General features: G+C 35.3%; 7 protein-coding genes across 7 annotated transcripts in view; 5 read left to right on the top strand and 2 right to left on the bottom strand.

Moving 5' to 3' along the window:
• LOC132189816 (L-arabinokinase-like) overlaps positions 1-5563 on the top strand; it is an 18928-nt gene extending 13365 nt beyond the window's left edge. Inside the window, exons 22-29 of the mRNA XM_059604615.1 lie at positions 59-102; positions 221-316; positions 403-479; positions 1349-1549; positions 1829-1994; positions 3070-3141; positions 4347-4550; positions 5321-5563. Of these exons, the coding sequence (XP_059460598.1) occupies positions 59-102; positions 221-316; positions 403-479; positions 1349-1549; positions 1829-1994; positions 3070-3141; positions 4347-4550; positions 5321-5443 (983 nt within the window). The 3' untranslated portion in view covers positions 5444-5563. The remainder of the gene's footprint in view (positions 1-58; positions 103-220; positions 317-402; positions 480-1348; positions 1550-1828; positions 1995-3069; positions 3142-4346; positions 4551-5320) is intronic.
• Positions 5564-17985: 12422 nt separating this feature from the next.
• On the top strand, positions 17986-19194 carry LOC132190853 (protein FAR1-RELATED SEQUENCE 5-like). The gene has a single exon (XM_059605886.1). The coding sequence runs from the start codon at positions 17986-17988 to the stop codon at positions 19192-19194; it is 1209 nt and encodes a 402-aa protein (XP_059461869.1).
• A 210-nt stretch (positions 19195-19404) lies between these two features.
• Positions 19405-20545, top strand: LOC132190852 (protein FAR-RED IMPAIRED RESPONSE 1-like). Its single transcript, XM_059605885.1, has 3 exons — positions 19405-20133; positions 20235-20321; positions 20474-20545. Exons 1-3 carry the CDS (start codon positions 19405-19407, stop codon positions 20543-20545), a joined length of 888 nt encoding a protein of 295 aa, XP_059461868.1.
• Positions 20546-32200: 11655 nt separating this feature from the next.
• LOC132189828 (proteasome subunit beta type-6) lies at positions 32201-40424 on the bottom strand. Its single transcript, XM_059604631.1, has 8 exons — positions 40208-40424; positions 39637-39713; positions 38875-38930; positions 38295-38367; positions 37361-37472; positions 33270-33343; positions 32598-32672; positions 32201-32495 (listed from the first exon to the last, which is right to left on the bottom strand). The coding sequence occupies exons 1-8, from the start codon at positions 40308-40310 to the stop codon at positions 32364-32366; spliced, it is 702 nt and encodes a 233-aa protein (XP_059460614.1). The 5' UTR covers positions 40311-40424; the 3' UTR covers positions 32201-32363.
• Positions 40425-46541: 6117 nt separating this feature from the next.
• LOC132190851 (uncharacterized) lies at positions 46542-50131 on the top strand. Its single transcript, XM_059605884.1, has 2 exons — positions 46542-46631; positions 49634-50131. Exons 1-2 carry the CDS (start codon positions 46542-46544, stop codon positions 50129-50131), a joined length of 588 nt encoding a protein of 195 aa, XP_059461867.1.
• Positions 50132-50901: 770 nt separating this feature from the next.
• LOC132190850 (protein ALP1-like) lies at positions 50902-51699 on the top strand. The gene is made up of 2 exons (XM_059605883.1): positions 50902-51226; positions 51323-51699. Exons 1-2 carry the CDS (start codon positions 50902-50904, stop codon positions 51697-51699), a joined length of 702 nt encoding a protein of 233 aa, XP_059461866.1.
• A 2078-nt stretch (positions 51700-53777) lies between these two features.
• LOC132189659 (gamma-glutamylcyclotransferase 2-1-like) lies at positions 53778-57144 on the bottom strand. The gene is made up of 9 exons (XM_059604420.1): positions 56852-57144; positions 55874-55995; positions 55679-55755; positions 55483-55539; positions 54964-55020; positions 54800-54843; positions 54532-54603; positions 54373-54452; positions 53778-54295 (listed from the first exon to the last, which is right to left on the bottom strand). The coding sequence occupies exons 2-9, from the start codon at positions 55980-55982 to the stop codon at positions 54117-54119; spliced, it is 675 nt and encodes a 224-aa protein (XP_059460403.1). The 5' UTR covers positions 55983-55995; positions 56852-57144; the 3' UTR covers positions 53778-54116.
• Positions 57145-72089: the final 14945 nt, after the last annotated feature.

Below are 72089 nucleotides of genomic sequence, written 5' to 3'. Positions count from 1 at the left end.
ATCTTCGAGAAGCAGCTGGAGAAGCAATCAACTTAAAATCTTCATCTATACTTTGCAGGATTAAACATTAGTCCAAGAGATCTTGCTTTGCTCTGCCAAAAGGTTTGGCTTTTCAGCATAACCTTCTGATTTATTCTTTGCTTCATCCTAGTATGTTTCATTTTTTTTATACCTTGTGCATATTATGCTACTTCATTTATTGTTTCATTTTGTTTATTAGGTGGAGAATCACATTGTTGGAGCTCCATGTGGTGTGATGGACCAGATGACTGCAGCATGTGGTGAAGCCAACAAACTTCTGGCAATGGTGTGCCAGGTAAGCGCCATTAGTTCTGGAGAAAACAACTCTGCAGTGTTTGTTTTACAGATCAAAAAAATAATGTCCAACTTGAATTTGTGCAGCCTGCTGAGATAGTTGGGCTTGTAGAAATTCCTAGCCATATCCGGTTTTGGGGAATTGATTCAGGAATAAGGCACAGGTAACAGGTCTATTAATATGCTTTATTGCCATTATTCTGATATTTGTTTGCCTGTTGCCATAATTGACATTGTTTTATCTTGTCGTTTTGCCTAATTTTCATGGATGAGTTAGCTGAGTTGAGCTTGCATGTTTCGGGTCCGTTTGGGATTGTGGTTTCAATAAATGTGATTTTTAAAATTTCGTTTTTAAAAATTACATTTTTAAAATCGCTACTTTTTAAAATTACAAAGGTATTTGGTAAAACATGTTACAAAGTACTTTTTTTATCAAATATTTGTTATGCGAAATTATGATTTTAGTTTAAATTTGCGCTTTTTTAAATAAGCACCCCCTAACCTGCTTAAAGAAATTGTAGATTTTTTTCCTATTTTAGATTAGGTGCTTTTTAAATCGCAATGCCAAACACCTTACGTTTTGTGATATCTTTTAAAAACGTAGATTATTCTTGCGAAATCGCAATCCTAAACGCACCCTTTCTCTCAACCATGGTGCGAGTGTTGAGGCATTATGAAGATTAGGTTATTGGATCCTATGTATATCTTAAAATAGTAGCACAGTATCTGCATATTCATTATAAGATCCAAGCTTTATAATCTTCTTTCATTCTCAGATTATGGATCATTCTTATAAACCTTTCATCTGGTATCCACATATTTATTCTATCTTGATGTTTATGTAATATATCAAATGTATTTAACTTCTTAATTCCCCTTTATCTTGGCGCAATAGCTGCTCAACCAGTTTTTTAAATTCTGCTCTTCTATTAAGCCTCGAGAGTTATTACTATCACCATCATTGATTACTCGCCTTTATCTCGTTTTGTTTGAAAGTTTTTGAATTCCAAGTCTTCTGGTATTTTTATGGCAGTATTGGTGGTGCAGACTATGGATCCGTTAGAATTGGTGCCTTTATGGGTCGCAAGATGATAAAGTCTATTGCATCTTCTATGTTGTCTCCATCATTACCAAGTGCCAATGGGGCAAACCTTGATGAGTTGGAAGATGATGGTGTTGAACTACTTCAAGGTGAAGCTTCACTAGATTACTTATGTAACCTGTCACCTCATAGGTATGGTCCTTTACAAAACTTTCCTTCTAGAGATATTCTAAATGACTTCTTTTGTTTTGTTTTTTTTTTTTTTTTTCAATCTTAGAGAGAGATCAAATAAATTATCAAATTCTGATGTTGTGGATTAGTAATCTATTCTTGTACCCTCTCCCTCTAGATTATATTACTGTGTCAAAATTATGGCTGGTTGCAAGATGATTCAATTTTAAGTGAGATCAGTTTGGTTCTCCAATTGTAAAGTTAATATGAGTTCTCATCCTTTTGTAACTTACATTACAGATATGAGGCTCTTTATGCTAAGATGCTTCCTGAGTCCATGCTTGGTGAGATGTTTCTGGAGAAATATGCCGATCACAATGATTCCGTCACAGTAATTGATCATAAGCGTATTTATGGAGTGGGAGCACCTGCTAAACATCCTATATATGAAAATTTCCGTGTCAAGGTTAGGAAATGTTTTTAACTGTTTGATTGATAGTTAGAAAACTGAATTTGCATCACAAATATCAATAATGGATTAATTAGATGTTGCTTCATGGAAAGGACACTTTAAATTAGAGACTTTGGCGATGTGAATCCAAAGAAGAGTTTTGTGATTAATCCGATCATACTTATTTTCATACACATTATTGTAATTGGTTTCCAATTTAGAGGGTAATTACTCTATACCTTTCTCAGCCTTTTGGCTAAGATCAAGTGTAGAGGTTAAAGTAGTAGGGCAGACCTAAGGTTCAAATCTTGCACACATATGCGTGCTTGCGCACACATACACATTGAGAGATCAGTTTCCACTCCCACTTTGGTGCGAGTGTTGGGGCATTATGAAGATTAGGTTATTGGATCCTATGTATATTATATGCATAGGGGATCCAATTGTTAATGCTCCTTTGTATATGTGAGAATGTGTTGGTCAATGTACTTTATTGATCAATATTAAGCTTATGTTGCTTTGAAGTTGGATTTATTATAATAATCAATTGTTAGATTTTTATATGTTAAATCAAATTTTGTTTCTTTCCATTCTTCTCTAAATGCTTCTTTTGGTCTCCTTTTCTTTATTTATCTTTATAAGGTGAAAAATTCATCACTGAAATTAACTTTACTAGAACATGAGAATACTTTATTTGAAACTAGATAGGGGATAGTCTAACTGAAGAGCCATCTCCACTTGAATGGTGGTTAATATATCAAGTCACTATCTTGCCTAAGCAGAATCGCCACAGCCCTAGAGGTGCTTTCTTGGTGCTGGTTAGTCTCATATGTGCTATTATAAGTATTGATAACCCGGACTCATATAACTATCTTTATATAACTGTAGTTCATACATGATATTATTGCTTTACATTTCCACCGATGGTTTCTTTTTTTCTATTTTTTTGGGAATATTTTATGGACTTTATTACTTCAAGGCATACAAAAGACTAAAGAGATAATATGCAGCAGATACCTTGTATTATTTAGATTTGATCACCATTATTACACATCAGCTGAGTTGCTTCCCTTAATTACTCAACTTACAGGCCTTCAAAGCACTTCTAACATCTGCACCTTCAGATGAGCAACTTATGTCTCTTGGAGAACTATTGTATCAGGTATATCCAATTTTCTGGTTTTGATACATTGTTAGGTGATCTTGGTTGGCGAACTCCACTCTAAATACATTGTTAAATGAGCATGATACCCATAAAACTTAGTCCCTTCTATTTGTTGTACGAATGAGTGTTTTATTGATGGATATGAGGACTTTTATGTGAAATGAACAAGGAACTAACAAATAGACATCCAATTAAACTTAATCTTAAATTGATTGGTTGGGTGAGTATGCTTATGATAAGTGACGAACAATACTTACCATATTAGGTCGACTGTTCTTTCAAGGTCTGACTTTGTAATCCTTAAAATTTGAACTTTATATAAATTACAATAGGATACTCAATTATTATCCTACATATTAGGTTGACCACTGGAAGTGCTGGCAATTTGAGTGCCGAAAATAGGTCCAAGCTCATGGATTCAGCTTTTTAATTTTACAACAAGAAATGATGATATAAGTTGTAGCCTTCATATATCGAATTGTGATACCCCATTTGCCCGAGGAAAATTCCCATCATTGATAAAATTCCTGATTACTTCTGAGAAAGAATGATAAAATTACTGATTACTTATGAAAAAGAAAAATGTATCAATACAAGGTGGGGTTGGGCGGGACATGTTCACTGGTTCCATGCCCCCAACAAATTTGAAGCTCCTATATGCCTAGTCCAGCCATTTGTTCATCATTAGTAAAAACCAAAATATCATTAGTAAATATTTAAAAAGGACACACACACACACACATTTATAATACATTTGTGAAAATCTAAAATTGCTTTATAATCTATTGGCCTAAGTTGCAATTGGTGGGTTGATTAGCTAACGTGGCCAACCCATCCATTATGGAAATAGGTTCAACCTACTAAAAGGCAATCTGGTTCATGAAAGTTGAACCGAACTATGTAAGGTGAGTTGTGGGGTCCATGTTTGGAGGGTGCCACCCTGTCTTCATTCTATCCAAAGACCAGATACATATATAATGACATTTGTCATTATGGTTTTTAAATGAAGCATGTTTTCCCATCATGTCTCAAATGGACGATATTCTGCATTTGATGAACATGCCATGATCTTATTTTGTATGCATTTATTGAGTATCTTAGAAAACCAAGCAAAATTCTGGAGTTATGATTGTCATGTTGATGATTTTTTTATTCCTATGTGTGGAATAAAATAAATTTTCACGTTTGACCGTCTTTTGCAGTGCCACTACAGCTACAATGCTTGTGGACTTGGCACCGATGGGACAGATAGGCTTGTACAGTTAGTACAGGAAATTCAGCATAGTAAATTATCTAAATCCGAAGATGGGACTCTATATGGAGCCAAAATCACAGGTGGAGGTTCCGGTGGAACTGTTGGTGTGATTGGAAGGAACTGCCTACGAAGCAGCCAACAAATTATTGAGGTAATTTTGTTTCTTTTTCCAGGAAAAAAAAGAAGCTTATCTTTTACTTTGACACATTAGAGCATTAGAAGACCTGTCCTTTTTTTTTCCCCCTTAAAAATCAGCCAGTGTACGTCTTCAACTCAGACCATCTCTCCCCATTAAATCATAGCTATCCAAAAGACTTGAATTAATAAGAAATGATAAATTTAATCATTTAATTAATATTTCTACACTATTCCATACGTATGAAAAGCTTTAATATTGTAACACTTACCCTTATGTGTGAGCTCAAACGTTTATTAATATTTTAGTATTTCCGGTACATATACTTTCTCAACAAGTGAGACCCAACAAATGAAATATTTAAAGTGTGGAGTCACTGTTCGAACTCAGGACATCTGCTCTGATACTATACTAAATCACTAGTTACCATAAAAGTTTAAGCCAATAGCAAATTGTGAATTTAATAATTTAATTAATATTATAACACTCCCTCCTATCAACTTCCTAGTCTCACCCTTGAGGTCAGTTAAGATGCCCTCCGTGTATATCAATCTACAGCTTGTGGGCTGAAAAGTTCTCACGCATAGCATGTGTCTTTACTTGCCGCTGGCCTTTTAATTGAGAGTGAATTATTCTTCTCCAACTGTTTGCATGGCTTTCTCAAATGTTGTTCATAACTGGATACATTACTGCCAATTATTTGGTGATTTAGTGGTAAGCTGTTATTTATTAATCTCAATAGATCGAACTGAAATTATGAGCTTTTATGTTGTTTGATTATCCAGATTCAGCAGAGATACAAAAGCGCTACAGGCTATTTGCCATTTGTTTTTGAAGGCTCATCACCAGGTGCTGGAAAGTTTGGCTACCTGAAAATACGCCGTCGCATCTCTCCCAAGCTAACATAAATGTCAGCTTTGTGAGATAAAGGAATTAAAGGGAAAACATTTATTGATTAAGCCTAATGTGGGCTGCATTATGTCAATTTTTATTAACAATTAATAAATTTACAGTTTTTAATTTTTACATCTCATAATCCGGCTGGTTTTTAGTAGTAGTGTGGGCATGCTTGCTCTGTTACTCATGAGTCATGCCAACAAATTGACTTTTTTGAGGGAAAGCGAGCGATTGAAAAAGATGCACGTATGGCTAAGTCATGCCAACGCTCTAAGGCCCAACTGCTAAGAAATCTCAAGGAGGATTAAAAAGATGCACGTATGGCTATGTCGACACCAGGCCTAAGACTAACTGCAGGGTGCACTCCCTTTTCTATGTGATACGCCACATGCGATCTCCTTTGTGGCCTAGGGTTTTAGGGACTCTTCTATATATCTCTCAATCTCTACCACATCTAGTTGGATTCTCTTACTCCTTTTTGCTAGCTTTACCATCTTAGCTAGGGTTTTAGACTGATTTGGATGTTGGAGACCGACGGCCTTCTGATGACCTTTCCCTTCTTTTGCACAAGGCCAATATAAATGATCCTTACATCAACAAGACGCATTCCCCTTTTTAGTAATTGTTAGATTTGGGCCTAGATAGATGTAAATTCAAACCATTGTTTAATGTAAGCTCGTCGGATTTCATCTTGGTTGATTAACATCATAATCTCATATATGAGGATGCAATACAAGATTATGCTCCAATAAATTATTATATCCTCATACAAGATTATGCTCCAATAAATTATTATCAAATTCATTGACGTCAACTCTTTGAGATTTTTTAAGAGAATTTTCATAAATCGGAATATCTGAGGTTGGCGATGATACTTGACTTTTTTAAAAGCTCACTATTAAACTCAAGGCTTATCATCAACCTTAAGGTTGAAGCCAATGCAATATTTAGGGCCATTTCTGATAAGTGGGTATTTTTCTAGCTGCAATGTTTGAAGAATATCTATTATGATCAATGTAATTTAAGAAATTTCATATATACTTCACATACAATAGGTTCTTAAACTTTCATGTTCAGGTTTCAAAGCTTAAGCAAGTTACGAGCAATCCATCCACTATGGATGCGTATTCAAAATCAAAAATTAATGGACAATCATCTACCCAAATGAAAGATACAATAATGAAGTCTATCATTACTCATATATACATATATTTTAGAAATTTTCAGAAAAGGGAAGAGGCGATGGACACATCGGGCCCCACTGTTGGTCATGTTAGTTTACAAAAATTGTAAAACTGACGTGATAAGTACAGTAATTTATCCCATTGTTTTTAAGGGATTTAGTATCCCTCACAACACTCAAAAGTGTCTAATCCACGCACAAGAGATGAAAAGAGAGAAAACACAATGTTGAACTTGAACCCCACGCCCGGTAGAATGAGGAAATCTATTTCCTTCTCGGCAACTTCTTTTTTTTTTTTTTTTTTTTCTTTTTTCTAAATGAATAAGGGAAAAAGGCTACAGGGGAGGGTTCTCGGCAACTTCTTATTTGTTCAAATACACCGACTATAACTACTTTTCACAAAGACAATCGTCTTGCTGCCATATGGGAGAAGATAATCCATGTTGAACCATGTTAAGACATACTCTGGGCATACTTTTTTTTTTGATATATATATTGAAGAACTATTAAGACTCCAAATCACACCTAAACGGAAATTAACAGAGTGTTCAACAATCATATGCGTAAAGTCAAATCAAATAATCACAAACGAAAATATTTGGTTACGAAGATAAAACCATTTAGAGAACTCTTTAAAATGTAAAACCTCTTCAGGGCAATCAAGCCCAGAAAATCATTTCACAGTAGAATAACAAGAAATTACGCAATGTCGAAGACTTACAAAGCCTATGCACTTGACATTCCTGTGTACTAGACAAGCAACCTACTTATCCGTTACTGCAGTAGTTCTCTCAGAACCTCTGCACTGTTCCTTCTACGTAATCTCCCTTAACCGAAACTCCAATTGGTTTATATTGTTTTTGCGATGTGGATGATCAATCATCCCTTATTTTAAGAGAGAGAATTAATGCAATATAACAAAGACTCCCTTAGCACAAATCTCACGAAATCCATAGCAGAATTTGTGCATCTATAGATCTATAGATCCCTAGTCTAATGCGACACAAACTCTATTTAAAATAGACTAAAGTTACACAGGGCGTTCGGACGAGGTACAGGCTCGCTCAGCCGGAACTAGGTTAAAAATATTAAACCCTAGTTCTCTAGCTCAACGCGTCTAGACAGCTTTAGACGAAGCTCACTGAAATTCAGCTTCAGCCTTCTCGTCCAGATGGCTTGCACAGGAGGCTTCAGACGAAGCTTTCTGGAATTCAACTTCAGCCTTCTCGTTCGGACGTAGTGCAGCCGAGGCTTCAGACGAAGCTCTCTGTGATTCTTCAGATTCACTTATTTTTCTAGATTGCACACTGCACGCTTAAAACAAACAATGAACATGTTAACCACAAGTATTTTGTTCATACGAATCCAGCCAAGAAAAATAAAACTAACATATATGAATATTATTGGATCGGGTCTTTAGCCATCTCATTTAAAAGATTTTTAGATGAGATGGTCAAAGACACGATCCAACAAATGGTATCAGAGCCCGGTCATGAGTAGGGGTGGAGGGAAGAGGGTCGAGAGGGTGTATTTGCCCCCTTTAAACTCTCAAAAAATTCCCTCACCCCATTAGAAATTTTATGAATATTTTGGTTGCCCACTCTCGACCAATGCATCAAGGGCATTGAAATACACCGGAAAAGCTTTTTCAAGACAAAGAGAAGTGAAGGATTAGGGCTCAGTTCAGTCTTTCATGCTTTTACCATTTCTGATTCTAAGTTTTTGAAAATTAGGTTTACGTGATAATTTCTTAACAAAGAAGGAGAACAAAAAGCTGCGTTAACACTATAGTATGTTGACAAAACTCACCGTTTTGCTAACTAATGCTTAAGTTGATGAAAAAGCAAGCCTAAAAGTTGACCTTGATGAAAACAATCATTCTAAGCTCTATTTCCTGTTGTGTGTCCAAGTAGTAAAAATCTGAGTTGTTGCGTCACCAAAAGTGCTTAACCTAAGGTTTTAAGGCTGACCAACATAAAAACGTAAGTTTAAAATTTTCAATATAAAATATTGTGTTGTAATTCGATTCTTGGCTTTTTGGGAACTTGTCAACTTCAACTTGCGATACTTTGTTCCTAAGATTTCAGTTTTTAGTGTTTGCTTGTTTGTTTGTTTGTTTGTTTTTTTTTTTTTTTTTTTTTTTTTTTTGAGGTGTACAGTGAAATTTTTTAACTTATTTACTTTTACATAATTTTTACACTGATTTATATGTAGTCAACTTTTTATACTGATTTATTTTTTAATTTATTGTTAAATAATAAAAATGTGTAGGTAAACTCTTATATTTAGATTTCCCTTTTAAATTAATTGTTTATAAATATTTATAGTTTTTGTTACATACGTTAATTCTATGAAATATATAATTGTAGTTAGCTAAGATTATATACAACAATAATGATTCCATTAAGCTCCAATTAAATTTTAAACGAACTCATCTTGAGGTAGATTTAGCAAATCTACAATTGATTATTGCTTAAGAAAACAAATTCCAATACCATACTAATTGATGATAGAGTTCAAATATGAATAACATATCTACAAAAAGGACATTGTCCATCATTTAGCCATAATTTTTCAAAAGAGTAATGTTAGACTTACTCACACTTCTTTATATAATTATTTTATACTCATAAGTAGTTTTTAAAATTACTATTGAATATGAGATGGATCTTTAATAAATTTTTATTTAATTTTATTTATTAATCTTGACCTCGTGAACCAAAATTCTGGCTCCGCTATTGGGATTCATGGGTTCGAGTCACGGGAGCGTCATATTGAGAGAGGGATTGTTGAGGTTCAACAATGCCACTTTGCTCACTTGGATAGCTCTTAGAACATGTCTTGTGGTATGCGATTTTGAATATCATAAAAAGCTTTGGCTTCCCTCATTCCGACACTAATTAGTTTTTTAAATAAGATGATCAAAGGCCAATCCAACAAATATGTACCTATATGTAGGGTTCGTTTAGGTCGTGATTTCAAAATGTGTGATTTAAAAAATAATGATTTCAAAATGTGTAATTCTATAATGCAATTTTTTAAACACAGTTAAGTGTTTGCTAAAATCACGATTTGGCCTTTAAAATCGTGTGTTTTTAAAATTGCAGTTAAGAAATTGATACATTATAAAAAACAGACTTGAAAAACCAAACCAAATCAAATTAATATTTAAAAGGAAGAAACAATTTTATACAAAATACGGATTAACGAATTTTTATAACACAATAGATAAGTCAAATAACGGGATAGAATTCATATTGATCCAAAATCACTGGAGATTATTGTCCCTTTACCTGTTTACCTATTCCACATAATTGGGAATCATACAGAGAAACAACAGTAATTTAGCACGTGCATTATTAGAAATTAAACAGCCAATCAAGCAAAAGAGAAAAAAAAGTTTGAGAGAGATCGACAAGTCGTTGAGGATGGCGGAGGATGATGGAGGAATACGCTTTAGGAGCACTTGACGACGTCATCTACAAGGAGACTGCCGTACACGAAGACGTTGTGAACGCTCTGAGACTGAGTTTGCGTGTGTTTTTGGCCAACAAGGTTTTTCTAGTTTTCATATTTAATCCTAGGTTTTTGTCTTATTTGAATTTAGCCCTTAGTTTTTAGGGGCCCACAATGATGACTGGGAAAGATACGACTGTTTATAAATTAAAGGGGAAACTTCAGTTAACCCCCCCGAACTTCCAGTCGATTTGACAAACACCCCCTGAATTACCAAAACTTTCACTTAGGCCCCTTGAACTTTGGTTTTCTCTCATCTTAGACCCTTCCGTCCATTTGATTCGCCAAACCCTAACGGAAGGGCCCTCACGTGATTTTCACGTGGTCTTTTTAAGTTGGTTTACCTATTTTGCCCTCATTATTACTAACCGAAATTCGCAAAATACCCTCATTCGAAAAGTGGGAAAAATTAAAACCTAAGTCTTGCAAATTATTGAGCCGAAATTGCCAAACGCTTCTAGAAGGGACTACACGTGCGAACCATCGTCTTCGTCGTCGATGAACCATTATGGCTGGAGTTTGGGTATCGATTTGCAACGGTTTAGTTAGAAATCCCATCTAATTTAATTGGGATCCATGATAATCAACGAAGTTTCATTATCCCTAAAATATACATTTATGGTTTGTATTAGAAATTTTCTGAGATTTGTGTTTGACCAACAATTTGTGTCGGATGTTTGGGGGGTTTTGCACGTAACGTCTTTGGAAGGGATTTTGTGTAGTTTTTAGTTTAGGGTATTATTTATTTGAAGTGGGTCTTCTTGTCGTCGTTTTTGAAATTTGTTTAGGGTTTGTCAGTCAATGCGTTAAAAGTTGTCATATGTTTATGGTTTAGGATCGTTGGTTTTTTTTTAAAGTTGTTGTTCTTTCGTCTGATCTAGATGTGGCCCCCTAACTTCGACTTCTGTTGGACACATGAGTAGCTCTATGAGTTTTATACTATGAATAAAGTGGTCAAGTGGTCCCCTCCATTACCTGTTCTTTATCATAGGATTTTTGGTTGCTGGCCTTAAAAGGGACAACTGTGCTTAGTGTATTGGTAGAGAGGTTCAGTTGTTGTGAAGCTATTGTTTTTGGTTTAGGGGTAATGTAGTCCGTTGGATATAGGAAAAAACGAGACCACACTGCATAATTTGCAGCAGAATGTAGTGTTTAGATTTGGTTTTGAAATTACTACTTAAACCTTGTGGTTTGTTCATGGTTGCTATGAGTACAGGAGTAAGATGGATAATTTTCTAAAAGATATAATTTTATTAAAAGTTGTGTTTGTGATATGAATTAAGATAAAATATATGCTTTGGGGTTGTTTTTACTTTGCTGAAATTGTGGGTTGGGTTGTTTTTACTTTGCTGAAATTGTGGGTTGGGTTATTTTTACTTTGGTTAAATTTTTACTTTGCTTCTTTTTACAACAATGATTGATTACTTTAAAAAATTTCTTTTTAGTTTATTGCAAATGTCTAATTTTTTGTGTATAAATAAACCATAAATATATGTTGTGATTAGTTAGGGTTGGATAGTTTTTTTACTTTGCTGAAACTGTGGGTTGGGTTGTTTTTACTTTGCTGAAATTGTATTAATTTTTTTTCGTGGTTGGAAATGTTTGGGGTATATATTAAACTGCCTTTCAATGTAATGACTGTGGCAAGATACGAAATGGGTACACATTCTATCATGTTTGAAGTGCACTATTGGGGTGTTTTTAACCAGCAATGTAGGATTAATTACATAGGGTGCAATGTTAGTAATTACCCATACCTATATGATGGGAACAAGTTAAAATTTTCTGATATAGAGGACGTGTGTAGTACATATAGGTATAGGTCTAGGGACCTTGTTTATTACAGTTTACCAGGATTGCTTTTAAACTAAGGCTTAAGACTTATGTCATCTGACTACAATGAAAATGAAATGGTGGTAAAACATTTAGATCATGATCTCGTAGTGTTGTATATAGTAACTTATGGTATAGCAGATGATGTAGTTGATGAAGAGGAAGAGGAGGATTCAGAGTATGTGATGGCAGTTGTGTTTAGGAAGGATGCCTTCTGGGATTCAGTGCTTAGTGATGATACATATTGTCTTGATTCTGATGATGATGCTACTCATCCTAGTGGAGACATTGATGAGGGGGTTGAAAAATCTGAAGGGGTTGTTGAAGAGGCAAATGTGAAAAAAGATGTTGGGGATGCTGGTGAGGGTGATGCTAGTGAGGGTGATGTTGTGAAGGGTGGTGCTGTGGAGGGTGATGTTGGGGAGGGTGGGGAAGATAGTAATGGTAGTGTAGAGAAGTATGATAGCGACCAGCTAGAATCACCACATTGTAGTGGTGATGATAGTACAGTTCACTTAACCCATAAGGATGTAACCAAAAGAGTCCCTTTCGATCCTACTAATAAGGATAATCTGACATTGATTATAGGGAATACATTTCATGAAGCAGCTGAATTTAGAAAAGCCGTGAGACAGTATAATATTATGAGAGGGAATGATTTGAAATTCAAGAAAAATTAAAAGAAGAGGATTGTGATTGTTTGCAAAGATACAAAGTGCAAGTATAGGATATATGAGAGGCAGTTGAAGAATGAGATGACATTCCTTTTAGTATCCCTTAAGCCCAAACATAGCTGTACTAGGAAGTACCAAAATTATATGGTCACTTCAAGTTGGATTGCTGAGTGGTGCATGGATTCTTTTAGGGAGCAGCCAAACATGCCCATAGATGTGTTGCAAAAAAAGGTGAAAACCAAATATAATATGGATGTCCATGTGAGTTCTCTGTATAGGGCAAGGAAAAAAACAAGAGAATCAATCTATAGAAACTGGATGAGCAGTACCATCTGTTCTGGGATTATTGCTCCATGATTAGGGGCACTAATGTAGGTAGTTGTTTGATTTTGATGGTCGAGAGACCAATGCCTCAGGTGCCATGCAGATTTCAGAGGCTTTACATTTTGTTGGCAGCCATGAAGAATGGTTTTCTGGAAGGATGTAGGACTATTGTGGGTCTTGATGCATATTTCTGAAGGGAATGTATAAGGGGCAGCTGATATCTGCTGTGGGCAGGGATGCCAACAACAACATGTACCCTATTGCAATGGCTGTCGTAGAGGCTGAGACGAAAGATAGCTGGACATGGTTTCTTAAGGCACTTGTTGCAGGTCTTGGCCCTACTTAACATGGGTTGACTTTTATTTCGAATCGACAAAAGGTAAAGTACTTGTATTTATTTGTTATTCATATACATTGAGTATTTATTGTAATGCAACTAATTATTTTTTTTAACTATTGTGCAGGGCCTCATTCCTAGCCTAGAACAAGTATGTCCGCAGTCTAAGCATCGTATATGTGTTAGGCACTTGTACGCTAATTTCAGAAACGCAGGTCATCGGGGGGTGCTATTGAAGGATCTTATTTGGCAAGCTGCCGCATCCTACACAAAGATTGAGTTCTACGGAGTAATGGATGAGCTGAAGATGGTTAGTAAGGATGCGCATGCCTACCTGGAGAAGGTAGATCCTAACACTTGGTGTAGGGGATGGTTCAATACACATTGTAAGTCCAGCCTCTTACACAACAATACTTGTGAGAGTTTCAATTCATGGATCAAAAAATTCCGTGACCAGACAATCTTGAGCATGTTGGAAGGGATTAGATGTAAGTTGATGAGAAGGTATGTGAGGAAGAAGGAGTTGATAAGTTCAATGGATGAGGCCTTAATGCTAAAGATTAGGAAGAAGCTAGAAAAAGAAGAGGATGAAGCTAGTAACTGTTGGTGTACATATGCCGGTCAGGGTATGTTTGAAGTTGAGTACCTTGGGAGAAAATTTGTTGTAGATATGGAAGCTAGTACTTGTGGCTGCAGGAAATGGGATGTGATTGGTATCCCATGTGCGCATGCAATTTCTGCCATTTTACACCGAGGTGGGGAACCAACTGAATATTTGAGTGAGTAATATGGCAAGGAAAAGTACCTCAAGGCTTATAACTACGTTGTCTATCCTGTGCCAAGTGAAGAGCAATGGCCTAGAAGCAACCAACCAAAGATTGAGCCATCCAAGGCGAGGACAGCTCCTAGCAGACCTAAAAAAGTAAAAGAAACAGCTATTGATGAACCAAGAAATCCTAATACAATTAGGAAGGGGGGTAACAAGAATCAATGTGGGTACTACATGAAGTTTGGCCACAACAAGAGATCATGCATTGCTAGACAGAGACAAGATGAAAGAAGGTCACATGTTAGAAAATACTACAGAGATAATGCATCAACTGACTGAAATTTGGACATGGCATTCACTCAAGTTATTTGACAATTGCTGATTACTGTTTAATTGACTAAATTGGTTTACATATTTCATTATTTATTTATTTATTCATTTTTTCTGTGTTTGTAGTTGGATGAATCTTTAATAGCCACTACAACTACCGGTAGGAAAAGGGGAAGAGTAAACACACCATCAGGTTCAAAAAGGGCAGGGGGATCACAATCTGGTGGTTGTTCAACAACCACAACTCAAACACCTTCACAGCTGGCATCATAGCATGTCTCACAACCTGTATTTAGGCCAACCTTAGAGATTGCATCACCTCATGTCTCATAGCCTGCATCCCATCTTGCAGCACAGGCTGCATTTAGGCCATGTTCAGAGATTGCATCATAGCCTATGGGAGTAGCAACTTCTGCAGGAAATGCACTTGCTGCCACCCAACTAGCCAAAACAGCAACACCTTATGCATACAAACAAAATGTGAGCAATTCTTCATATCCATGTAATTAAGAGGGAGAAAAAAATAGAGGGGCCTAATTGTATACCTAACTTGCAGGCATCTACCATTTTTGGGAACAAAAATAAAAGAACCCTAGGATTGGCAACAAGGACGAGAGCATGTGGTAGGCTAAGGGAACATATTAGAAGTGGAAGAGAACCTACCAATAGGCAAAAGCTTGTTGTTGATCTGACTGGCAGCCCTACTGGGCCACCACCAATTCTAGATGGTGGACCATTATGATCTTAGGGTCCCTCCAGAGTTGGCGGTATGCCATTTAAAACAACCCCGCATGATTTCGACGTACAAAAGGGCCAAGGGACAGCTGCTAACCATCCACCAGGTTTTGATGAACATGTTCAAAGAATGGACAAAGGGAAGAAGAAAATGCATGGACCATGAATGTTTTGTGTGAACGTGTGTTTGTCTAACTTTTTTGTGTTTGGGGTGGTCTGTAAACATTGTAAACTAACTTTATTAGATCTTGTAGTTGTTTGAGGTATTTTGTAAACATTGTAATGATTGACCTCTAACGACTTGTAGCTGTTTGGTGTCAACTTTATTTTGTGTTTGACCACTTACGGCTTGTAACTGTTTGGGCTATTTTTGTAACAATGTAATGGATGAATTCTAGATGGTTGTCATGTAGCTGTTGTAACTGTTTAGGCTATTTTTGTAAACAATGTAATTGATGAATTCTAAATGATTGTCATGTAGTTGTTTGGTGTCAACTTTATTTTGTGTTTGACCACTTAGAGCTTGTAAGTATTTGGGGTATTGTGTAAACATTGTAATTGATGAATTGTAGATGATGGTCATGTATTTTTGGCAACATTTAGATAAATTGAATACTTTTGGATTTGGATTGGGGTATAATTTCTTAAGTAGTTGTGACTATCTATATAGTGTTTGCTATGATTTTGATAGTTAGATTAGTTTAGAAGTGCTTATACATTTAGTGTTCTTGTGGTATTAATTAGGTTAAATTGAGTAAATGTGGATGATGTAACTTTTGGATTTAAATTGAGTTCAATTGAGTTAAATTGACAACATTTGGCCAATGTTTTATTTCTCAAGCTGAAGGTAACACAGCATCAAGTAATAAGAGAAATTGCAGTCACAAGGGGGTTGGAAAATTTAGTGAACAAATCCATTTGGATACTTGTAAAATTGTACCAAGAAAATTCATACAAACCATACCAAATATTACACAATAGTTGGGTACAAAAAACCTACTCATATAGTCAATTGATACAAGTCTGATACAAATAAATACAACAAAATGTATTTTTCAGCTGCTTTAACATCAGCTTTGATGCAAGTCCATTAGAAAAAGGGAAACACAACAATACAACAACAAGACACCAACAACATGCAAGTGCAACTCGAAACTTTAGCTACATCAAATAATACTTATTCTCAACCCTTTCAAGTTTAAGTGCAAAATTAGCAACATCAACTTCAATTTTTGACTTGTACTTGGCAAGTTCAATCTTGCATTTGAAGACTTTCATTTCCCTTTGGGACTTCAAATTGTGCTGCCTCACCAACAACATCGACATCACTCGATCACCGCACACACAAATTTTTGGTTCAACCCATTTAAAAAAATTGCAACCACAATTTGTTTCATTCTACATAATCACACAAATTAGGGTCACACAAATTAGGGCTTAACCCATTATTAAAGGATTTAGGCATAACGGGATGAGCAGCAAATTTCTGTGAAAAAATAAATAAATTCTCAAACACATCTTACCACATAATTTATATACATGTGTGAGGTGCTAAACATTTATTCAATAAGTCTTACACATAAAAATAAATAAAAAATAAAAATAAATAAAAAATAAAAAAATAAAAAAATTTATTATTATTATTATTATTATTATCATTATTATGGATGTATAATAGTTAATCACAAAAACATTATACTGGCTTATGTGAGAAAAAAAAATGTCTAAATAATATATATATATATATATATATATATATATATAATCTCTATAAAACCTACAAACTAACATTCCAATAATAAGAGTCAAACTCCTTAGATAACCACATATACAAGAATCCTAAAATACCCATAAGAAGCAAATACTAACCTACCCTAAATCTCTTTCAAGAAAATAAAATGATAATAGAGAAAGGGTCCTTACCGCTACTGTGCTAGAATGGGGTTGCAAGAAAAGAAACTGGAAATAAGCTCCTATTTTGCTACTGTGTGGTTGTGAGGGGAAAAGGATCCTCTCCAGTCCAAAGCAACTGGAGAGGATCCAGTTCACGGTTGAGATTTTCTTAAAGCAATCTAAGGTCTCAAAATAGACACCTCATTTACAAAAGAAGAGAGGCGTTAAGTCTACGTTAACTGTGCAACGTTAACTTTGCATAAACACGATAACCAAGACACTGAAAAAGGTGAAGAATAAGAAAAGACAGACAAAGAAATATGAAGAAAAAAAACACCTTGTTCGTGCAACTTAAAAGGAATAGGAAGAGACACAAAGAAAAAGACAAAAGCAAGAACTTTTTGCTGTGAGAACGTCATTCGAAAAACAACAGAAAAAGATAGACAAAGCAAGAACTTTTTGTCATTCACTCAAGGTAATTTTTTTTCTTTATTTATTTATTTATTTATTTTTGTTATTGTAGTTGTTGAAACTTTCTTTTAAGTAGTTTTATTTGTCTTTATTGATTTTATTGATTTATTTATTTATTGTCATTTTGTGTTTATTGGTTCTATTTCTACTAGTATAAAGATAACTATTAAAATTGATAGTTACCTCTTTTCAATATTTGTTTCCACCCTAACATTATTCTTAGTTGTTGATGTAAATATTAGAAAATTCATACTAATAATATATACAAAAAAATTGAATAGCAAATAAATGGACCGTTTTCTTTTTTTTAGTCATAAAGTTTGAGATGTTTGTCTTATTTGTGTAAGATTTGAAAAAACAAATGCTTGGCTTGAAATTTGAAACCTTTAGATCGCTTTTGATTAGGATATTATTTGAATAATTATCGGTGAACACTTTGAATTAATGTGTTTGTTTGGTAATATAATTTCTTTTAGGGATAACAATATATGGATGTCTCACTCGAACATTTTGTATCTCCAAATGTGCCTACGAAACTTACACCATCAAAAGGCATGCAATTTGAATCAGATGAGAGTGCATATAGTTTTTATAATGAGTATGGAAGAATTGCAAGTTTTAGTATCAGAAAAGAGTATGTGAACAAATGTAAAAAGACCGGAATTGTTACGTCAAGGAGATTAGTGTGCGCGAAGGAGGGAATTCGAGGTATAGACAAGCGAAATAGTAACATAAAAAAATCTCGAGCAGAAACAAGATGTGGATGCGATGCACATTTAGTTATTATGTATAATCGAGATAGTAGCAAATACATGGTGAGTGACTTCGTTGCTGAGCATAATCACAATCTCCATCTCTCAACAACTGTACACATGATGCCATCACAACGGAAAATATTTACAACTCAAGCTACTGACATTGATTTGGCATATGAATCAGGTTTAAGACTAAAGGATTCTTATCAGCTTATAAGTAAGCAAGTTGGTGGAGGTGATAACCTTGGTTTAACCAAGCAAGATCATAAGAACTATCTACGCAATAAGCGACAAAGAGCCTTGAAGTTTGGGGAAGCTACTAGTTTGGAAATGTATTTCCGTCATCAACTTAAAGAAAATCCTTCATATTATTATGCATTTCAATTGGATGTTGAAGAGTTGATTACTAATATTTTTTGGGCTGATGCAAGAATGGTCATTGACTATAGCCATTTTGGTGACGTAATAGCGTTTGATACAACATATAGCACAAATAGAGATACAAGACCGCTTGGTGTATTTTTGGGACTTAATCATCATAGAGAGACTGTCGTATTTGGAGCTGCACTGTTGTATGATGAAACAATTGAGTCTTTTGTATGGTTGTTTGAGACTTTCCTAGAAGCAATGTCTAAAAAGAAGCCAATTACAATTTTCACCGATCAAGATGCAGCAATATCAGCTGCTCTTCAGATAGTGATGCCTGAAACGTATCATTCGTTGTGTAGTTGGCACATGTGGCAAAATGCTAATAGGCACTTGGGCTATTTACTTAAAGGTGGGTCCCGATTTAATAAAGATTTCTTAGCATGTGTCTATGAGTATAATGATGAAGATGACTTTCTCTCTGCTTGGAATATCATGTTGGAAAAGTATGATGCTCATGAAAATAAGTGGCTAATAGATATATTTAAATTGAAGGAGAAATGGGCCCAAGCATAAGTAAAGAGGACATTTACTGCAGGAATCAAGAGTACACAACTTAGTGAGAGATTCAACTGTGACTTGAAGGATTGCTTACGTACTGATCTCAATATACTAGAATTCTTCACTAATTTTGAAAGAGTTGTCAAACAAAAACGTGACAAGGAGTTAGAAGCAGAATACAACTCTAGACAAAAATTACCAAGATTGAATCTAAAAAACTCACCTATGCTGAATCAAGTAGCAAAAGTGTACACACCCAAGGTGTTTGAGTTATTTCAAAATGAAGTTGAAGAGATACCACCACTTTCCATTATAGACCACAATGAAAGTCAAGAGATACATAGATATGTTGTTGGAGTTTTCAACGAACATGGAAAATACAACATTATTTGGAATCCATCAGATCAAACTTTGTCTTGCAATTGTAGAAAGTTTGAGACATTCGGTATTTTGTGTCGGCATGCTCTAAAAATTCTTGATACGTGGGATATCAAGCTGATTCCTGATAGATATATTCTAAAGAGATGGAGAAGAGATGCAAAAGATGAGAATGAAAAACAATTCATGAAGAATGACATTGAGTTAGATACTCGATTAGGATATGCAGATAGGTATCGAGCTTTGTGTCCTAAATATATTCAATTGGTAAATGAGGCATGTGAAACTGAAGAAGGCTTTAATATCCTAAATGCGGCTGTTGCAGATTTGAAGAAAAGACTTTGTGATGCAAATAATTGTCAAGCTAATGCAGAAAAAGATACTATTAGGCTTTCAACCAATATTGTAGACAAAGAAGATCAACCATGTGTTTCATTCATGGTAGGGCCAAAAGGAATAAAGAAAAAGGAGAATTATCGTAATAAGAAACGTCGACCTAAACCATGGATAGAAAATATGAAGAAACCTAAAGAAAGCATGTCAAAGAATCAAGCAAAGGAAATCAGAGAGTCAAAGGTATTATACTAAATTATCTTTATTGTCTTTCCATGTTTAAATTTGTTTTGATGTGATTATAGTTTATTATTAATCTTATTAAACGCATACGATTTTTACAGGATATAGAAATACATGATTGCAACACACAGAAGAGCAATGAGGATATCGCATATAGTCATGTTCCTAGCTTTACCCAAATATCTAGGGTAATATATTCATAAATATTATTTTTAATTTGATATTATTAATTATGAAGTTTCATACTTGACTTATTTAGTTGATTTAGTGATAAGCTAATAATAAATTCAATTATGCCTTATTTTCTTTATGACGGTTTTTTTATTTTTTTATTCTCTAGATACTTGCATCTCGTAGTTTCCCTAATCAAAACTTTCTACAAGAGGAACCAACTAAAGAAGTTCAAAAATGAAGGTATATTTACCTTTCTAACTCGTCATTTTTTTTTAATTAAAGTTTTAAGTGAATAATTAGTTGATTTTTATTTTTTATTATTATTATTTTTAATTCATCAGGAAGCGAAGGAAGGAGGATGATGTGACAACTAAATGTCGTTGGCTAAAAAAATTCAACATGCACTCGGAGATGGAGTTTTTGTAGTTTAAAAATTTAATCATTTTGTGTTACACTATATTTGGCTCTTGAATGTAAGATGACCTTATATTTGGCTCTTGAATGTAAGATGACAATATTTGTATTTTGTAGTGATTTTTGGATTAAAATTTTTGGAAAAAACTTTGCTTTAGATATTGCTTTCACAGTATTTGCTTAAGATATGTCATTTGCTTCAAATTTGTCAAAAAAGGAAAAAACTTGTATTTAGATATTGCTTCACCATATTTGCTTAAGATATAAAATTCTTGATTGATGTGCTAATCAAATATTGTTTTTTGAATGAACAAGTATTTGAATTTGTTTTTTGAATGAACAAGTATTTGAATTGGTTTGTAATTTCTCACCACCAATTTGTTTGGGTTTCTATTACCATAGCCACAATAATAGTCATCGTCTGTTTGGGTTTCTACATAATCCAGCCCAACAATAGTCGCTAGTCTGTTTGGATTTCACAATGAAACTGAGTATTTACAGATTACTTCTTCAAAGTAAAAGGAAAATTAGATTTGGGAGATAGCCTCCCCTCTCTCTATAAAACACTGCTGGAAAGGAAAGTTACAATAAAGATAGAATGAAAATAAAGGAGAAAATAAACAAAATCAAAACAATAATTTTGAAATAAAGAAAATTAAAATCCATTAACTATGAAAAAAAAAAAAAAAAACCATCTTCCTCCAGGAAAGGAAAGCTACAATAAAGATAGAATGAAAATAAAGGAGAAAATAAACAAAATTAAAACAATAATTTCGAAATAAAGAAAATTAAAAACTATTAACTATGAAAAAAAAAAAAAAAAAAACCCAGAAACCAGAAAGAAAACCAGAAAAACCATCTTCCTCATCTTTGTTGTCATCATCGTCCTCAAGATCTCCGTCAACACCGTCCAGCTCCCGTCATTCTCCATCGCCAACGGCACCGCCACCTTCACCTTCTCCCAGTACCGCCGCCATCCGAAACCCCAACCACTCCATCTTTTCCCACTACGACAGCACTCTCCAGCTCCTCTACTCCGGCTCCCGAGTCAGCTTCATGTTCATCCCCGCCGGCAAGATCGACCCCAGCTAGACCCAGTACATGGCCGCCACCTTCTCCATCCAGTCCTTCCCCTTGACGACGCCCCAAACAGTCGGAGCCATGGTACCCCAACATTCCTTCCCCCCTCCGGCCCCCGAAACCAACGGACCCATGGCCCCCGCTCACCGGCGGCGAGTTTCGAGTTGGCCCAAAGAAGGAGACGCCTCTTTGCAGATGTGGGGATGGAGGATTTGAAGGGAGTTTGACTAACGGAGGTTTAGTGTGGGTTGTTGCCGTTTTGTTTGTTTTATTATTATTTTTAATTGAGAGAGTGAGGTGTCATATTTTTAGCCTTAGATTTCTATAGAGAAATCTAAGCCTTTAACTAGATACTCTCCAGTCCATAATGGACTGGAGAGGATCCGGATCCGTTGTGAGGGGGAGAGAAGACCATTGGGTATTTATAGTGTTGAGAGAAATATATAATAATACAAAAAAATTTAAGTTGAAGGACATGTGTTAAGTGACTAAGGGGAAAAGTCATGCAGGAGGACAATTGCCCCATTACGTGGAGGCTTCATCTAATGCATGAAAACGCATGGCAATTGAGAAAAAAAAAATAAGACACGTTGAATGAATTTGGCTTGGAGGCTACACCTCTTTTCTTTTTTTTAATAATTATTGTTATTATTATTATTATTATTATTATTATTATTATTAAATCCTCCAAAAATCCACAAGACTCCCAAGTATTTAATAGGCTAATAATTCCATTAATACTCTCCTAACTAAAAGAGTCTCCTTATATATATATATATATATATATATATATATATATATATATATATATATATATATATATATAATGCTTTATAATTTTATTTTAATCTATAAAATTTATAGGATGTCACAGTTTTACTCCCACATTTGCAAATTGGATAGCTCGATTCTGAATCGCTTACCTCACCCTCGGAGTGCTCCATCTTTAACCGTCGTCACCTCGCCGATACTGGACAGTGAGTAATTTTGCCGAAGGATGATTTTCGCCAGTACTGGGTCTCGCCGTCGTGTGCAATTCTTTGCCGTTGGAAGTTAGTTCCTCAGCTTTCTTTCTTCAACTTTCTTTCTAAGGCTTCGAATCGATGGCTGGAACCCTAAACCATCAGCTTCAATATTTTTTCCTCAAGCTTCGGTGGTGGGTCTTCAGCTTCGAGTTGGAGTGGCTTGGACGAGTGAGCGTGAGGTTTTGTAAGGGTGAGTGTGAGTGAGGGTTACTAAGAATGAGAGAGGGCAAAGTGGGTAAGCCAGCTGAAAAATACCACGTGAAAATCATGTGAGGGCCCTTCCGTTAGGGTTTGACGATTCAAATGGACGGAAGGATCTAAGATGAGAGAAAACCAAAGTTCAGGGGGCCTAAGTGAGAGTTTTGGTAATTCAGGGGGTGTTTGTCAAATTGGCTGGAAGTTGAGGGCGCTTACTGAAGTTTCCCATAAATTATATCATTTAAATAAAAAGACTTTATTATATCAATATTTAGCTCTCTTAATAATTTAAGAGTAATATTAAAAGTTAGTATAAATTTTAGGGATAAATGTAAAATTGGTTATTGTGGTTGACCTAAATTATAAATCACTCCATGTGATATAAAAAATAATTTACAAGTCATCAGAGTAGGCCAAAATAACAATTTACTCCCTAAAACACAAATGCTAGTTTAATAAAAAGAGTAACCAAATTTTCTCCAACTTAATTTGAAAGAAAACTTTGTTACAATTTATTAACTTGAATGTTGTTTTTATTTATTTTTCAATGGTTATAAGATGTGATTGTCAAATTCTCGCAAAATGCTCCCAAATCGTGGCGAGGAAGATGAAAATGAGAGAGGGTCACGCACAGAGTAAAATTTTGGGGATAGAAGAGATTATGTTAATTTACCGAAGCAGTATTACTTGGAGTGAGGTTTGATGTGTGATTTTAGCTGGTGTCTTAAAATGATGTGAAAAATTCTAGTTGTCATTTTTTAAAGTTAGAAATCAATAATAACATGTGTCGTATTTTTATTGGGTATGACGTGACAAAGTAACATATTCCAATTCTTCAAGATCTTCCCGATGAGTATTGGAGACTTCGTTGTGCAGGGATAAAATTTCTACTACTTCTACTACTCTCAAGTTTCTACTACTACTACTACTAATTTTTCTTTTGGATAAATTATCATTACTTTTCTTTTCTTTATATATTTTATCTTTTAATTTTTGTACTTACAACAAAAGTTTAAATAATCTTACTCTATTCGAGCTCGAGCAAGAATTATCTGTTCAAGATCAAGTTGTTTTTGCTAGTGACATCCTGATGTGACACTAATTTTCACCATTAGATCTTGAATTTTAGATCGAATGGTCATTAGGGTGTGTGCATTTCTCATTTACTGAAAATGGAAGATCGCATTTCTCATTTTTTTTTGCTGAAAATGGACATGAAGCGTGCCTAAAACCCTAGTGAGAGCATAAAACTTTAGAGAAGCTTTTATGCCCCTGGTTGATAGTACTACTACTACTACTACTATTACTATTCTCAGTTTCTACTACTAATACTACTTTCAAGTTTTTACCTAGAAACTACTACTTACTATTACTACTACTACTACTAAAACTACTATTCTTAGTTTTTATTACTACTACTCTCAAGTTTCTACATAGAAACTACTACTCTTAGTTTCAGTTTCTACGACTACTACTCTCAAGTTTCTACTACTACTGTAACATCCCAATATTTTTCTTCTTTTATCTTGTAAATAAATCGAGTGTTACGTTAAAATAATCTTACACTGCGAAAAATCTAAAATTTATCAATACAAAATAATACTCTTAAAAATATTTTTCTTTATACAAAATACCCACAATTATGCCGAACAAGGCATTTATACAAATCTATCTGACTGTATAAACTCTAGACAAACTTCACCAACTTAGAATCTCTGTACATCTCAAATATGAAGTTCTAATCACAACTACATAATTACATTGACTTTCCATTCCTGCAACCACTACAAAAACTGTAAAGTAATGAGTCAATTGATTCACGATAATATAAATCATTATTGAAGCAATTATATCAAAAGGCTAGACATTTAATAAAACTACAAAGATCTGTATTATTGAATATCAATATCACTTTCAGTAAGTACGAATACCTACGGTGGATTACATGAATGGATCATCAAAGGTAATTACTTGTTGAAACCCATTTTGCTTCACACAGTCTCTTTCTTTCAATATCTCTCACTGTCTCCAAAAACTCCCTCTCAATCTTTGATTCTTTGTCTCCATCTTTCTCTGAATTATCTTCATCTCACTGCCTCTCCGTCTAACTCTGCTTCTCACCATCTCTCTGCTAGCTCTCTCTCTCTCTCTCTCTCGTGTTATTTCTTTCTTGCAGCACTTTGTCTCACCCTTTCCCTCTCTGCTCTGCGTAAACACTCTCAGAAAGAAGAAAGACCGAGTAGAAAGCGGAAAAATGAAGAATATGTGGAAGAGAAGGGAGAGGAGTGGTGAAATTTGTGAGGGTGAAGAACTCTATTTATAGGAAAAACCAAATAGTATTCTACCTTCTATTTACAATTCTACCCTCATTTTACTATTCTACTTACCAACACTATTATACCTACCATTAACTATTCTACATTCCATTTACAATTCTACCCCATTTTACTATACCAATACTATTATACCTACCATTAACTATTCTACCTTCTCTTACTATTCTACCTACCAATACTATTATTCTTACCATTTACTATCCTATTATTTCACCAATTACCATTCTCTAATTATCACTCTCTGTAACACCATAAATTTCACAATAATTAAAATCATTGGCTAAAATGAATTTTAAAATAACATTGTCATCAAAATAATCTATTTAAATAACTTTGAAAATTCTAGGGCGCTATAATCTTCCCTCCTTATTAAAATTTCGTCCTCGAAATTAAAGCCTATAAATTATCGTCCAATCTTCAAATTGAGTGACCCAATTTAAAACAAATCACACTTAAACCATAACTTACCCAAGTTACCATATAACTTTAAATTTCAATCCATTCATAGAATAAATGTCATAACATGTTCCATACCCAGGCGATGTGAGACGCCACAAGCACTCTTCTTGGGCACCAGTGTCACCGTTGGCAATCCTCAGGGAATTTCTTCAATCTCAGACCTTAACTTTTGGCCCTTATACATTTCATCGTGTCTTAACTAACATCCTTATAATATAACCCACTTTTGGCATCACTAACGTATGTCCACTAGCGGCCCTCATAGGCTTGTGCACGCTCCCACCATCTCAGGCTAGGCAATGCTTTGATACCATTTATAATATCCCGATATTTCTCTTCTTTTATCTTGTAAATAAATCAAGTGTTACGCTGAAATAATCTTACACTGCGAATAATCTAAAATTTATCAATACAAAACAATACTCTTAAAAATATTTTTCTTTATACAAAATACCCACAATTATGCCGAACAAGGCATTTATACAAATCTATCTAACTGTATAAACTCTAGACAAACTTCACCAACTTAGAATCTCTGTATATCTCAAATATGAAGCTCTAATCACAACTACATAATTACCTTGACTTTCCATTCTTGCAAGCACTACAAAAACTGTAAAGTAATAAGTCAATTGATTCACGATAATATAAATCATTATTGAAGCAATTATATCAAAAGACCAGACATTTAATAAAACTACAAAGATTTGTATTATTGAATATCAATATCACTCTCAGTAAGTACGAATACTTACGGTGGATTACATGAATGGATCATCAAAGGTAATTACTTGTTGAAACTCATTTTGCTTCACATAGTCTCTTTCTTTCATTATTTCTCACTGTCTCCAAAATCTCCCTCTCAATCTCTAATTCTCTGTCTCCATCTTTCTCTGAATTATCTTCGTCTCACTGCCTCTCCGTCTAACTCTGCCTCTCACCATCTCTCTGCCAGCTCTCTCTCTCTCTCTCTCTCTCTCTCTCTCTCTCTCGTGTTCTTTCTTTCTTGCAGCACTTTATCTCGCCCTTTCTCTCTCTGCTCTGCGTAAACACTCTCAGAAAGAAGAAAGACAGAATAGAAAGCGGAAGAAGGAAGAATATGTGGAAGAGAATGGAGAGAAGTGGTGAAATTTGTGAAGGGGAATAGCTCTATTTATAGGAAAAACCAAATACTATTCTATCTTCCATTTACAATTCTACCCTCATTTTACTATTCTACCTACCAACACTATTATACCTACCATTAACTATCCTACATTCTATTTACAATTCTACCATCCTTTTACTATACCAATACTATTATACCTACCATTAACTATTCTACATTCCCTTACTATTCTACATACCAATACTATTCTTCTTACTATTTACTATCATATTATTTCACCAATTACCATTCTATAATTACCACTCTCCGTAACATCATAAATTTCTCAAGAATTAAAATCATTGGCTAAAATGAATATTAAAATAACATCGTCATCAAAATAATCTATTTAAATAACTTTGAAAATTACTACTCTCTAATTACCACTCTCTGTAACACCATAAATTTCCCAAGAATTAATTCATTGGCAAAAATGAATATTAAAATAATATCGTCATCAAAATAATCTATTTAAATAACTTTGAAAATTCGGGGGCGCTACAACTACTACTCTCAAGTTTATATGTAGAAACTACTACTCTTAGTTTCTATTATTGTTCATTTAAAACTTGTTTAAATATAAGGAAAATATAATTAATCCCTATGCTTTTATCTATTTGTCATTAGCTCCTTTAGGGTATACAAATTGGTTAAGAACTCCACGTGGTTAGTTAAAAACGTAAATAGATTCCTGCAACAAGTGTCATGTTAGCATTAATCATGTTGTGACACATTATTTATAATAATAAAAATAAATATAAATACTAAAAAATTAATTAAAAATCAAAATTTGGTGCAAATTCTTTCCATACTAATCAAACTTTACTCTATGTATTTTAGTATTTAATCTTTTTTTTTTAATAAATTCACTATTTTTTTTTTAAAAAAAAAAAAATATATGGGTATTTTTGGAAGAATAGCAAAAAGATAGGTCAATTGCAACAAAATTATAGTTTGATGTATTTAAGTGTCAGACCTGTCAATTTGTAAGACTTTAAAAAATGACAAAACAGTTCATGGTAGGGGTATAATTTTTTACAGGGAAATCGGAACCGAACCGGGAAACTGAGTACCCCGGTTTTGAAAAAATAAAAAAAGGGGGAAACCGGGGTACATATATATAATAATATTTTATTAATATTATTATTATTATTATTATTATTATTATTATTGTTTTTGGATTTTTTTTTTTTTTTTTTACCCTAGGGTTCAGACTTGCTGCTTGCGCCTCATTTACTCATTTATATTTTTCTTTTAAAAAAATTGGATTTTTATTTTTCAAGCCCAAAAAGGCAAAAACATTGATTTTATTAGGATTTTTTTTTTCTTTTTTAGGTTTTTCTTTTTTTATTATTGGGAACAATCACAACAAAGCCCAACATATTGTGACAAAAAGGCTAATAGTTCTTACATAAATGACCCAAATCAGTTAAATTAAGCCCAAATATTAGGCTCAATACATAAAATAAGCCCAAAACACAAAAAATTTCAAAACGTTAATAGTTCTTACAAAAATGGCCTAAATCAGTTAAATTAAGCCCAAATATTAGGCCCAATACATAGAATAAGCCCAAAACACTAAAAATTTTCAAAACCCAGTTACCTGGTTCCGGATAACTGGGTACCAACCGGAACAGGGCGGGTACCCGGATAAAAATTCAATAAAGTTCCGCCTTATATTCAATGGTGATTTTAAAGGCCATCTCAAATATCTTCACTTCAACATCTAGGGAAAAAACCTTATGAGTTGACGGCATCAAGCTACCACAATATCAAAGGAAATGATAAGTAATGAATCAAAAGCAATGTCAACTCAAGTATGGGAAACATTTTGTGATGGTAAAATTTCCTAGCGCCATTGTAAATTTGTAATGGTAAGAAACACAGTCACCACAAACTAAATCAGCCAAGGGGAAACAGTGTCACAGTAAAAGAACTATTCTCACCAATTCAACATTTTTATCAACATTTGACATGACTCATGTATGCTATTTGCCTCCGAGAATGCATGTGTGGACGCAACATCATCTTTACAAATCAATGCTGCCAACACTGAGTCAAGTAAGCAACCTTCAAGGTAACAAAAAATTTAGGTGTGTCAGCCTTAATTCAATTTCAGATAGAATCACACTCTCTAAATTGATCTGCACATTACAAATTCATTATCAAAACAAAAGAGAATAAATAAAAAAAATTAAAAATTAAAGAAAAAAAAATTATTATCAGATTTCCCTACGTATCAACCTTCTTCTCTAAAAAAATAAAAAATTTAAATAAATCAATATTTAAAAAAGATAGGCTTAACAGTTAAAAAAAAAAAAAAAAAAAAGAGTAAGTATACTTATAATAGTAATCTGAATTAATTAATACTCATCAATTATACACAAAAACTTATTACCATTGACATCTTAATAACCATTGAGATCTCAATCTGAGATCTAATCATTAAGAGCAACTGCTCATTATATCAAGATTTTAGTAAGAATAAAATATCCAAATCATCATATCCATAACACAATTCTTTCACACCCATAGATAGTTTTTAAAGTAAATGAAGACCCCATTGAAATGGATTTACTTCTGCTGCCAATTTTCTTAAATTGCCAAACAATTCATCTAAACAATTTTTTTTCGTGATATGATTTAAGATGATGTAAGCCTACCTGCACTATTTTTTTCTAATTTTTGTTTTTCTCTAATTCTAGATGCTTTATGATTGCTCCACTTTACCTGCATCTTGACAGAATATCGGCCTCACTTAGTTTTGTAATCGAGCTAGTGTCGTCGAGCTCAAAGAACAGCCTCTTCGACTGCACCCCACATAGAACCATCTCCACACTCATTTAAATTTTTGAAAAATATATAAAATTAATCCCTATGCTTTTATCGATTTGTAATTAGCTCCTTTAGGGTATAAAAATTGGTTAAGAACTCCACGTGGTAAGTTAAAAACGTAAATAGATTCCTACAGCAAGTGTCATGTCAGCATTAATCATGTTGTAACACATTATTTACAATAATAAAAACAATTATAAATACTAAAAAAAATTAATTAAAAATCAAAATTTCGTGCAAATTCTTTCTATACTAATCAAACTTTACTCTATGTATTTTAGTATTTAATCATTTTTTTAATAAATTCACTAATTCTTTTTCTTTTTTTTTAAGAAAATATGGGTATATTTGGAAGAATGGCATAAAGGTAGTTCAATTGCACCAAACTTGTACTTTGATGTATTTAAGTGCCACACCCATCAGTTTGTAAGACTTTAAAAAATGACTAAACAGTTCATGGGTGTTAAAGTGTATTTAACTTTCTTTCTTTTTATTTTTTCAACTTTTTCCCACGACCAATAGTAATATAAATTAGACAATCCCGAATGGTGAAATTAGCAATTTCTCCAACAGATTAATATTTCTAAGCTGGAATGATCAATTGATCCTGCACAAGCATCCACGTTATCTCGTCTTTTTTCCTTTCCATTCTTTCCACTAAAAGATATTAATTTTCCTACTAAGACTAAAGCTCTGTTTATTTCGCCGTAAAATGATTTACTGAAAATGTTTTACGTATATACAGGTGTTTGGTGCTACATAAAATGATAGTCAAAGGAAAATATTTTTACGATTTTCAAAATCATAAACCATTTTCCGACTTTAAGCATCTCATTTCATACTAAGACTAAGGCTCTGTTTATTTCGCCGTAAAATGATTTACTGAAAATGTTTTACGTATATACAGGTGTTTGGCGTGACATAAAATAATAGTCAAAGGAAAATATTTTTACGATTTTCAAAACTGTAAACCATTTCCCGACTTTAAGCATCTCATTCTAGAATCAACGAACCATGCCAAGACCCGCCTAGGACCTGCCTGGGACTTGACCGGGACCCACCGTGACCCGCCCAAGACATAACTAGGACCCGCCTCGGACCCAGCAAGGACTTGACTGAGACCCGCAAAGGACCTGATAGAGACCCGCGGGGGACTTGCCTAGGACCTGCACGGGACCTGACCGAGACCCTCCCGGGACTTGACCGAGACCTCGCTAGGACCTGCCTGGGACCTACCCGGGACCTCGTCAGGACCTGACCGAGACCCTCCTAGGACCTACCTGGGACTCGCCAGAGACCTAACCGGGACCAACCCGAGACTCGCCAGGGACTTGATCGAGACCCACCCGAGACCTCTCCAGGACCCACCGAGACCCGCCTAGACCTGACTAGGACCCGCCTGAGACCTGATCGGGACCCGTCCAAGACCTGCCCAGGACTTGACTAGGACTCGCCCGGGACCTCGCAACTGGGACTCACCTAGAACCCGACTAGACCTGCCTGGGACCCGCACAGGACCCTGACCAGGACCTACCCGAGACTTTACCAGATTCGACCGGACCTGCCTGGAACCTGCCCAAGACTCCGCCGAGACCTGCCCGAGACTTGACTGGGACCTACTCGGGACTTGATTGGAACCCCACCAAAACTTGCCTGGAACTTGATTGGAACTTGCTTAGTCAGTCTTGACAGGATCCCAGGCAGGTCCAAGGCGGATCCCAGTCAATTCCGGATCGAGTCCCAAGCAAGCCCGATCGGGTCCCACGTAAGTCCCGATTAAGTCCCTAGTAACTCTCAACAAGGTCCTGGGTAGCTCCCGAGCAAATCCTAGTAAGTACAAGGCGGGTCCTAGTCAAGTCCCGAGTGGGTATTTTTATATTTTATTTTTTAAATTATTGCATATTAGTATTTTTATGTTGTGAATATAAAAAATATTTGTGATTTTTCTATGGGCAAGCCAAATGCTGAAAAATGTTTTCATCGAAAAATATTTTCCTGTAAAATGACTTCCCTAAAAATATTTTACTACGAAAAATATTTTACGCCGAAACAAACGAAGCCTAAGTATAACATTTTCACAATACATTAAAAAGTAGCACCCCCTTATAACCCTTTCCCCAATTGATTAGAGCATCATCTCTTACAGTTCCTACAGTGATTCTTTCTTTACTTACTCCCGACACAATAAAACCTATTTTCCTTCCTAGTGCATGCACATAATTTATTTTTATTTTTATTTTCCTAGTATCTCCAGATGAATATAGGAACCAAACCCAAAAGATTGAAAGTGCAAGTATATTTTTCTACAGCTATGACTGACCACTAATTGGCCCAAAGGACAGAATATGACAACACACGCCACGATAGCATCCCACTAAAACCCATTTAGATTTCTTCAAAAAAAAACCCATGTAGATTGAATCAGAAATACATTCACCAACACATATGGTATTATGAACAGTTATCCAAGATAAAAGATTAAAATCCTGTTCATAAAACAGAGATTGTAGCAAAAAGATAAATAAATAGTGTAGCTAGGAGAGAGGCCTATCAACATTAAGATCAAATGTTCATTGGCTCAGGGCTGGAAGTGTTGAGTATGTCCAACAGTGAATTATGCGGCTCCAATTCCTCATGCCACAGTGGAAGTTTGTCCCCAGGGTAGAAGTTTCTTGTCACTCCCTCAGAATTTATCTGCACCAGAAGTTTTCAGTCCATTTGTGAGAGCATGTGCAGAATGTAAGAAATCTACTGAGAATTTCTTAGTTAACTATGACAGTCTAATATAAATCTTACAATCACAGTGCGAACAACACCGCCACTAGCACCATCTCGTGCAATGGCAAGGGAAACTGCCTTCACCACTAATTGCTGCAGTCAAGCAAAAGAAACCGTTAGCATTGGAGCTTCAAATACAACAAAATAACAAATTCTTAATTTTTTTCTTTATTGGGTGAGCATCTAGAGATCAACAGTTACGAGGACTGCTAGGCATCCCAACACTTTTTCCCAAATTCCGTTTTCCAAATGATCTGAACCCCACATTCATTTAAGAAAAAAAAAATATAAACCTATTTATTTATTGAATAGACCAGATCATTTGGAAAAAGAAATTTGGAAAAAAATGTTGGGATGTCTAGCATTATCCCAACGGTTACAAGAAAACATAAGTTCCTCCTTTATCTCTCGCCATTTTACAATAAAATACATCAAGAAAATCGCATTGGACTTTTTCAGATTTTTCTTTCTTCTTTGGTAAGGACTTTTCCATATACAGCCGTGCAAAAATAACAAAATGAAAACATAAATAAGCTGCCATGTTTTCTACTTCACTTCTCCCTGATTTTATCCTTGAGGTGTTTACTGATGCAACATAGCAGTGAGACACGTCTCACAGAAACTTGTGAGGATTGATTTATTCCAAGGCAGTAACTGATTTTGCATTTGCAAACATCAAGATCTACATACCTCAGCTTCATCCTTGGTCATTCCTTCTTTCCATGCTTGGTCGAAAAATCCATACAAGTAACTAGAGCCAGATCCTGTGGAACAAAAAGCATGTCAAACTAAATGATTGCACTGAAGTTGCTAGTGAAGACTATGTTGTAAAGAAAACTTTCCAAATACACATTACAAAAGCAATGAACATTTGAATGCTTAGCATGTAATTGGGGAACAACAATTGGGCCAACTATGATACAAGCTAAATCCAATCTAATTGGATAATTTGAAATTTCCATATAAGTAATTTCTGATTAAGTAATTAGTATTACTAGTCAATAGTGAATGCATTCCAAGTACAAACCAAACAATAAGGAGCCAGAGAGCATTAAGATTTACAAGTTGCACTATAGCAAAACATCAGACTGTGCCTACTCATGTGGAAAGCACACAGAGCACTAATCCCCAAAGGCCGCTTACTCCTTTCAAAGACTGACTGTTTCCTTCCTGCCACACATCAAGCATATGATCTAGTTTTCTAAGCCAATCTTCTAATTCTATCAACAGACTCCTCTCAGTCCCACACCTTCAAACCAGGTTTAGCAAGCACCTTTACTCCAAATAAAGCAAAATCAAAGACCAAAGCTCTCAGGCAACCAAAAATGCAAGAGATGATTCATGATTCCTGTTTCCACATATAAAAAAAGGTTTGTACCACAATCAATTAAACTACACATGGTAAAGAAAAAGCCATCTATTTTGAGGAGAGGGAAAGCCACCTTTATTGGGAAACGGGTATGCCAAAATCTCATTCAAAGGAAAATGCCTCCACCAAACCTCGAGTGCCTTATAGTACAAGCGACCTCAAATTTCATACAACTAGTATGCATCAGTTCGATAAATCCTCAATAACACTCCTCACTGTTTCAATCTTACAAATAGCTCAGAACTTGGTATTGATGTCATTTCCAAATCTAGAACATCAATAAATAGCCTCACGAAACCAGCCTACATGACTATTTATTATTGTAGCTTCCTTTCTACTCCAATGTTGAACGTTTGGATGCCTTCAGAAACATGAAAATAATATACAATGAAGCCTTGTGGTTAAGCTGTTAAATTTCATGTCATGTGTAATAGTAGTAGTAGTTTTATCTTATTTGGTTGTTTTACTTAGCAATCTTATTGAGTATTGATTAGCTTTAATTATCTAATGTTAATCTTTGTATTGTAATCTCTATAAATAGTAAATGTTAAGTGTGGGCAGCATCAAAATGTAGAACCCACCATTTATTCATTTTTGTCTTATTTCTTTGCATGTATAATCCAAGATATAGTTTGTGCTATTTCCTTTGTTCTTTTTTTTTTTTTTTTTTTCAGTAAGTAATCGAGATATTATTAAAAGTGTAAGACACCTCCATGTATACTGGAAGTACACAAGAGAAGCAGGTGCAAAAAAAAACAAAAAAATCATGATAACTAATGATTAAAGGAGAAACATAAGCAGCTGTCCAAAGATACAAAGTGTTGAAAAATAAAGACTTAATCTCCTCTAAAGTTCTCTCACAGTCTTCAAAACTTCTATAATTTATTTCCCTCCATTAACACCACAAAAGGCACAAAGGCATCATCTATACCGGCCACCCCCCAGCTCCCAGTCATCATTGTGGGCCCCCTGAATTTCGTTCATTTGAAAATGCACCCCGACGGCTATAAAATCCATTTCGATTTGAAAATGCGCCCTGAATTTTGATTTGAAACCGGATTGATAAAAGCATCCCAAAAAAAAAAAAAAAAAAAGACAAACCCGTCAAGGATTCGATTTTCAGGCCAATTCCTTCCCACGACTCATATTCCCAAGCCCCTTCCCATTTTTAGGGTTTCTAATCCTCCAAAAAAAACCAAAGCTGAAAGATCTCAGACCCAAAACTCCCTCGTTTTCGCTTCTCAAAACCAAAGCCTAAAGATATCCACTGAGATTCCGTTTCCAACCATCAAATTCGGGTTCAAGAATTCCTGGAAGATGGATATTCCCAACGAAATCGACGATTACGTCAAAAAATCCATTGATCACTCCCTAGGGCTCCCTGTATCCACGCACACTATGGAGTTGAAGCTTCGCGCCTCCGAAGATGCGCAACACCGACTCCACAACTGCTGTCTTTACGTACAGGCCAAATTGCAAGAGAAAGAAAACGTCAGCGCGCTAGGGTTCGTACATTGCAACTTTTCAAAGGGCGAGTGTGTGTATTTTCTATTTGTTCATTTTAAGATTTCTCTTTTTCTTTTCCCCTAAGGCTGAAGTAAGTATGAATGCACAAGCGTTGAAGAAGTTTGTAGAGGAGAATTGGAAATTGGTGGCTTTTATAGCCGTCGGGGCGAATTTTCAAATGAATGAAATTCATGGGGCCCACAATGATGACTGGGAGCAGAGACGCAGATGGGGGGTGGCCGGTATAGGCCAAGGCCTCCCCACTCGTTTGAAAAAAAAAAAAAAATTGAAGGCCAATATTATTTTCAGCCTAGCTGACCCCTACCCATAAATTTTTTTGGCCCCTACCCATTAAAACTAATTCATAATCCCTACCGGCTAAACTTTGCAGAAGACGCTACCTAATCTTGATCAAGGAGAAGACTAAAGAGCCCATTGCATTGGAGCAGAAAGAATAGAGACGAGTCAGTCTGATGGCCATGATGATCTCTAGTTAGAAAATGTAAGGGGTAAACAAAGAAGAAGATGCTGGAAGATTGAAATCAGGGAAAAGTAAACATTGAAAAGGTTGTGATGGACGACTTGAAGGAGAAGAAGATGCTAGAAGATTGAAATTAGGGAAAAGTAAAGGTTGTGATGGACAACTTGAAGGAGATCTCGTGCATTCCAAGACCACGTGTCGAGATAACAAATGGAAGGGAGTAATGGGAAGCAGTTGGCAAGCACTAAAGAAGGAGTTTATGTTTTGTGGTAGGTAGTTGAGTTTTGGTTGGGAGTTGGGTTGAGTTTTAAAAGGCTTTATAGTTAGTGGATTTTATTGTTAATGGGTTAGCCAACTAAGGGCTTTTTGTATTGTATAGAAGAAAGTCCCGAATGGATGGAATATGCAATACTTATGTCTTTTAGGCTAGGCAGTATGTGCACCATTTGTGTGTGTGTTTTTTTAATAAATTAATTTAATTTATAGTTAATTTTGTGAATTATTTTTGAAATGTGTTTATAAGAAATTATAGTTATTTGGTTGTTATTTGATTGGAACTATAATATTTTCTAATTATTATTTAATAATTATAGTTTAGAGTAGTTTTTAGTTAATGAGAAACAACCAAAAACTTGTAAAAAAAAAAAAAAAAACTGTGAAAATAGAAATATATATATATAGACTTTGGCCCCTGTCCATTATTTTTTCTGGCTCCATCCCTGCACCCCATACACTCCCATCAGGCTCACTTGAACATCATCCTCCCCATGAACTTCCATATTTAGAGTCCACCGCTCTCCACCAACTTTCTCTTTCAAGCCTATAGCACCAAAGTCATTTACCTAAGTGAGCATGATTGAACCTCATCAAGTTCCTAATCCCCAACCCTCCCTTAGAGATCGGCGTGCGTCCAACCCACCAGGTGATATTGAACTCTTCACCTCTTTAATCATAGTTTAGTCTGATATATGTCTCACCAAGTATAAAGAGGAAAGAAAAGAACTCCATATGACTGCCAGCACTATTGAAAATACACATAGTAAAAGATTGCCATATGGCAGCTAATGCAAAATCTTATGTGGCCCTTACTACACAAGGTTGTTGAATGTAACATACAACAAAAAATTGAATGTGAAGCATGCCTGAATCTTATGATATGTCTGTTTGTGCGTATATGTTCAAAAAATTGGAAAAAATATGTGTTTGAAAAAATGAAATTAATATCTAATCAAATGTGATTTTTATTTAAAAACATTTCCGGTAAAAAGTTTATCAAACACATTTTTAAGAAAATAAAGAAGCTATTTTATATATTTGTCTTAAAAACAAGTTCTTGAAAATAAAAAACAGAAGACATCCCAAACAAGCCATTAGTGTGCAAGGGTATATTTACTAATCATTTAGACAAACAGAAGTAAACCATACCTCCAATCGCAAAAGGCTGCTCTATTATTGTTCCACCAAGAGGAATTCCATAAATTTTACCACCTTCATACTTGTCCCACCCACCAACGATTAGGCCAGTTTGTAACATGTTCTGCCAAGTCCAAATATCATGATAAAGCCAAGTACATAAGTACACTAGAAATAATTCAACACAACTTTTTGAAAAGTACTTTAATACAAAGAAATGAAAACATAAACGGGTCTAAAAACAAAAATACATGCACACACAAACACAAACACAGAGATATACTGTTTCAACCTTCAAAATTAAAGTTCTCTTGTTTGCCATACGTGATATGAAGAAGCCACAAATGGCTTATTTTGATATAGATTTTTTTTTTTTTTTTATGAATAATTTGGCATAGCACATACTAAATAAGAGCTCTCCATATAGTGCTCAGAAGCCCAAGGGTAAGCAAGGCCTTGAGCAAGTTCAACCTGAAGTCAGGAAATGCTTGTTGACCATACAGAACATGTATAAGCATCCAAGACAGATAGATCCAGGTACTTCTATATGTGTGCACATAAAGAAATTTATTGTAGCAATATCATGGCCCTATCGATGTTTCTATTTGCAAACAAAATCACTTGAAAGAAGAAAATAGTAGTATTTTTTTTTTTCAATAAGTAGTAGCATAATTTAACTATTGAAAAAAAATTTTCCATCCCACCATTGGTTTTATTATACCCTATTCTTCTCTCACACGGGTTTTTTTAAAAAAAGAAAAAAAAAAAAAAGGGTCAAAATCAACTCTATTTTAGATCCTCAATGTACTGTAAAACACGATAAAATTTATGAGCTACAAGAAGAGAACCAAAAGAGTCAACTACGGGCAAGCAAAATTTATTATGTTAATCCAAAGCAAGAAAGCAATCACATCGAACAAAGCAAACTAAAGCAGTAACCCCACACCTTGTTACTATAGGATAGTAGCCTGACAAGGTTTGCAGAAACCTTGACAGTTGCAGGCTGCCCTAACTGTATCCTGTAAACAAAGATAATTGAGCAAAAAGATGTCAGTACATTGAAACTTGAGAAAATTGACTAACAAGGCAATGACATCAACCAAACAAACTAAGAGTCTTCAAGTTACTTCCAAATGAAGTTTAAAAAAAAAAACTCCCCCAACTTTATTAAGCTCATAATTTCAATACAACTACATCAATTATTAATACAGTGAAATATCGATGACTCCTAGAAATAAAATTAATAACATGATTCAGAACCAACACCACTTAATAGAAGAAAATTAAACCCAAAGAAAGCACCACAAGAGCAGACACTCTTAAGGATGGAGGGGTTAACTAAACTTGTGAAAAACAAAAGAATAAAAATAAATTAAAAGAAACACAAAAGGAAACAAACTCCAACAAGTAGGACAGGAAAAAAAATCACGCACTTGTTTAAAGTATCACAATCCAACAGATCCAAACTGCCAAACTAATCATACATTCAAGATGATCAAGAAACAACCAGGAACAGAAGTACTTACGTGTGTTGATGCAGGAAGTAGCGCACGTAGTCAGAAACAATCTGTGAATCTGCAGCCTGAAAAGGAATACATGTTAATATACATGGAAGCAGATGAGTAATCATGCATTAGAGGCTTAGCATTTGTCTCTTATGTCACTATTAAAGTATTAATTAAATGATGAAGTTCATCATTTACTACGACTCTTAAGTTTTTTGGACAATTGGTGTTTTAACATAGTATTTAAACCAAAGGTCCTAAGTTTGAATCTCGATACTCTGATTTACTCCTCATTTCAGTTAAATATTCTATGGATTAAGCCTCACTTATTGACCAAGAAAGCTTGAGCTTATACATGAGAAGCGTTAAGGTATTAATTGAATTGTTAAATTCAGAATTTCCTATAAGCTTACAATTTTGAACAATTGGTCATTCAACAGTCACCAAAATTATGTTGAGAGTATTTCCAGCATTTACAATTCGCCAAATGTATCACAATCCGTAATTTATTATACATGTAGAACCCAAAGTTGTCCAACACAAACACACGCACAAAGTAATCAAAGCCTTCATATGCTCAACAAAATGTCTGGAAACCATAAGAGAAAAAGTACAACATCAAAATCAACCTATAACCAAATGATGATTATGAATAACAACTCATCCATTGAGAACGGTTATTGGAATTAGAGCATTACAACCATTAGCACATGAAAGGATGGCAACCAAAAAAAGAAAAAATCAGGAACCACAAGGAATATGAGCTGTGAGAAAGTACAATACCGATCCGGAGCGACAAACATAGACATTATCCGTTAGCTGTGTAATCTTATCCGACGCGCGGTTAGCAACATACACACCTACCAAAACAACAAATGAGGTCGAATCAACCATAAATTTCCACCGTTACACGGAGAAAATTCCTTCGATTTTCTAAATGCAATCAATCTATTGACTGCCAAGGTATACGCCGGTGCAATTTTTTTTTTTTTTTTAATAACAATACTTAACAAGAATTATAGAAGAAGAAAAAAAGAAAAGGAAAGAGTTGTACGTTATACTGATAATGAATAAATCGACTAACACAAGAAACTAAGCTAGGGTTTTGCAATCCAGCTCAATGCTATGAGCGGAAAGCCCGATGTTTGCCTCCCAAAGAGAGAGGTTGTCCTGGGAATCAAAAGTAGGGATACGGGAAACAGATTCCTGAGTTGGAGAGATGCAGTGCACGACGCTCCCAAGAGTAGAGAATTCCTAGACTCTTGGCGGATTTCAGTTGAATTTGCTTTCGGAAAAAGACAAGAAAATTTGATTTCTCGGTAACCAAACAGCAAAAGAAGAAAAGCGAAAATACCAGTGCTCGTCCGGGAGTCGGCTCCGAGAACAACACCTCCGTTGTAAGTGACGCCGATGATGGTCGTGCCCATGGAATGAGGGGCGCTTAGATCGAGATCCATGTCCGAATGACGGTAGAAGTAAGATCGATGAAAAAGGATGGGCTCAAAAAATGCAGACAAATCAAAGACCCGAGAGACACTGGGGGAGAGGGGGCTTTCGTTTGAGTTATATGTACTGACTTCTTGCGCAAGTTCTTTTCTCTCTCTCTCTCTATTTTATTTTTTTTTATTTATTTTTTTTTTAATCTCCAAATAATGTTAGGGGTACTAAATTTTTTATGGAGAGTCTTACCAAATTGATCTGTAGCTCATTCATTAGTATCCATTACATTTTTTTTTTTAACTTATTGTTTTCTTTCTCTCCCATGAATGAGTTACACATTAGCTTATTAAGCCTCTCTTAATAAAAAATTTGGTACCCATAGCATTTCTCTTTATCTTTTATTTGCTAGATAGTCAGGGATATTGATATTGATAAGGGAGTGGATCAGAGACAAGGAAGGCTGTCGAGGTGTTTTGGGGAGATGATTAGAGGTGTACAGATTAACCATTTATCACCTATTGACTGCAACCGAACTAACATTAACTGTTTACCATCAAAAATATGTCAGTAATCAGTTAATGATTGTTATGCCGATGCCGGTTTAGTTCGATTAATCGGTATAAATATTTTTTTGTCGGTTAACCAAATTAACCGATAATAAATATTTGTTTAGTAGAATGATCATTACGAGAGTATTAGCTAGGTTTTTTTTTTTTTTTTTTTGACATGTCCGCACAAGAGGAGGGAAAGGGATTCGAATTAGTGACCTCCGCTTTATTAGGCGTGGTCCCAGCTGATTGAGCTACCTCTTGGAGACTAGCTAGGTTTTTTTAGTAGAACATATTAGTTGGTGAATTCTATGATCAATTTATTAGTAGAACATATGTATAGTAGATTCTTATTATTATAATTAATGGGCCAATTTAAAATTTGTTTGGTTCAATAAGCTATTTTAGCCACACACACACACACACAAAAAAAAAAAAAAAAACAATTTGGGCTCCAAAACAATCAATTTTTGGTTTAATTAAAAAAGCTCACAATTAACCGATTAACCGAAATATCCGTTTAACCGAAACTTTCAAAATAAATCCTTATCAAAATGTAATTGGTGAATTAACTGATTTAATTGACAATTTTAGTTAACCGAACTGAAAATTGCTATAGCAAACCAAACTGAACCGATACCCACCCCTAGATATGATGGACGAAGGTAGAAATCGATATGGGTTTGATTTTAGACGGTCAATATATATATACACACAATGTTGAAACAGGTCAAACGAATTGTGTTGGAATAGGTTAAACAGGTCGAGTTTGGGTCTAAATGGGTCGAACATGTTGACTCGTTTTTGACCTGTTTATTAAACAGGTCATGTTAGGTCACTCGTAGATCATGTTTGGGTTTAAGGGTTCGGCTCGTTTGTGTTCAAGTTTACCCTTATATGGTTGACAAACTCGAACCTGACCCGTGACCCTATTTTGCCAACTCTAATTTGGGTTCATGAGTGTTGCGTGGGATTGGGCAAAAGAGGATGGTGGGCTGTTTAGTGAGTCCATCGATAAGAAATAAAGGGAGTAATGGATAGCTAAATGGGCTTAATAAGCATGTTGGGTGTTGGGGTTGGACATGGTCCATTACTCCACCCCACGCAACTCCACCCAACAAAATATCATTTTGCACTTTCTCAATCAGCCTCAGAAAAATATTAACAAGGCCCATACACAAAGAACTACAAAATCTTTGTTTGATATTTAATTGACAACTTTTTCATACAAAATAATCGACCCAAAAACAAAAGAATCAAAACAGAGAAATGATATTTAGTAAACTTTCATACTACTGTTATACAACTATGATAATGTGGCTGTGAATATCAGCTATTGATTTTTATTTTACAAGCCCTAGTTGATCCAAATGTTGTATGTCAGTTGTATGAAAGTCTACTAAATAACATTATACATCAAACAAAGAATGAAACCTTACATATATTGAAGTTGTTCACCATTCCCTAATGCAACTCTGTGTTTGGGAAATTTGATTAGGAATCTTGTTTTTATTGTGTATGATTAGACAGTTTGTCAAGAAAATAGTAGAGATGAAAAGGAATATCGTATATCTATTGGTGACATTGTTATTGATTTTGTCAATTATTGCAACTACGATTAAAAGAACCTTTTTTCAGCCATAAATATTGTTAAAAATCATTTATGTAACTAAATGAAATGCCACGAAATGAACGTTGTGAATGTTTAAAAGTTTCTCGGCATTCGTCTTTATGCTAAGAAAAAGTTTGTCCCAACATTGGGCATGTCAGCGTATAATATACATATAGAAAGGTTTTTTTTTCTTTGGTAGTGAAAGAGCTAAATGCTTAAGAAATGGGGCCATTTTAAGTGATTCTCAATTCTCATTTGTTAGTTTCTTCTTGTTGTTACAAGTTTTCGTTTTTGACTATGATGCAGCACACGAACCACTTTGGAAGGAAACAAGGAAAAAACACAAAAGGACTGGAGTCACACCAGGGGTTGGCGTCGTACCAGGGGAATTAGAGCATCACACTCAACAAAAACAAACTTCTAAAACATATGTTTATTTCATATCATAAATTGAGGAGTACAAGGTCCTTATATAATACCTACTTATTAGAGACTTAAAAGTAAAAGACTTACTAAACGTAAAAGGAAAAGAAATACTAAACATAAAAGGATTTCCACAATATGAGAGATTTGGTTCAGGTAAGCCACATAACACATACGTGTTAGATTCCTTTGACAATTCCACCACGTGTAGATAGAAACTTAAAACTAAAAGTAAATTGGTTGTAGGCAACTATAACTCTATTTCCTGTACTACATCATATTCCTGCTTAAAAAGAACTCGCCTCTGATGAGTGATGGGATTGATAGAGATCATACAACTCTGGGTTGAGCCGCTGGACCTCTTCAGTTTGGAGCCAACAATAATCAGCCATAGGGCGATTTTTCTACTTGACCAAAAATTTTTGGTACCCGCCTTGTCAAGTAGAAACTAACTGGTCATCTAAGATATCCTCAATTTGCTCCTCGGGCTTGACATATGTAGGAAGATGTACTAGAGGAGATGCCGTTACTGTGTCTTCCAAGTGTTCATCATAGGCAGTTAGATCCTCCACATTGAATATAGGACTAATGTGAAGATCTGGTGGGAGCTCAAAGTGATAAGCATTTTGTCCTAGCCTCTGTACAATCTTAAATGGACCAGCCCTGCGATGATATAGCTTCTGAAAAATTCCTTTAGGAAAATGCTCAGGGCGAATATGAATGAAGACCAAATCCCCTGGCCTGAATTCTAGTTTACGCCAATGATGGTCCGCTTGTGCCTTGTATTTTTCAGCACTTACGACAAGACGTTGTCGTACCTCATTATGAATATTTTGCATATGCTTCACAAAATCTTCATCCCCCTTACATATACGCGAAGAAAAAGGCAGCGGTGTCAAATCAAGGGGAAGTTTCAGCTTCACTCCCGTAACAATCTCAAAGGGGGACACCCCCGTGCTTCTATTCACGGAGCAGTTATATGCGAACTTTGCATGAGGCAATAGGAGATCCCATGAAGCTTGGTGGTCGGTGATTAAACACCTTAGTAGATTGCCCAGGCTTCGGTTAACAACCTCAATTTGTCATCTGTCTGCGGATGAAAAGCACTTGAAAACTGTAGTTTTGTTCCCAACTTGGCCCATAGAGCTTTCCAAAAGTAGCTCACAAATTTTGCAACTCTATCAGAAACAATTGAGCTAGGAAGTCCATGTAAACAAATTACTTCTGCAAAAAAAAAAAGGGGGATGCTATACGAAAGGCATCGTAGGTGCGAGAACATGGCATGAAATGTGCCACCTTAGAAAATCAATCTACTACCATGAATATAAAATCACGACCTCGTATAGTCTTGGGCAATCCCAACACAAAGTCCATGCTAAGGTGTAGCTAAGGGCATGCGAGAATGGGGCAGTGGCGTGTACAGGCCAGCATTGGTACGAGTTCATTTTGATAACTGGCAAGTTCGACAATGCTTGATAATAGTAGCAACTTGCTTCTTTAATCCCGGCCAATAATAATGATCTTCAACAAGAGCAATTGTTTTGTCCCTACCAAAATGTCTCGCTAAGCCACCAAAATGCAGTTCCACAATGACGAAGTCCCGAACGGATGTGGCAGGAAGGCAAAGTTTTGTCCCTTGAAACAAAAACCCGTCCATTCAGGAGTATTTTCCTTGAAGCCCACGTGGGTTAGTGGACAATTGTTCATAGATAGTCCCAAAGTTTTGGTCCTCTTGTAGTGCTTCTTGACCCCGTCAAAACAAATGATCTCGTTAGTTAACGCCCGAAGAAGATAAGATTTACGACTTAGTGCGTCCGCTACACGATTCTTAGTGCCCGCTTTGTGTTTGAGTTCAAAGGTATATTGTTGTAAGAAGTCTATCCACCGAGCGTGTAGAGCATTGACCCATTTTTGTGATTGAAGATGTCTCAAGGAATCATGGTCCGAGAAAATAACAAATTCTCAGTGAATAAGATAATGGCGTCGTTTCAAGCACAAGAAAACGCTTTTTGAAACAAGTCTTTATTAAACAAGAAAATGGTGCAAAGGCTTGCCATAATACTAAAAGGCTTAAAGCATTGAAAGTAGTAATCATACCTTTAAGAAAACGTTTAGGCAATTGTAAAACAAGAAACTTAACAACATAATAACAAGAAGGTGTAAGGATTACCTCAACGAGTAGGTCTTCCATGAGTGCTCCTCCCTTCTTTTGAGTTACTCATAAAGCTCACACACTCTCAAATGACAAAGTAGTAGGGTTTTCCCAAGGTTCTAAAGGCCAATTTGACAGCTGGGTCGAATGGGGTGTGGAAGTATTTATAGGGGAGGGAAGTTGAGGGCAAAATGCGAATTCTGTCAAAAAGGAATGAGCGCTTGTGTGGTCCAAGGGTGAGCTCTCGTGTATTGCTCAAAACAAGCCAAAAATGCTTTTCATGCGTGCGCTTCGGGTATTAACCAAGGGTTTGAAAAATGGTCAACGAGCATTCGTGTATGGTTTATGCGAGCGCTCGTGTACTGTTCACAAAATGCCAAAAGTGCTCAGAGGTATGATCTCACAAGGATGGCATGAGGTTCAAATGAGCGCTCGATGTGGTCCCCTGGACGAGCGCTCGTCCAGTGAAGGTGGTCTTGGGCTTTTGCTTGCAAAAAACCCTAAAGGCTTGGGCCCATAAATGAAGGTTTGGGGTTTTTGTTTTTGGCCTGTTTTTCGGACATTATTAGTCGATTAAGAAATCTTTAACTCTCTTTTAAAAGGTGGTAATTTGTTGGGGTATTACACTCTCTTCTCCTTATAAGAATTTCGTCCTCGAAATTGGCTTTAATAATAAACAAGTTCCTCCCATCGACGAGGGTTTTCGAAACCTTTTAAAACGAGTGTAAGAGATAATTTAAAAGGAACATATTGATAATAATATTTAAAACATGCATCGGTACGAAAGAAAAGAAATGAAAGGAATAGAAGAAAAACCTCATACATACAAAATTGCCACCACCAAAGTGGACTTATAATATAGCAAAATACACCCAAACATCACAGCACGCCCTACTCACAAAATCACACTAAGAGCAGTGACGTTCGGATCTCCTCGGGCTCGGCTCTACTCTACTGATCCTCATCCTGGGGTGCCTCGTGCACTCGGGCTTCCTCTACCTCTATTGACGCTCAGGCTGTGGATGCTATAATCCCTCCCATCGAGTGGAGGGCCCGCCATCTAGCTGTGTAGCTGCTGGATCAGATCATGATCGGCCAGTTGAGCCTCTCGTATCACCTGATGTGCTGCTCGTATTGCTCAAAACTCGGCCCAAAATTCGGTAGCCATGTTCTCCATCCCTATAGCAAGCTCCTTCACGGACTACTAAAGTCCCTTAAGCGCGCTACGAGTGTACTCACAGTCAGGGTTACCCGTGTGCCTCCTAGGTGCTGCCCGTGGTGCTCTGGGCGCCCTCGGCTCAGGCTCAACTCCACGGAGGTGTGATTGGTTCGCCACAAGGAATCGGGCATCGTATGGCCCCAAGGATCCTACCCGATCCTTTCCTATTAGGGACACTCCAGCATGCCCCGTGGTCCTCGTGATCAAGGCACTGTGTGGGAAGGAGGTGTTAGTCCCAGTCTGTCAGACTCCCATCATGTTCATAAGCGCGAGTGAGCCAAAATCAATCGAGCGATGGGTCAAGAGAGCATAGAGACAGAGAGCTTTGTTGTAAGTAACTGTGGCCTGGCTCATGACGAGGAAGATTCGATTGATCATTATGGCGTAAGTCATCTGGTCGTCATCCCTGATGGTATTAATCTGGAAGCCTCCCTCTCATTCTAATTCCATCTGGGGATCGAGGGGCTTACCAGCAAGTCTGTGACGACACTGACGCCGACGAGAGAGCTAGAGGGTGAGTGTGAGAGGGGGCGGCCAAAACGAAAAAGAAAGAGATTTAGGGTTGGGGTTAAAAAAGAAATATATATATATATATATATATATATATATATATATATATATATAGAGAGAGAGAGAGAGAGAGAGAGAGAGAGAGTGAGAGAGGGAGAGAGGGAGAGAGCATCCTAAAACTATGTAGTTTTGATTTAAAAAATCATTTATCAGGCCTTTTTTTTTAAAAAAAAAAAAAAAAAAAAAGGACGTCGTTTCATCCCCCAATATTGGTTCCTTATTGGGTATATCAAAAACTGATAAGCAAATTATTTTTCCAATTACTGAACGGATTAACGACTGACTACTGGGAGTTGACGGTTAATTTCGGTTCAATCGTAGTCGGTAGACGGTCGGCAATCGGTTAATTTACCCACCCCTACCTCATTGGGTACTTCATAATGATGCACAGGTGACTGCACTCATTGATGGGGACAAACTCTGAAATATCCCTTTGATTCAAGAGATTTTCAAAAGGAGGAGGCAGAAACCATTTGTAAGATGGTGATTTGTCCTGGCATATAACATGATATACTCGTATGGGCAAGTACTAAGGATGAGAAGCTTTTGATTTGTAGTGCTTATCACCTAGCAATTACCCTTGAGGAGATGAGGAAAGGATCTAGCTTGGCAATGATAAGTCAGGAGATATATGGCATAAGGTATGGAACATAGGGGGCCCGAGGGTGGTGCAAATGTTTTTATGGAAAGCTTGTCATAATATTTTACCTACCAAAGGTAATCTATACAGGAGACACATTATTCCTAACGCCTCATGTCCAATATGTGGGAGGCAGGAGGAAACCCCAGCTCATATTCTATGGAGCTGCCCTTGCACAGTATGTGTGATTAGAAAGCACCAGAAAACTCTAGAAGTGTTCTAGTGATGCTGAGGATTTTGCTACAATATTTGCCAAATTGCTGGGGAAATTGGAGGATGATGAGATGCAATTTAATATGGAAATTGCTGAGGATTCAGCTTTAAGCACACCCATTCTTGATTCTGCACTGGACGACACCATCTGTAGGACACAAAGAGCATGTTTGGGTCTACGGTTGCAAACCCAAAACGCGCTTATAGAGCCTGAAAAGCCCATTTCAGAAAAATCATGGTCGTTTGGTAAAATAAGTCGAAAGGGCTTTTGAGGTTTCAAATGTTCCAAACACACGTTTGCCTCAAAGCTGGCTATCGAGGCTTCTGCTCAAATGTGCATTTGGAAGAAAGGTGCGCCGTGGTTTTGTGGTTAATGAAATATATGCACAGACAAATATATCCTTACAAATTTCACGTAATAACAACCATACTTGTATATAAACATCTCTTCCCAAACAGGCTAGATTAGTCCTTCTCGTTGCCGCGGTTTGAGCTGCTCCAGAGTGAGGGAAATCCAAGCAGAATTGTTATCCCGTCGCAGGTGAGTTTTAAAGCTTCGTTTGATTTTGCTTTTGTTCATCTATTTTTTTTTTCCAATAAATCACATATCTACAGAACACATATGGAAAAAATATAGATGAAAATCGAATAATATAGAGAATAAAAGGGAAGAAGATAAAGGAGAGATAAGGTTTGAGAGTGATTGAAGGTTTTGGGTGTGTGTTGTAGAAGATGGGCTTGATCCATGGCCTGGGCTAAAAGACGAGAGTGAATGGCCTGCTTTGTTTGACAAATGATTTCAAGGCAAAAGACATGGCATTTACTGTTCAGCCGATTGACATTTTGCAGTGTCGTACAGTAGAAGCCATGCCCCTTGTTCAGGCTGTTCAGCAACAAATTTGAAAAGGAGCATCTGGCCTTTGAAGCTTGACCTCAGTCCTTTTACAAAAAGGGGCTGCTTTTAGGTGAAAAAGAAGTGAGATGGGTTTAGGTGAAAAAGATCCAATCTTTTCGAGAATTAAGGGAACAAATATATCACCAAAAGATCTAAACTGTCTGTGCCCATGGTTTAACATTCCAGATCCCTTCTCCGCAAAAAGGTGTAAAATCAGAAAATTAAAATCTACCTCCCATTTCATTTTACTCTTCCCAAGATTGACGTGCAGGAGTTGGCATCCAATATCTTAAAAGAAATAAATTTTAAAAAAACTTATGTTGCATAAATGATTATAGTAATTATAGTATTATAGTAATTTTTAAAAAAAATTATGTTGCATAAAAGTTCATGTGAAACCATTATAATAATTATAGTATAATGTATTTTCCTGTTGTAAAAACTTGCTTTCATTATTATTATTTTTTTGTTGCCCTTTTGTTTGATGGACATACATATTATTCATGTAAATATGAATTTCTGCACTCTATCATCAGTTGATTACTTTAAACAAAATTTTAATTATTAATAGTGTTTAACATATTTTATTTATTTATCATTTTATCAGCTTATTTATTGTATGATAAGCATGAATAAAAAATGTCAAAGCAACGTTGCAGCTGTTACTGTAGATACTCAAATAAAGAAAGTAGTTTGGACTGAAAAAATGTTAGAAAATTATCTTGACATATGTATTACTGAGATTCATACTGGTAATCGCCCAGGAACACATTTTAATAAGACAGGATGAAAAAAATGTGATAGATAAATTTAATGAAAAAATGGGAAAACAATATTGCTATAAACAACTAAAGAACAAGTGGGATAGTTTGAAAAAAGAGTGGAACATTTGGAAGAGATTGATAGGCAAGGAAATTAGCCTTGGATGAGATCCGGTGAAAAAGACAATTGATGCGCCCGATGATTGGTGGGAAAAAAATTGCAGGTACTATATTTGTACTTATTTGTTTTTGTTTAAATGATTTAAAAATTGTTTTATTATTGATTTTTACATATACTTAAATATAGGAAGTTCCAGAAGCAACCAAGTTTCGCACGACAGGTTTGGCTTATGTTATGAAGGTGGAAATATTGTTTAGAGATATAACTGTCACCGGGGAGGGATCTTGGGCACCATCCATAGGATTGGTTCATAATGATATTGGTGTCATAGATGCTGCAGATGTAATGCTTGATAAAGATAACAATATTGTAGAAGGTTTAGATGTTTTGGATGATGAACTAAATCTCAATACACATGGCATTGATGATATTCCTGCTAATTTAGATACGCGAGATAAAAGAAATAAGAAGTTTGGTCTGGCGGTTCAATATAAGAAAAGAAAGAAAGGAGTTCAAATCGTTAGTCAACATTTGAGTTTGATTTGTGATATAATAGAAAGTAAGAATACAGTTACATCTAAGAGCTATGATAAACCTGGATGTAATATTGAAGAGGTTATGGATGTTGTTTGGGGGATTGCTGAAAGAGAAAATGACATTGACATCCTTAAGTTCGCAACATAAGTATTTCTTAAGAGATCACATAGAGAGATGTTTGTGACTATTAAAGAACCATGGTTGCAGATTGACTTTATCAAGCGAATGAGAAATAGAGAAACTAACCGTCGTAGCATGGAATAATGTTTTTATTTTTTTAATGTTGTTTTGTTATGAACTATTTGAACAGCTTTAAGGATTTATTTGAATGTTATTTTTTTATGTGTTGATTTGTGTGCTAAGGTGAATATATTATAATATTTCATAACTACGTAGATATCTCTTTTTCTTATTTTTATAGGTGCTTATATATTTATTTTGTGTTTATTTTTTTATTCTTTTTCCTTACAGACATGGACAATAATGATTATAGCACTCAAAATAATACAAGTGATAGTAATTATGGTGAAGAGGAAAATGAAAATGATATTTTTATTCTAGCAGCTGCAACAGTAGAATTTGTTGAGAACTATTATATGCTATATATTACAAAGGAACCTTGTAGGACCTCTTTTCAAACAGGTTATAAGTGGGTTATGGAGATTCTACAAGGTAATCCTGATAGGTGCAAACAAAATTTTAGAATGGAAATACACGTATTCATTTACTTGTGTAAAGAGTTGAAAGAAAGATATCATTTAAGAGGTACTAAGAAATTAACTGTTAAAGAGTTGGTGGCTATGCTTTTGATTACTTTAGGCCATGGATTTGGGAATAGAATAGTGCAAGAAAGGTTTCAACATTCAGGAGAAACAATTAGTAGACATTTTACTAGTATTTTAATAGCCATTTCGAGAATGACGATTGACATTATTAATCCTATTGATAGGGAGTTTAGGGATGTTTCAAGCAAAATTCGTGATGATGAGCGGTATTGGCCATACTTCAAAAATTGTATTGGAGCCATTGATGAAGCCCATGTGCCAGTTAAAATTTATCCATCAAAACAAATACCATATATTGGTCGAAAATGGACTCATACTCAGAATGTTATGGCTGTTTGTGATTTTCGTATGTGTTTCACCTTTGTTTGGGCTGGATGGGAAGGTATTGCACATGATACACGTACTTTTTTGGAAGCTATTCGAAAGGAAGAATTACGATTTCCACACCCACCTAGAGGTTTGTATTTAATTAAAATAACAATTATGAATTATACATGAAAGAAAATATACTTTTCGATATTTTTTATGATCGTTTTTCGTATATTTTTTGTAGGAAAATATTACTTGGTAGATGCAGGATATCCTCACATGAAGGGATACATAGGGCCATACAAAGGGGAGCGGTATCATCTACCAGACTTTCGTCGCGGAAGCCAACCGAGGGGTATGCATGAAATTTTTAATCATGCACATTCATCACTTAGATGCACTATTGAAATAACATTTGGAGTTTGTAAAAATGAGTGGAAGTTATTGCATTGCCTGTCGAATTTTCCTTATGATAAACAAGTGAAAATCGTGGTGGCATCTATGGCTCTTCATAACTTCATTAGAAAGCACGCAATAAAGGATGCTGAGTTCCAACTATATGATGATGATGAAGATTTACTACCTACTGACATTATAGGCGATGACGAAGCACATGATTAGTCAAGCATACAACAATCACAGACGTCCAATGAAAATTCTATGAACATTGAGCGCGATCATATTGCTAATCTACTTATGACCCGTTAATTATTATTATTTTTTTTAATGTTGTTTTGTTATAAACTATTTAAAATGTTGTAAGGATCTTCTTGAATGTTGTTCTTTTTTATGTGTTAAATACTTTGAAGTGTTAAATACTTGAAATAATTTTTTTAAAAAAAAAAAAGAAAGAAAGAAAGAAAATGATTGACATCATTTTTCATTACATATAAGTACAAAAGAAAGATAATGTTGATGTTTTGTTACATAAACCAGTACAAAATAATTTTTACTTGTGAAAGCTAACATTAAACATTTTTATATAAAAATGTTATAAAATGGAGAAAAAAAAAAATCATTAACAACCTTAGGCCTTTATTGAAAAACATGTAATGATTTCACGTAAAATGACATATTTGGTGTGACTGACAATGATTTTTTTAGCCTATACTAAAAAAAATCATTATATGTCATTTATTGTTATTTTTGCAATTAAAAGCACTTTTTTAGTTTTGTTACCAAACATCAGTAATTTCAAAAAAACACTTATGATATGCAGTTACCAAATATGTAAACAGCTTTTCAGCAATAGTACTTTTGCCAAAAGCTCACAGGCAAAAGCCCTATATCCAAAAGCTTTATTTTTCACCGCAATCCCAAACAGACTCAAAAATAAACTGATATAAGAGGTCATATGATGGGTATTGGAGTGGTGGCACGTAACCATTGCTATGTTCTGTGATACTAAGCCTTAGAGTAATGATACAATGCACGCGGCGTGCGTGGCACGCCCACGCATGCCAGTGCAAATTTTTTTTTTTTTTTTTTTTTTTTTTAAAAAAATAATAATAAAAAAAAATTTTGTGCCTGGCGTGCATCACTGTTGGCGTGCATTGTATCATTACTCCTAAGCCTTATATCCATGATCCATCATCTGCAGAAGCGTTGGTAGTGTGGCAGGCAGTGCAAATGAGCAGCAAAATGGAGTGGAGCAAAATTATACTTGAAGGTGATGCCTTAGAGGTCGTCCAGATCTTAAAGAGTAGAGGGACATGGATGGGACGGTATGGAGCGCTAGTGCATGACACTAACTAAGCAACAGCTGGTGACAAGAATATCTCTTCAAGACTATCGAAGAAATTGATCTCCGCTGTCAATTGCCACGTTATTAGCCCATTCTAATTTCTTTAGTTGATCGTGCCGCTATTTTTTTGGTATATCAATTATATAAGTTTTGCTTATATTGACTAACATGTCACATGTTTTAAATGATTTATTATATCAGTCACTTTAAAAATAAGTAAACTAGAAATCATTTAAAACGCACTAATTAACTGATAAAATAAGTACAAAGAATAATCTTATCGAGAGCAGAAGTAAAAATCCGTTTAAATGAGTTTTTCAATCGATATAATACCATTACTATTTTCAAAATGCACTTTTGAGAATGGCCTTACATAAATGAGTCAGTCAAGACATAACTTCTTGACCAAATAAAACAAAACTATTTATTTTTCAGTTATTTACTTAAAGCCATAGAATTAAATTACAGCCCATAAAAAGTAAAAAAAAAAAGAATATTAGAGTCAAATTATAGACCGCAACATGGTGATTTTGGAAGAATAATATGATTCAAGTGTCAGCATATCTGATCCAATTATCACCTTTCAAGACAATCTTAAGAATCTTGTGCACCTCATCACTGCAATTAAAAAACTCTTTACAGGATCTCTAATCATTTATAAGAATAACGCTATTTCTCACATTCGTTTCACACTAATTCAAGTTCTGTGTTTTAAATGACTTTCTATGTCAATCACTTTAAAAATTAAAAGAAAAACCACTTAAAATGCACCACAAAGTCAACCCATCTAAAATGAACATAAAAAATAGCATTACTCAATTTATAGTAAAACAATCCGAGACATTTTTGTTTGACCAAGGACGCACACAGTATAACCATAGTCAGCATATAAGTAAACATTCATTTGCAGGACAATTGTATCAATTTTACTGAGAATTTTTTTTTTTTTTTTAAAAAAAAAAAGAAAGATGTCTAGTTGCACAGTACATGGAACAACATTAGTTGGCCTGCAAGGTAATGACGGATTTCTCTTGGTTTGAAACTGAAACTAACATCATCAGCATTTCCTACATCCTGTATTTCGTATGGAAAATTGTTAGTCACTCTTTCTAAGTCCAAACCATGTGTAAAGGGGTAAAAGGGTAAAAGTTTAGAAGGCAAAGTAGACTCTGCTAAGACCAACAGAAAACTGCTTTCTAGAGGAAAAATCTTAAATAAGAGGAAAACAAGGTAGTGATAAATGGGTTAGCAGGCTCCGCAAAGTATCCAATTCGTAGAGATTGACATCTTCTTGCTAGGAGTCCATGGCAATGGCTTCTGGAAGTGGGTGGACCTTAAGAGTGGGAATATGGGACATGAGTGGGATGTGGGATTGCCCGACCAACTTCCTCTCCTTTGGAATTCCTTTCCCTGCGATTCCAAGTACCTTCCGCACCTCATTGGCAAGTTCTATCACCATGTCATCTTCATGGCCTGTTCACAAATATCATGAGTATAAGACCTAAAGGCATCTGATATTTTTGTGCTTGGTTTCAGAAAAGGAAACTCACCAATATCAGACATGGCCTTCTCTAACAGGAAAAGGTAGTCTCTATTGTTCCCGCAGGGTCCAAAAGCAGTTGCAATTTCGCTGAAAAAGTTGATGAAAAATCAGGGTGTGAAACATTCACACACACAAAAAAAAAGAGAAAAAATGTTGACAACTTTACCTGGCCATTTTCTCCAATGGAGCAGGCCCCAGGTAGTACTTGTTTGATTCTTTGTCTGGAGTGGATGTGAACCTGAAAAAGAAAAAACGGAGGTTCTTTTAGGAAGATGCATAAGAAACCATATCTAGCTTCAAATATGATATCAATTTGTATTTTAAAGGGAGAGGAGAAAAACGAAACTGTTGCACATTCCATCCATTATTCTTTGTTTTTGTTGAATAATATGAAATAAAGAAGAGAGTAAAAGATTCACAACAAGATCACTTACACTATAACTCCTTTTACAGCAGGCTCAAAGGAATCCCCCCCTTCCTGGATTAAAAGAGAACACATGCAATGGAAATAAGAACAAAAAAAAAAAGGTATGAACCTGACAACTCCCGGAAAGAGACAGGAGTAAAATCAAAATCAAAATCAAAATCAAAATCTAACCTTGTAGAAGTTTACAAGAGTCTTTTCATCATATTCGCACTCCCTCCGCTCCAAATACTGCATTGAAAAGATCATTCAGTTTATTTATACAATTAACATTGGTCTGGATAAAAAATGACAATTGTTAGCCAACTTCAAGTAGAGGAAAGATGACATGTTGCAAATGGCCTTTGGACCTAATGGGACTTCCATCCCCCATTAGTATGGGCTGGTGTGTATGGCTTTACTTGTCTGGTGTGCAAGTTATTTACAAAGCAACCAAAAAAAAAAAAAAAGACAGGAGCAAAAGAGGATTGGAGGTTGGGTAAAGAAATTCCCAGTTGAGACAACTTTTGCAATTCACATGAAGCAGGTAAAAGGCCATCTAAGTGCCCAGTTTGTTTTAACAATGAAAACACCCACCAATTATCTTTGCCTGGGTTATACCTTGTATCTACAAAGCAAGTTCACTAACTCAAAAATAAATACAAGTACAACTAGCACTCCTCATCTAAACAAGCTAAATTTCAAAAGACATACCTCCATTGCCAATCTTTCCTTTTCAGGGCCTCCCCGAACACAATAAGCAGCACCCCACTGACAGAATAATTTCAACGTCAGAAAATCAACCAACAAAATTCAAAATCTTTATTGTAAGGAATGGCACATATGCCTCTATCCTCACAACTACAGTAGACATTAACATACATTATAATCATTGTTAAGTTCTACTTACGCATATGGTTCCTTCTTTGTATTCCAATGAGCAAGTTCGTGCAGGGCGTTCACGTGTACCTCTGTGGTCAAAGCAAGCTGGTGCAGAGGAAATGGAATATGCAAAAACAGTTATAATTGAATGTTCGGGTATAAAAGAACTAATAACTTCATAAATAATACGTCTATGAATACTGTATGCTGATAAGAAACTTACCAACATCAAATACACGCCTATAGTCCTTGATGAATCCTATCACTTTCTCATCATATTCAAATCCTGGGTTCCACACAAGTGAACCATAGCCGAAAACCCAAAATACCATGGTTGTATGGCTCCTGGCAAAACAATTATAATTACTACCATATATACTCAATAATTTTTTTAATGAATACCAAAAATACTCAATAACACTCAGGAAAAGGACGTGAAACATGAGGTTCATATTAACCAAGTGCACTTCCCCCACCCCATAGAAACATAAAACCGCCCAAAACAAAGTCAAACAAATACTCCTAGAAGAAAAACTAGAAGTTTTGACCGGCAACACTTACTATTCCTGACTTAAATAACCTCATTTAAATATAAATTTGCAAAAACACTCAAGTTGGACCATTTACTGTTCATTAAAATAAATCATAACTTATATTTTTTTAATCCCTTGACTTGGAAAGGTATCCCAGATGTGTACAGTTCCCACAAGAAGTTGATCGAGTCCTCGGTCAATTCAACAAAGTCTAAATACAACAACTTACAAAACCTAATTTCTTTTATTATTGACGGAACAATTTTGGAACAATGCGTTCATTGACTTCTTTCTACACAAACAAATTAAGGCAAAATAGAAAACGGTTTTTTTTCTTTCCCCCTTTACGGTACCGATCAACATTCAGAGATATTCTCTACCACATCCAAAAATGCAGAAAACAAGAGAGCTGGGAGTTGAGTTTTAAATTATCTAAAAACTAAAACAATGCTAGAGAGTTTTCTTTTCTTTTCTTTTCTTTTCTTCTCCCTGTTTTTGTCAGCAACCAAACAAAGCGCACAGATCATAATGCAGAAGCACAATCCACATTCACAAAAGCACCAAAACGACATTGCTCAGAGGATCAAAGGAGAAAACGACTAATTAACCCAAGAAAAACAATAGAATATGAAGAACAAAAGCAATCAAACAAAAGAATCAGTTCTTACAAGAAGATCTTCGAATTTTCCGGAGAAAATGAGAGAGCAAGTCCTTCGGAATTTTCTTGTGATCTGAACCAGAACGAGAAAGCGAGATATATGAAAGATCGTAAGGTATTGTGAAATATGTGACGGCAAAGAGAGAAACAAAGCCAAACGGGTAATGATTTAGCTTCAGCGATTAGGGTTTCCCTTTGTTTCTCTCTCTACTCTCTCTCCCTCTTTCTCTCTCTCTCTCTCTCTCTGTGTCTCTTCTGGTTTCCAAGGGGGATAGAGCTTTGAAGGAAGGAGGCAATTTATAAAGTGACGGCGAAATTGAAAACCAACGCGTCAAGGAAGAATAATGGGATAGGCCCAATGTATGTATGTATGTAAAATCCATGTTTTAGGGACATACATATGTTGATGGACATCATTTCTCCTTAATTTTTTTTATCCAACCCACGAAAGACAAGTGTCCTGCCTCGTGCCTTTAATTTAAAATTGATGTCACTAAAAAAACATTTAAAATTTGATGAGCATGAACCTTGCAAGGTGGGAAAAAAAATTATGCTTATAATGCTTGTATAATAACTCATCATTTAAATATAAAAAATGAATTAGGTCAAACAAAATAAAAATAGTAATAAATCAACAAGTATAGGATATAATAAAAGAATAATATTGTCTTGTTAATTTAAAGATAATAATAAGGAGGGGGAAAGAGTTCATTTGTAACCTTTCTCCAATTAGAAAATGAAATAAAAATTTAAAGATAACAGGCAATTATGGTTTAATACAGAAAATACATAGTCAGTTTTATTACTTTTTGGTTGAAAATGTATTATAATGTGATATAAATATGAAAGTAATTTTGAGTGTTTTATATATTAAATTATTTATTAACATTTTTACTTTTTTGTTAAATAATGAAAAAAAAAAAGAAAAAAAAAAGAAGTAAAGTGTTGCTAAATCAACCCAGGGTTGCTTTTTGGCTAAAAAATTATTTATTAATGTTCATTGCGTCTTACAAAATGCATTAGTGGGTGCCAACTTTAATGAATAGAAAGGTCAGTTGACTAATTAGCTATATTTTTTAAAAAAAATTACTAAAACATTTTCCTTATTAAACAAAATAAAGAGGGCCAACCTAAGTGCAGGCTTAAGGGACTGTAGCCAATGGTCGAATTACCTTATGCAGCAACCGGGGAACGACATTCATGCACGCCTGGTGTAAAATTTTGTTTTGTTTTGTTTTTATTTTTTATTTTTTAAATTAAAATAATATAATATAATATTTTATTTTATTATTTTAAAATATTAAATCAGCCGAGCGTATATTGTCTTTATCATCACTCTATGCATTGCTGTGTAAATTGATGGACAAAAAATTAAAATAAAGCACCAATTAAGGTTAATATTTCTTGTCCTTTATTTATGGTTACATTTAATTGTCTCAAAAAGGCCAACAAATCTCCGATCTAATTTTCTATCAAGATGTTAGGCATTATCTTTTTATTTTTTTTAAGTTGATGTGACTTTCAAATTCATTATTAGATTAAAATTTAAGTATGATTAATCTAAAATTTAATGATGATTTTAAAAGCCACATCAACTTTAAAAAGATAAAAAAAATAGTCTCTAACATTATTCCTTTCTATCTCATATAGTTTTCAGATTATTCTTTTCTATCTCATATAGTTTTTTTTTTTTTTTTTTCACATTCTTCATTTGGATGCATACTTTTCTAATTAAATAGTAGTAATACGTAAAATTAGGTCCAAAATGTCTGGCATCCATACATGCCATCAAGTTGACATAGACCACGCACTAGTGACTAGACTCGAAGTGTTAAAATTTGTAAAAAAAAAAATAAAACAAAAATAAAATAAAATAAGGTTCATTGAACCTGGACGTATTTACTAATCAATGACGACGTTTTTCGCGTCGCGGTCTGATCAGAGCAAGTAAAGTGTACCACAAAACGTGTGATTCCAGATTTCCAGGTTTCCGTCAAAAAAGGTTCATTGAATTCTGGTTCAATGAATCTGGACGCTATTTCGTCACAAAACATAGACGGTGGGTTTAAGCAATCTTCCTATATATATAGATTTGGGTTGCCTTATCTAGATGTGCCTTGAATAACATCCACATAACGCACCCACCATTAATGCATTATATATATATATAATGCATTAATGGTGGGTGCGTTATGTGGATGTTATTCAAGGCATATATATATATATATATATATATTTTAAAAGAAAGTGAAGTGAATTCATGACATAATAAGAATAATAGTAATAACAAAAGAGAAGATATAATATAATTAGAAAGAATGGATAATATTTTTATTTACCAAGTATATATATATATATATATATCTCTGTGTGTGTGTGAAAATGGAGTTCAAAGCTTTTGAAAACAAGAAGAAAGAGATTATGCAAAGGGGAAAAGGTTTTGATAATACCAATTGAGAAGGGGGGAAATGGGGAACATTTGAGAGAATAAGAGAAAGTAAAACTACAAAATTCGTTGGCACCTTGAGGATTCTGAAGCTTCCATATCGATCCCAAATCTTCATCATTCAACCAAGGGCCAAAGTATTGCTTAGAATATTGCATGTCTTGTGAGAAAAAAAGCTGCATGCAATCACATAATTGTATTTGAGGATTATTTCATATATATGAAACCTTTTCCCCAAGCAGAAGATGGTTCTTTTGAGAAATATATCAAGTTGGTGAATTTGAAAGAGAATGGGTTTTCTAAGGTGGAAAGCTTCCCTTATAATATATATCATGTGTAGATGTACCTGTGTAGAGAAAGCTCAGAATCTGTGTCCATGTACGTTTGCTTCTTGTGACGTTCGACAGTGACGGAACTAAGAATTTAACTTTAAGGTGCCGGATTGTACTGAATTTTGTTTTCGTAGGCCAAAGTTTTACAACTTATTAATTAAGAAAACCATTTCAAATCTTTCAACATAGGGATCAAAAATCATTCATGCAAGAGACCACCTAGTGTTTTGAGAAAAGAAATGCTTTTCATGACAGAACCTAGGAAAAAAGGAGGTGATTTTTTTCACTCTTTTGGGGGACAAGCAAGCTTTATTGGACTTCAAACTCAACTTTTTGGTGGCTTAAACTCAACTACAACCTACCCCCCTTAGAGACACACGGCCATTACTTGCATTTTTACCCCATTCTCACATTTCCTACTTCTCCTATTCACCCCTCTCAAGTCTCCTTTCAATTCATTCCTAGGAGCTCAAACCACATCATATACTTCACTAACTCATAAGACATGCTCATTAAGTTATCCTAGTGTTCTTAATCACACCATTGTTGTAGTCCATCTATCTTTCAAAGTTATCATTTATGTTATACTTGATTCTTGAACCTATATGTGATAGTTTTGCTTAAATATTGAAAAACATAATATGTTATGCTTAAACCTATATGTGAAGGTTTTGCTTAAGTAGAGGAAATTTTATTTGAACCATGAAAATGTGACCATGCTGCTTTACTAGTTAACCAAGTCCATATAGTGTAAAATATTTTCGTACCCATGAAAACACATGTCAAGCAATTTCATAAAAACACGTATAAATAGCTAAACGTTCTTAACATATGCATCACTCCTCTTAAATCACTTTTACTTTATCTTAGAAGACCATGGGTTTTGAAAACAGCCAAGAGAATGAATATATGAACGTCTCCATGTTTTAATGAAAACCTGAATAGTCATTTAGTAGCCAAAATGCATGATTTTATAAGATAGAAGCTATGGTCTTAAACAAGCTCTACGAGCTTGGTTCTCTTGCCTCAATACCAAATTACTTGAGCTTGGGTTCATAGCAAGCAATTTTGGTTCCTCACTCTTCTTTTTTGTAACTAACATGCTGATAACTTATATTATGATTTACATGTGTTAGTTCTTGTGTTGGCTTAATTCAATTCAAAAATGCAGAAATTACTGTTCACGGGCTCAAAAACTAATATAAAATGCTTAGAATCAAATCTCCACCGTTCATAATGTATATTCATGTGTCATGAACGTCCCTACAAAATTTCAGCTCAATCGGACCATAAACGCTCATCGATCGGAGCTGTTGATCAAGACTGGACATCATTTCTAGAATGCTGTTTTTCCTCACTACAGGTGTCTGGACACAATGCTAGGTTGTCCGGACAGGCTTTCCAGGAACTTTATTTTTGCTCTGCAAGGCCCTGTCCGGACAGCCCATTAACCTGTCCAGACACCCCGTACCTATTATGCCCAAAAACGTGTTTTTAGTGGGCCGAGGTCTAGGGTTTGATGTACTGATATATATACATCATTATAGAAGAGAGGCACGAATTTTCACCCTAGAGAGTTCGTCGGAGGCCGTGCTAAGAGAGATCATATGTGGTGAGTGTTAAATTGAATCTCTTAGAGTTTTAGTTATTCCTTTGATAAATCTATAGTTGAGAAGTCTATCAGAAGGGCCCGGTAAAGGAGAATCATGTTGAAGAAGATTGTGAGTAAGGAGACGGGTTGTAGGCTTGTCGATCTTACAGAGCCAAGGTCTTGCAAAGGGTTGTAAGTGTTCCTAGTGTCTGTAATCTCTGGATAATCTTTTGATAGTGATTTCTTGGGTTTGGCTACCCCGGAGAGGTTTTACTTTTAGATCAGTAAGTTCGTAACCAAAATATCTGTGTCTGCCTCTTTATTGCTTTATATATTTTGGGTGATTAAATTGTTTATTGCTTCATAGTATTAATTCCGTATAAATTGTGATAAACAAGTTTTTGGAGTCGGCATAACGTTTTTCAACGTGGATGATATTATTGTCACAGACTCAAATCCATATACAATGTCCACTCCCATTCAACAATTACGATGATTTTCGATTAAAAATTTGGAGGATTACATTTTTTTTCTTGGTGTCAAAGCTTTCAAGTCCAATGGTGGGTTGCTATTGTCTCAACAACGCTACATTTATAATGTGCTTAAACAATCTAACATGCTCACCGCAAAACAAGTCACATCTCCAATTAATGTCAGCTACTCTCCAATTAATATTAGCTACTACTTAAGAAAATTTGAGGGACCAAATTTGAGGATCCTATGTTGTACAGGAATACAGTGGCAGCATTACAGTATTTATCTCTCACAAGGCTTGATGTTGCGTTTGTTGTCAATCATGTTTGCCAATATATGCATTATCCATATGTTTCTCACTAGGTTGCTGTTAAAAGAATTTTAAGATACTTAAAGCATACCATCAATCATGGTCCTCCTCTACATATATTCTTTACACCACAATTTGTTTCCTTTTTAGAAGTTGATTGGGCTGGGTGTCGTGATGATAGAAGATCCACAACGGGTTATTGTCTTTTTCTAGGTAACAATTTAATTTCATGGTCATCCTTGAAAGCAATCAACTATGTCTTGGTCAAGCATGGAAGCTTAATACCATGCTCTAGCTAATATGGTTGTGAAACTTGTTTGGCTACAATCTCTCTTTCGAGAACTTGAAATTTTTCTTCATATTTTTCTTATACTATTTTGTGATACTATTGGTGCAACTTATCTTACAACTAATTTGACCTTCCATCCACGTACAAAGCACATAAATATAGATTATCATTTTGTTTGTGACAAAGTCGCTTCCAAAAACTTCAAGTCAAAGTTTTGTGAAGCAAGGATTAATTGGCAGATGCTTTTACTAAATCGACTATTGCTTGGTTCTCTTCATTAAATTTTAACCTCTACATGTGTCCCTTACCATTGATCTTGAGGGAGCATGTAAGAACACAATAAACGTCTGCTTTCCAAATGTCTTTTATAATAGTAAAATTGGATGTTACAAAGTTCATTATCATTCTAATAGTTAAGAAGAATTGCTAAATGTTGAAATATATATAAAATAAGGGTTAAATACCGATTACCCCCCTAGGATTTCATTACTTTTTTTTTTTTCTCCTAGGGTTTGATTTTTATCACAGGAGGTCCATGTGGTTTTGATAAATGACCAAATTAGTCCTTCCGTCCGTTGACTGTTAGTTGACTAACGGAAGTCCACGTCACTGACACGTGGACCAATTAAAATTTGACACCTGGCATAAGGGCCACGTCATCATTATTCACACTGCCACATAATCTGCTACCTAATTAAACAAAATATCAAATTAATAAATTAAAAAGGCTAAAAGTTGTTTTTTTAAAACACCTAATTAATCAAAACACCTAATTAAACAAAACAACTAATGATATAATACAACTTCAACCTCTACGATTGATATTCACAAACAGATGAAGAAAAAACTCCAACCAAAACCCTAGGCTCCATCCGGCTTTCTCCCCAACCCAACCCCAAGCTTCCACGACGAAATCTCCGATGAACCCCACTCTCCGGCAACAGGCCCAACGCCCCTATCAACAACGACAAAACCTTCTCAGACGAACTCCACTCTCCGGCGACAGACCCAAATACCCATCCGAGAAACCCACGACCCCGTCAATCTCAGAACCAAAGTTTGCTTCTGCTGCCCGATCTATATACGTGATGGCATCAAGTCGGACGTACGGCTCGAAACGAAGGGAAGTTTCCCGCAGCATTGAGAAGGTCTGTTCTACAAAAAATCTGCACCTTGTTTTTCTTTTACAAATTTCAAGAAAAATCTACACCTATTTTGCAAATTTTAATTGTTTTCTCATTGTTTTTTTTCGTTCTTTTATTTTTATTTTTTGTAATTTAAGTCAACTTTATTTCTAGTATTTTAAGTCAGTTTTATTTCTTGTATTTTAAGTTAGTTCTATTTTTTGTATTTTTAGTCAGTTTTATTTTGATGCAAACGAATTCATCTGCTGGATCTTCGTCAGTGGACTATAGTGAAATGTCCTTTGTATGTTATTGCAATTTACCTGCACCTTTGGAGACTTCAATGACTCCGGACAACCCTGGCAGACGATTCTAGGGTTGCGCCACCTACGATTTGAGTGTAAGCAATCTTGTTTCCACTACAAATCCATTATGAATTAATGTAATTAACATTCAAGTTTGCATGCAATTGGTTGTTTAAAATTTGTGTGAGTTGTTTGATGTTTTTAGAAAGTGTACAAGTTGCATGAATTTGCCTTCGATTTATTAAGGTGCTAGGTTTCCTTCCATGTTATTTTCAAGAAGATGGGTATTTCCAATTCCTGCTCTATGTGGTCGTGATTCAGCAAGCTTCTAAACTGGAGTTGTTAGAATATAGGATCTTTTGGATTATATTATATTAGGGTCTATTGTCCTAAGAATTAAGGAAGATGTGGGAAGATAAACAATTGTTGGGAACCATTTTTGTTAGGTGGAGAAGAAAACATTGTTTGCATTGTTATCATTTGTTTTGTTTCCTTCTTTCTTATGGGATCGTGTTACTTTGTGCTCTGATAATTTGTTTCAGTTTTGGATTAGAGTGTTCTCAATATATGAGGCTGCTTCCTATAGCTTTACCTTGTCTTATTCAATGTTTTGCTTCCTGCATTGCCCTTTTTGGATTTGAGCCTTAGTAGTTAGCAAATGGTTTGCCTTTGTTGGATGATTTTGTTTAAATTGTCAGAACTTGAGGCAAAAAAAGTATGGTTGGGCTCCTTTATCGAATTTCTTGCTTTACCCTATAAAATATGCGTTCATGTATCTGCATAAAGATTTGCTGTTTGAACATATAGGGTCAGAATACTGGAAAAGTGAAGATCATTCACTTTCTTGTCTAACACTTGAGAATGGTTATAGTTCTAAAATAACTTATTAAATTTATTTATTATTATTTTTTTTTATGCAAAGGAATGCTGCCTACAAAATTTTCAAATGGCATGACAAACCAACTTGTAAGAGGGGTATGGTGGTTCTACCTGCTTTGTTTGAGAAGGTTAGAGAGTTGGAGGATGAAAAAGACAGTTGCATGGCAAGGGTTAAAGATCTGTTGAATGAAAATGACAACTACTTAACAAGGGTTAAGCAAATCCAAAATGAACGTGTCATACATATGGAAAAGATTCGAGAGCTGGAGAAGAAAAATGCCATATTTAGAGCAAGAGAGAAATTTCTTATGTATGCTTTGTTTTTGTCATGGTATATGATGTTGTTGGTTGTTTGTGTCGCACTTATTCAATGAATTTTGTGTAATGATGTATCTTTTTAACTAATGTAAAATGATTATGTACCCCTACTTATGAAATGTAAACTTTTTTGAACTGAGTTCATCTGTCTGCATATTCTTAATTTAGAACAACTTGTTTTTTCTGAAATTGTCATCTTGTTGTATAACAACCAAAAACTGCAAAACAACGATGCTTCTGTCTCCCTAAATTTGTGAAAGTAGCAAATTGATTTCATTACATCCAAAAAACCCATTGCATAAAAGCCCATCCCTGTATCATGTATGGCTAAATAGGAGGATCTACAAACAACCAGAAAAGTAAATTTGTGAAAGTAGCAAACTGATTTCATCACATCCAAAAAACCATTGCATAAAAGCTCATCATGTATCATGTATGGCTAAATAGGAGGATGTACAAACAAATAGAGCAACTTCTCTGGTATTGAGTATTCTAGCAAGAGATTTGCTTATTAAGTGAAATAGAACAAATCTAGAATCGCAAAACTAAGGATTACTCCAAAACTAGAAATGATGTGAAATTTGCCTTTAGCGTTCCATAATACATCTATTACAAACAACTCTAACAGTTTCAGTGTTTCACAAATGTACATCCAAAATACATCAATCCCAAACAACTCCAACATTTTTAAAAAGTACATCTAAAATACATCCAAAGTACATACATCCAAAATACATAAATCCAAAATACATCCAAAATACATCCATCCCAAACATTGGACCCACTATCCAAACATCTAAAACCATTCAAAAACCCAATAATCTATTGAGTTGCCCTATATTGTCCTAAATGTGATCCCGCGTTGAATTGTCCTCCCACTTGTGATCCTCCAATTTGAAATGCATACACATCCATATCAACAAGAGACATTTAAAACTAAAGACATTAAAAACTAAAGGCATACTGAATTCATTACTCACCCTTATTGGTTGACTAATTGGCCTGTGTTGTCGACAGTGGTGGTGGATTCTTCTGCATCTTGTGATTCTCGTCGCTACATCATATGAACAAATAATGTTATAAATACACACTCTATTTAAATAAAGGCAACATTAATAGTTTGTTCAAATAACTAACCCTAGTTTCATTGTTTCGCTTTGTCTTCACAACCTTTTTGGGCCAATTCTTCTTGTTTGGATTGTCTGGTTCGGGGAAATTCCTAACATTGTGACCTGTTTGACCACAATTTCCACAACGTACACCATACCCCTTACGAGTTACCTTGGTCGTTTCAATAGGCTCATTTTCATCATCTCCTCTTCTTCTCACCTTTCTAGGCCCACCTCTTTGTTTTTTTGGTGTAGGGGTAGTATAGGTTCGATATCATAATCAATAGGCATTCATTGTAATTTGCTGGTATCGGATATATATCAAGGGCACATAACTTCCTAAAAGTATCCATCAAATATCACTCACTGACATACTGCTCAGGGACTTGCTTATGTACATAAATTGCACAAATTGCATGAGAGCATGGAATACCATTGAGTTGAAATCTACCACAACCACATGTTCTTCTCCCAAGATCAACAATCCCCCTAGGCTCATGACTATGGTCGACCTCAAACTGCAATCTATTACTCCAATGGCAAATGTAGTTTCTTGACTCCCTTTTGTTTCTCTCCAATTTTTTCACAATCTTAGGGAAAATCACATTTTTTGAAGTTTATGCTACAACTCTTCTTTGATTGAACTTGGCCATTAGTTTCTACCTTATTAATTCCATCCATCCCAATATAGGCTTATCTCTTGCCTCTATGATCCACGCATTGAAACACTCAGCAATATTGTTCATTAATATATCATTACAACTATAATCACTAAATGCATGCCTTGGCGACATCCATGGATCAATATTGCTAATGTAGTCGAATGCAGCTTCACTCATACCTCTAATGACCGACATGTAGTGTTTGAATTGCAACTCATTAGCTGCCCGAACACTGCACCATCCAAAGCATCTTTGTATGCCTTGCCCTTGAACCCATATTTCTTGAAGTTTGCATGCAAGTGCTTGAGATAAAATTGATGTTCCAGACCAAGCATCAAATCCTCCATGGCATGGAGCAGTCACTGATTACCAATACAACATAAAACATGTTAATTGTTCATCAAACAAAATACAAACAATACATAATATTCAACCAATTTATACCTTTTGTCGATCAGACATGAATGACCAAGTGTGTACTCGCAGATTGCCAATATCTTCCAATAAACAGCTCAGAAACCATGTCCATGAATGCTGATCTTCACACTCACATACAGCATATGCTAGTCGATAAATGCCATTATTTGCATCCCGCACAACGGCTGCATGTAGCTGCCCACCGAACTCGCTCTTCAAGAAGCAAGCATCGACACAAATCATGATTCTACACGCCTCTAAGAAGCCTTCTTGCAGGCTGCTAATGACACATACATTTGTTAGAAGAAACTTCCATCCCATTGTATATAAGCTGATGTGCCAGTATTCCACCTCCTTAATGCATTTGCATACATTCGCACATGTTTATATTGCTTACCTTTCTTCCCTATCAAAATATCCAATGCCATCCCCTTTGCTCAGTGACAACCCAACAAAGTCATATCGACATTATAATCCATTCTGATCATTTCCTTCAATGCAATTGGTTTAAAATTCGGTTGGTCCCTAAAATTGACCAAATATCGGTGTGCAGCCCACTTAATTGATGCCCTCTTGTTGTAGTAGTGAGCCCCACAATTATGCTATTTAATGTAACTCTTGATTTGGAAACAGCCATTGTCATTCGACCATGATGCATGTATTCTCCATGCATAAGTTTTCTTACAAATGGCGGTAACCCTTGTTTTCTCATTGCGCAAGTAGGTGTAGTCAAAAGAATTTTGAACTGCAAACAGTTGCAATGCATTTTTAAACTAACAGGGGTCAACAAACTCCTGCCCAATATACAATTCTATTAATTCTTTCAAGTCAACCTTTTCCATCCATTGAGGATACTTCCTCCTAACATGTCTTGGTGACCCTTCACTCATATCATTACTATCTATGCTCGAGATGCCACCATCACTATTGCCATCATCTACATTCGGCTCGTTTGAAATATCCTCAATATTCTTAGATGTCTCTGTTTCATACCACGAGTGAAACCATTTCATTGTATCCTCATTAGCTTGACGTATACGTTCTTCATCCTTTCTAAGAAAATGTCCTCTTCCTCGCCATCCGTTACTTCAAAGTCACTCAAGCCCGTATGCTCTCCCTCCTCAGTGTGAATTAGTTTTTTAGGCACCTCTTCGTTTTGCAGACTTTTGCTTACTACCCTTTTGCTTTGTAGCTTACTCCTTTGCAGCCTGATTCTCCTCTAGATGCTCTTGCACATGTTCTTGTGGAGGCTCTTCCACATAAACTTGTTCGGGTTACTGAGAAATCATCATCACTGGAGACTTGACTTCAATTGGAACTTCTTCAACTATAGTATCAGTCACAAATACATGCAATCTGTTTTTCTTCCCACTAGCACCTTCTTTGAGCATTTTCATGATGTCTTTGTCGTTAGTAAGCCCACGTATGTAGTCATTGGTTTCATCGTCAAACTTGTAGTACATCATCAGCCTTGGAATGTCCTTATAATTGTACTCCAAGTACAATTCCAATATGTTGGTTATATTCCCTAATAAGCGCCGAATGTTGCACATTCAAGCCCCTTAATTTACATGTGTTAATTCCTTAGCATTGTTATTTGTTTGATTTTGCTTTGTTTTTGAGTTTCAGGTCTTATATGACAAACTATTGGAAACTGGGGTTAAAAGATCCAAAAGTTGAGCATTCTGAAACTAGGATCGAGCGCAGCAATCCTGGGATCAAGCGCACTGTGCTAGAACGTTTGTGATCAAGGATCGAGCGCACGCCTGCGCTCGCGCGCACACCAGCTAAGCTCGACCGCACTGCGCTCGAGCGCACCAAGTCTTGGATCAAGCGCACTCGAGCGTATAGTGCACGGCAAGAACCCCTCTCCAGCGTGGACTTGGATTTCTGTCTCCCAATTGGACTGGGAGACTGCTCTCCGTTTTTCTCAGGGATTTTAGGGTTTTTAGGGTTCTCCTAATCCCTATAAATAGGGGTCTAAACATTGTAAACAGATACACCGCTTTTAGAGTAAAATTCAGTAAAATAGTCTGTGGAGCTTAGGAAATCATGAGCAGCTAAACCCAAATTGTGGGGTATTGATGTAGCCCTTTTCAAGCACAATGGTTTGATTGTATTTAATTTCTAGTCTTTCAATTTATGCATGTTGATTGTATAACCCTGAGGATTGTTACAGTTAATTTCTGTTCTTCATATTAAATGCAGTTGTTCTTTAAATTCCAAATCAATATTAGTAAAATTCTTATCTTGTCTTAGAAATTATTTTACTATTATTGAACTCAAATCCTTCTTATTTTCTGTGATCATAAGAATGATGGTTATACAATGGTATTTAATTGGCATGCAATCAATAGGGTTAGATAGACCATACCTAGGGAAGACGGATCGTACTACACCTTAGTTTAGTGTAATTTAGGTAGACGGTCCGTGCCAACCGAAGATGAGTTATGCTATTTCATTGATTGTATGAGATTATTTTCTTGTTAAAATTATAACATGCATAGAATGAAATACTAGAGTTAATTATGGTTAACCATTGATGTGCGGATCGTGGTGAAGTCAATACATACTCTTTCTCTCATAAATTTATTCCTTTTATTTCCGTTTATTTTATGCACTTTAAATTCTCACAACCAATTCACTCTCTTTTAATTAAGTTAATTTTGATCTTTTAATTTTGATAATTAAACTCCTGCAATCCTTGAGGTTCGACACCCTCAATATAGCCCTATCCTAATGGATTCGTTCTATTGCTAGTGGTAATTTTTATTATTGATATTTTTGGTCACAAAAATACCACATCACCCAAATGTATGCTGTCTGCATCCAAACCTTCTATAGGTATCACATCACCTCCACATATTCTAAATCTGGTTCACTAAAGGATCCATGATGGTGAATAAAAAGATCAATAATAGATGCAGCCATTTCTGTACATTGACAACAAATGAGTATTTTAGCTATTTCTGTAACTGGACTCTTACGTGCATGTTAAACCCTAGGAACTGTTAAACAGTAAATTCAACATTCAATATAATACAAACAAGAATAGTAAACTTTATATTGTTCAGTTTACAACAAAAGGTCCTAACACATGCATGCAGTAATTGGTTTCTTGAATAAATTACTCATAAGAGTTTGTAACAGAATTCCAAAATTCAAGATAATACAAACAAGAACAAAAAATTGTATACTGTTTAGTCTACAGCAAAAGGTTCTAACACATGCATGGAGTAATTGGTTTCCTAAATAAATTACTCATAAAAGTTTGTAACAGAATTCCAAAATTCAAGATAATACAAACAAGAATAAAAAATTGTATACTGTTCAATCTACAATAAAAGGTCCTAACAAATGCATGTAGTAGGCCCATTGAATAAATTACTCATAAAAGTTGTTAACAAAATTCCAAAATTCAAGATAATATAGACAAGAATAAAAAACTTTACATGCAGAAAACAACAAAAGTTCTTAACACACGCAGTAAGACCATTGAATAAAGTATTTCTTAACAGAACACACATTGAATAAAGTATTCAATGTGTCCACCAACCAAACAACAATCCAAAAAAGTATTCATTGTTAGGCAACCCCAAAATAACAATCCAATAACACATGCAGTAGAGGCCCTACCAACAATTTAAATACATGTGTAGTTCTTCACTATTTAACTAGAAACCAATAAAAGCAACCCAAAATATCATACCACGAGTCAAGGTATGCAAATGGGCTCGGTGAAGATGCAATCATTGGGTCTATCGCTGGAGAGTGGGATTCGTCGCCGAACAGTGGGTAGGGGAGGAAGCAAAGTCACTTGAGGTTGGTGCGGTGTTGGGTTGGGGTGAAGACTGGTGAATTGTTGGGGAGGACGCCGGAGACTGGTGTTGGGTTGGGCGGAGGCTAGTGTTTGGGTGAATTCTCGTGAACTGTTGGCTGCTTCGCTCTCTCAAAATACATTTTCGAAATTCCTCAGTTTCAATCGTCATGGTTGTATTATATCATTAGTTGTTTTGTTTAATTAGGTGTTTTGATAGGGGCGTTGGGTTTGTCGCTGGAGAGTGGGGTTCGTCAGAGATTTTGCCGTGGAAGCTTCGGGTTGGGTTGGGGAGGAAGCCAGATGGAGCCTAGGGTTTGGGTTGGAGTTTTTTCTTCATCTGTTCGTGAATATCAATCGAGAAGGCTGATGTTGTACTATATCATTAGTTGTTTTGTTTAATTAGGTGTTTTGATTAATTAGGTGTTTTAAAAAAACAACTTTCAGCCTTTTCAATTTATTAATTTGATATTTTGTTTAATTAGGTGGCAGTGTGAATACTGATGATGTAATCCTTATGCTAGGTGTCAAATTTTAATTGATCCACGTGTCAGTGACGTGGACTTCCGTTAGTCAACTAATGGTCAACGGACTGAAGGACTAATTTGGTCATTTATCAAAACCACACGGATTAGGCCTGGATATCGGTCGAAACGGTCCGGTTAAGGACCTTCTCGGTTATTAACCGATAATTTTCGGTTAAACGGTTTATTAACCGATACCAAACCAATAAGAATTTTAACCGATAATTTCGGTTAAAACGGTACACGGTTAAACGGTCCGGTTAAACCGGTTAACCGATTTAACCGAGAGCTTTATATTGATTTATTTTGTTGGGCCAAAAACCAAAAATGAGTTTTTTTTACTTTTGAGAGCCCAAATACTTTTTGTTGGGCTAAAATAACTTATTAAAAATGAGTTGTTTTAGGGCCCAAATACTTTTTGTTGATACCCAAATATTTGTTTTTTGGGCTAAAAATTGAAGCTTTTTTATATTGATCCACTTCAACTTTTTTTTTTTTTTTTTTTTTTTTTTTTAACTATAAAATACATTTTTCCAAAGCAAATGGACTAATTAACATAATGAATGCTAATTAGACTAGCAAAACTAGTTAATGAAAAATGCTTTTACCAAAGGCAAAGAAATCCCATCAAATGCCATCACTTAAAAAAAA

Source organism: Corylus avellana, chromosome ca8 (assembly GCF_901000735.1).
Source record: "Corylus avellana chromosome ca8, CavTom2PMs-1.0".
NCBI classification, from domain to species: domain Eukaryota; kingdom Viridiplantae; phylum Streptophyta; class Magnoliopsida; order Fagales; family Betulaceae; genus Corylus; species Corylus avellana.
Note: the sequence above shows the minus strand (reverse complement) of the source record. Positions and strands in the feature narration are given on the sequence as shown.

Bases quoted from the DNA above. Each gene is read 5' to 3' on its own strand.
- LOC132190853 (XM_059605886.1), top strand. From the start codon at position 17,986: ATGGATGTCTCACTCGAACATTTTGTATCTCCAAATGTGCCTACGAAA.
- LOC132190852 (XM_059605885.1), top strand. From the start codon at position 19,405: ATGCTGAATCAAGTAGCAAAAGTGTACACACCCAAGGTGTTTGAGTTA. The intron at 20,134-20,234 runs GTATTATACTAA...CGATTTTTACAG, and splicing joins AGGAAATCAGAGAGTCAAAG to GATATAGAAATACATGATTG. The intron at 20,322-20,473 runs GTAATATATTCA...TTTATTCTCTAG, and splicing joins GCTTTACCCAAATATCTAGG to ATACTTGCATCTCGTAGTTT.
- LOC132189828 (XM_059604631.1), bottom strand. From the start codon at position 40,310: ATGGATCTCGATCTAAGCGCCCCTCATTCCATGGGCACGACCATCATC. The intron at 38,931-39,636 runs GTATTGTACTTT...ATTCCTTTTCAG, and splicing joins ATGTTTGTCGCTCCGGATCG to GCTGCAGATTCACAGATTGT. The intron at 32,496-32,597 runs GTAAGATTTATA...CTTCTGGTGCAG, and splicing joins GTGTTGTTCGCACTGTGATT to ATAAATTCTGAGGGAGTGAC.
- LOC132190851 (XM_059605884.1), top strand. From the start codon at position 46,542: ATGGGTCAAGAGAGCATAGAGACAGAGAGCTTTGTTGTAAGTAACTGT. The intron at 46,632-49,633 runs GTAAGTCATCTG...ACTTAAATATAG, and splicing joins ATTCGATTGATCATTATGGC to GAAGTTCCAGAAGCAACCAA.
- LOC132190850 (XM_059605883.1), top strand. From the start codon at position 50,902: ATGACGATTGACATTATTAATCCTATTGATAGGGAGTTTAGGGATGTT. The intron at 51,227-51,322 runs GTTTGTATTTAA...TATTTTTTGTAG, and splicing joins ATTTCCACACCCACCTAGAG to GAAAATATTACTTGGTAGAT.
- LOC132189659 (XM_059604420.1), bottom strand. From the start codon at position 55,982: ATGGTATTTTGGGTTTTCGGCTATGGTTCACTTGTGTGGAACCCAGGA. The intron at 55,540-55,678 runs GTAAGTAGAACT...TTATTCTGTCAG, and splicing joins ACAAAGAAGGAACCATATGC to TGGGGTGCTGCTTATTGTGT. The intron at 55,021-55,482 runs GTATGTCTTTTG...TTTTCAATGCAG, and splicing joins AGGAAAGATTGGCAATGGAG to TATTTGGAGCGGAGGGAGTG.